We start from the raw sequence: 72,089 nt of genomic DNA on the forward strand, positions 1-72,089 counted from the left end.
GTAGTGCAGCTGAGGTTAGAAATGGAATGTTACCATTATAAGTAAACTCTCTGGTTTATGGCATTATTTATAAACGCGTTACTGACCTGAATTAGCTATGAATAGTTTTGATCTTCTCGTTTTGGTCTTTATCTCTCATTTTGACTTATGTATTTGAAAGAAGGATAAAACATATTAACTAAATCAGGCCTGTAAAGCTTAAAAAGTTTATGACTAATTGAGAATGAATAGTTAGTGTTTATGGTTGAATGTTCCATATAAGACTATCCCGTTCGAACTTGCTTTATGACGGACTCTTTTTTTATACCTCCTTACTTCGAACCTCCACAGATATTGTTTTTACTAAACGTCAGGTCAACCGCAGAAACCCCGACTAGTTTTAATCAGCAAAATCCTAACCACTTTTTTAATAATTAATATAATTATGTACAAGTATTAGTATTTCGGATACCCCAAAAACCTGTGTCTCAAAGTGGGCTGTAATGGTTAGTACAAAATAAAACGAAAGAACATGTACATTAAATTACAATGAAACTACACAATAAATTGAATATAAACCAATCCAGTACTTACGGTGCACGGAAATCTCAACGCTACAACTACACATATTTCGTCGGCTAGAAGACTGGCGTCAACCAACAAACAAGTTGTTGTGTTGCTGTTTGCGAGCAAGAAAATTCGAATATTGGCGAGAACTTTTAAATTTTAGCAGTGTTTTAAGCTGTTATTTTATATTTTAGCGCTTTGATTCACTTTACCGGATCCGAGACCGGATCCGGTGAATTTTTCCGGATCCGGTATCTTGAAAAATGTGCCAGATCCGGCCGGATTACCGGATCCGCCGGACCGGATTGCAATCCCTACATATCAGGTACCTTTTTTCTTAACCAAATTATACATTCTTACATAACAGAAGAATCCAGTAGGTACAGTCAGCGTCGTATAGTAGGTAGCATCCAAAGTATTCAAATAGTTCGGTACACCATATAATAGGTATGTATGGCGTACCGAACTATTTGAATAGGTACTTTGGATGCTACCTACTATATGATGCTGATTGTACTTTAAGAATAGTTTGATTCCCGGTTCGTGGTAAGAATAAAAAAAATATTTGGATACATTTTTTAACTACCAATCTTTCACACAGTCACGCACGCACGAAAAGGTTGAAAAAAATAAATATTCTTTTCAATTAACTATTTCTTTTTCTGCATTTTTCTGGCTCATCGGGCATAGAGTTGCCACAGTACATAGTATAATTACGACAGGTTAGAAATATTTGAATCGATGATTGAATAATGTCTTGGTTTTGTGTTCTTCAAAACGTACACTACAACATAACTAAGAACGGTTAGGAAAATAATAACTTAAAATTCCCCGTGAAAGGTAATGATGAAAATACTGATAGAAATACTGATAAGTGTGTGGGGAGATTTAGGAATGTCATGACCTGACTGGACCAAACGCTGGAGCGTTATGAAATTTTATGTCATTGCTAATGATAGTGTCGGGGCCGTATTATAGTCTATGTATGTGTCGTAGAATATTTCAATATAGAATTAATAGTAATACTTGGTTGTTTATGGGCTTACGTATCTATAAGTTCGTTTTTTTAGCATGAAAGAACTCCACAGAAGCAAGCGGGCAGTTTTTATCAGGCTCTTTAATTGTTAATAATTATTGAATTATCTAATGTAGCATGGTCAATACATATAATTTACTTCAAATTATTACCACTAAAAGTGCCGGATTTGGAACCACAATCTTACTTCTGCGAAGTTCTTTCTAATGCTAAAAAAAACGGACTATACAAAAAATCTTTATCCAAATTTTAATCAGCAGCCCAACCCATCTGGATTTTGAGCGACGTCGGCAGCACTGCAGTCCCGTCTAAAATATCCTGTTCCAGTTATCGGCTTTAATGAGACCTGAGGGCCTACCGCGAACCACGTTTGATGTGATGCCTCTCTGTCGCACTTGTGAATTCGTACGTAACTAAGTGTGACAGGGAGGCAACTTGTCGAACGTGGTTCGCGGTAGGCCCTCTGGCTAGTGAGGAACCGGCTATATAACTACGTTTCCAGTTGAATTTGTAAATTGGTGCTCTTCACAAAATGTTATAACGGACGATTCTATTAAAAGCCAACGGCTTGCATAAAAAATAATTGAAATGCCATGAAAAGAAAGTTTCTAAACATATTAACCTCATTCTACGTAGCAAAAAGTAAATTGTAATGCCAATTGTAAAAAAGTTAGTTTACCTACTTGTAATCTTTTTAGTTTTATACACTTATAAAATAAATGAAAATGGGTCATTTATGATTAAAGTAATTAATTTCCTGGTTATTGAGATACAATTTTAGAGTTAAACAAGATAGAAAATACCTGGGGCCTATTAAAATACAATCTAATACTGTTAGTGATTTTACATACAAAATCACTAATAATATTAGCTTGTATTTTATTATGCAATTACCTACGTTGAATACAGGCCCCTGCTTACATATATTCAACGTAGGTAAATGAAATATAAGACGTAAAGTAGGTACGATAGTAGCAATTAGGTACTACGAATTACCAGTAATGCACGTTGTTGCAGCCAACCATTCTGCGTACGGGGTAAAGCTCTCCTGAATATTTACGAATTGCCCCACCCATCCCAAACATGCTGATATGCGAGGATTCACGTTTCATAAATTGGTGTTATCTTCACAAAACCATATCAAGAGATAGACATATAGTATAACACATTAAGAAAAAGAGTATGAGTGCGGTGCATAGAAATTGAAATAAATTCTCCATCATATTTATAAAACTTGAATAAGCTTCTAATAGCTCAAATGCCTTCAGTGACTGTAAAAATTGTTACTATTGTAATTTACCAGTTTTTTTAAGACTATACTATCACAGTTTAGATGAAAGTTAGATAATTAAAACATAGATCAAGTAGAGAATACATGCTTTCTCACAGATTTTGAAATACCTATTCATGTAGGAACTAGGGCACAATTATATCAAACCTATAGAAAACTGCTGTTTTAGTTTTTATTGATATTAGTTGCTATTATCTATTAATTATTTCAATTATCTATCTATATAATAGTATCTATTAATTATTTCAATTCAGTCTCATCGGTGTTTGTGACAGTAAATAGGATAAATCGAATATCGCAATATGTTCTAAATAGATTCACTCAACCACATGATCGAATTGTTTCCAGTCGCAGGAAATCATTGAAAGGGCATGTTATTAGTATATTAATTACTATTTCTATTTATTTTATACATATTACATGGTGCTTTTCGGTAAATGTTTGTTGGGATTGTTTTAGGTAGGTAGGAGATTTCTGGGAAAGTTGAGAATAATGATCGTGATTGGGATCGAAAGTCAGAAGTTACGAATTTTTCAGTAAAAGTGATAATGTTATCATTTTAATTGATTGTACTGATCAACGCTTAAAGAAAACACCCTTTAAAATAGCTGTATTAGAAAACACTATTGTACAAAAATATTACTTTGTATTTTCTGTAAAAAGGGTTATTTCGGTAAAAAGTAAAATGATTCATAACCTGTGTTCATAACTAGGTATGTATCAGTTTTTTTGGCTTATACCATCACTACACCGTATAAAACAAAGTCCCTCGCCACGTCTGTCTGTTTGTTTATATGTTCGCGATAAACTCAAATACTACAGAACGGGTTTACATGCGGTTTTTACTTATCAACAAAGTGATTCTTGAAGAAAGGTTTAGGTGTATAATTTGTTAACCCGTGCGAGGCCGGGGCGGGTCGTCAGAAATTTCTAAAATAATGCCATTGTGTTGTTGGATACCAAAAGCGTGCCCGTAGGGTTCCTACTAAATTAAAGAAAACAAGCCCTTAGGTAAATCCCCTTCATAAAGCGACCTTTAATCTTTATGGGTCAAGCACCCAAAATTTCAATAACATCCTACCAGGGGGCCGATTTTTTAATTTCGATCGCTCGATTACGTCACTGGAAAGTCGGTGGAAAACGGCCAAATGCTAATTTTTGAAATACGAGCGATTGAAATTTGGAATCTAGTGCTATTCTATTAACCACTCGATTTCAATTCTATTAGTAGAATTTAAGTCCCTAGTATTGGAGATATTATTTAAAGAAATACACGAAATCGAGTGGTCGAAATTAAAAAATCGGCCCCCTGAACCACAGTTCAAAAGGAATCATCAGTACTAAGTAGAGTGATCGCATTAAGTTTTGGTTCGTTAGACGCAGACAGATCCAACTTAGACCAGACGTCTCTGTGCAATCAAGAGTCGATTTACTTCTTTTTTACTCGCGTCTACTTATCCATTTACTATTATTGCAAGCATCGCATCCCCCATGTTCAAAACACGTGCTGCACATATAGTATATAGCCCAATTCTAACTTTAAGATATGTAATAGATCTAGAATTGATAAGGGGCATAGCCTAGTGTGGGGCCACAGGATATTGATATTTATTGTCAACATGATTTTACACGTTCAGTGCGGCAAGCCAAAACCTTTACCTAAAATGTAGTGCGTTACGAGGCCTAATTCGCCCCGTAATGGTTTACACCTTGGTGCGTTACGGGTATAAAAGTGCCCCGTACACCCAAGTCTGTTAAAACTGCTATAAAGTCCTGAAATATTTCATTTTTTTTTTTCTGTCAAACTTAAAGAGTATGAAATTACCTACGTTATGTTCCCTGCGCACGTAGATACGATAAAAACATATGAAATTGTAGAGAAATGAAAGGACACTAAAATTGAAAAACTACGGGGCTTAGCAAACCCCGTAACGCACATACTTTATTCATGTCGATAAATTAATAGTGATGGGAAATAAAACAAACGATATTTTAGCGCTTACTATAGTAATAATTAGACATCTTTTTCAGGCAGAAACCTAAAGTTTTAATATTAAAAACGTCACTTTCGGACACAACATATCTGTAACTAATTGGTGTAAAAATTGATTACTGAGCAGTCGTCAACAATACGTAACAATCAGTGATATGATATCTCGTGGAGTATATTACTTGTTATAAATTATACCAATTGTTAACTACATTGTTTTTGCAATAACACCATTCTAGCATGCGTCCCAAACGCATTACTTTTAATTTATCGATAAGAAGTCTTGCAATGCTAACTGCACTAGTGACTTTGTGGTCATAACCCCGTACGGGCCAGCTGAATTCTATACGGGGTTCACTGGAACTCGTATCGCACTAGAAGGCGAAATTTGTTCCCTGGTCGGTACGGGGTTCCTGAGACCTCGTATATTTTGAATATACCACTTGGTTATACTTTGGACAAGAAACTCAAATGTATATATTTGTCTTTATCATAGTCATAAAAATATCCAAGATACAGCTTCCGCACCAGCGAGTAAACACGATTTTTTAGTCTCCGCACTGAATGATGACATCGTACCGGGCTTAAAAGCCCCCGTAACGCAGTGAACGTGTTAAAATAAATATTATTATATTCTATGGATTAGATGTCAGTGTCAAAAGTGACATTTCGTTTGAAGAAACGTCATATTCGACACTGATATATCTAATCTATATCGTTTCTAGATCTATTAACTGACGTATCTTATAGTTCAAATCGGGTCGATAGTCCATTCAAAGCGTTCCAAATAAGGGGAGGTGCTTTTACTACTTGGACTTATTTTGATGCAAGTTTAGTTTCCTTAAAACTTTCCTTAGTGATTTTTACCGTAACATAAGTCTTTAGTACGTAAAATTGTCATGTTTTTTTTTAAATATTTGCCAACGATACCAGGTGGTCGAGGTCAGAAACTTTAATCTAACAAGAGCATTATGTCAAAATTAATATATTAAAAATAGCTGCCGACCCTTAATTTACTAATATACATAGAACAATTAAATGGGTTAACAAATAATAGATCAAATTAGACTTGCAAGCAGAAAATTACACTAAAAGCTGAATAATCTGTCAACATTGATGTTGATATTTAATTTCTTTTTGTTGAAAATTTTATTATGACCAGAACTTATGGAATTAGATTAAAATTAATGCAATTGAAATTGAATCAATCCCACAGTCTTAAATTTCAAATCAGGAGAAATTTAACGTTTTTTGCGAGAGAAAATTTCGCTGACCCAATTAATGTGACACAAAAGCACACTTTGCGTACAGTTTGAAAATCATTCCTTATACACTAAAAGCAAAAGTGGACTTTGCCCTACATCACACGTCATTGCCAATTAAATCTTTAGCGCCTAAAAAATAAAGCAGGTTACTAATTGTCAACGGCCATCACGTGGGGTCCTTCACTTAATGTTAATCTTTCCTCTCTCAAATGCCCTCAAAGGGCCTATTTATCTTACGAAATGCAAATAAACATCCCGCGTGATGGTAATCCGACATTGTAGGCTAAGCTTTCATATGTTCGTTTTAAACTCTTTGTTATACCGGGTGTGGCCTATAACACGAGCAAATAATTAAAACATAGATTGTACTCCTCAAACGGTGACACTTTAGTTCAACAACTTTAAAAAAATTAAAAATTATGAAGTATTTATTTACCCTCCCTATTTTTCATACAAAATAAATATTATCTTCAATGGACGCTATTGCCACGCCATATCATTGTGATTGACGTTGCTTGTCACGCCTTAAACATAACAAAATTCGCAATACATTGCGCCTTGGAATAAACTTTAAAGTGTATTAAAAATCAAACCACAAATTATTTTTATAGGTCGCTGAACAAATGTTGGTCAGTATGAGGAGTACAGCCTACAGTTTAATTTTTTGCTCATATTACAGGCCACACCCGGTATGACATTATTAATGTCACATTAAAAATCTATTCTTATCAGTGGCTTAATTTTGTAGCGTTATTTAAGATATTCTTAATAGGATTTGAGTCACTTACGTTTTTAGGTAGGGTACATTATATTTATTGCAATTTATTTAAAATTGTACATATCTGCATAATGTAATGCTTTTCAAACCCGTAAGCATACCAAAGCTACCGTACCTTCTCATACCCGCGCCTTTACGGGCATTATAGAGATACAAACAACCTGAGGTCCCTACATAATATTAGTAAAGGCGGGTCGAGGCGCCGTCGAAATCCTAGCTAATTGCAACCTTACAAATTACGGGTACGTCGGATTAAGATCTGAAGCACCTTATCAGCCGTAATAAGAATTTACGAGTTTGCTTCACATGACGTTACATAATATACGCACGTCAACTGAACTAGACAGGGCTTTGATGCTGGCGGAAGTGAGGTTATGAGTAGTTTAACTTCATGAATTTTGATAGGTTTGTTATCATGGATGGATATTTATATCAAGGAGCAAAGACTTAAAAAACCTCAAAAGTAACATCTTACTAACACATTGTGGAATTTGTGGAGCATTGTCTTTAACAAAAAAGTTGTAACTTCATGTAATAATAAATAACTAAATAAAAAAAATCTGTATGTAACTAAATATCAAGAAAATGTATTTTCCATTTATTACCTCCGATCTTACGACTAAATCTAAAAAGTCATTCTACAACTAGAGTGAGTCCGCATTAACTCTAGAGGTTCGTGTTTATTTGTCTCTCTGTCTTTGTCATTAAGGGTAACATTCCATTTCTGACTGCAGCTGCACTACTAGTCCGAAACGCGTCGTATTGTCAATTTCCATAGTATAATTAATTAATGCGCCTCACCTTTAGTAGGTATTTTTATCCCTAGATAGAAAACTCACGTTACTTTCTCTTTGGAATGATCCTAAAAACTTTTACCTATTTGACACAATATTTAATTGTTTTTCTGCCCAGTTTTTTCGTTTGTTTCGTTAGTTTTACCCTCGCTAAAAGTCGTACAGTAAAGTTTGTAGTTTGCAGACAACCCGCTTAAGTGAAATCCTATACCGCACGAATCCTAGATAAACATTTCCTATGAGTAGGTGCTCACTAGAATTCTCCAGAGGTTAAAATATAAAGACACGAATAGATGATTCCTTGACAAAAGTTATAGTCCTCACATAAATATGACTTATGGCTAATGGGATAAGAATGTATACTTACATACCTTGCGATATTGTCGTTGTTATATGTAATGTACATACTAATTATGGTATGTACCTATCAAGGTAAGCCTTTTAGGTAGATAAGCGTGATGTGTCCAGGCCTATTATCCTTTTATTTTAATTTCTTAATCTCTCGAACTCAACATGTGTAACTTTGAACAGTGGGTGGCAATATTAATAGGTATTGCTTACTTAAAGTTAGTTGGATAGAAAATAGAATCGAATAACGCTACAACTAGGAAACCGCGGTTATTCCCATACAAAAAATAACCGATTTGCATTCCCTCGCTACAACACAAATGCAGTTTAAGGTCGCCATTAAATTCTACAAAAATCTGTTCCAATTTTTTAAATATCGGCTACCCACATAAATAAATTTTACTTATACATGATAAAAATTTGCATGGCACCAAACAACGTAATTTAGTTGTTACATTATCCTTTAAACAATTTATATTTTATACGTAGGCATCCATAAATGTAAGGTAATTCAGACAATGCTACATATTAACTGTACAGCATACTTTATAGTTAATTTAATTGATTTAATTATTTTTTAAGTTGTGGTGTCACTGAGTTAAAATAATTAAATTCCGACACCCCACCGAGTGACGGCGATACGACACTGGCGGATATGTGGACATTTATTGACAATAAAAATTCATTTATTTACATACAATATATATCCAGTGGTCCAACTAAACGAAATTAATAACTAGCTTAAATCTAAAATAGGCCCCTGAGGCATTGTACCAAGGATGCTGGCGGCATTTCCCCGCCTTACATTACCTTACATTTATTTGTATATAAACAAAGAGAACTAGAAATCGCTACATCATATGTTGAAAACTGCTTGTTACTCGTTCTATTTACTATATAAATACTGTAGCATTTTTAACATGTCTAAAAAGGTGTTCTTTGGTTTAAATTGGTCTTGTTTCTGTATTTCAGGAATTGCTTCCTATTTGGCTGGGAATACCAAATCCGAAAAATAAAGCTGCACAATCCTGCTAGGATTCAATTTGACCATAGCTCACAGAAAGCCAACACATGACAACAGAGTAATAAAGCATTTTGATACATGGGATTGATTCTAAGTTTCGTGCACTTTTTGACGACTATAAATAAATGTGACGTTCCACGGAAAAGGTACCTTATGACGGCTGGCGCTTACGTCGCATAGCGCCGCAATAATATTGAAGCGGCGTTAATAAGAGCATAAGCGCCAACAGCCATAAGGTACCTTTACCCGTGGGACGTCACAAATTGCTTTTTGTAGCAGTGGGAGTGAATTTGGTAGCATGGTTAGGAAATTAAAAGCATTTTAAAAACACTTGTTTATTTTACGCTGTAATAACGGTTATTTACCTACATAAAGTTCGTCAAGCAAAACATCACTATTTTCTTAGAAGACATTTCATTAAAACTAGTTATTTACAAGTATAAAATTCACTACAAACTTTCGACTTTCCCCGCTTTACCTGCTTTGATTTCGATCGTTAAAATGTTTGTAATACTAACACTGATTTTAGATTTGAAAAATGTAGACATGTTATAGTTTTAGTTAGCGCCCTCATCATCGGATAGTCCTGGAACAAAAATCTGTGTTAACGACTGCTTATTACGTTTCCAAGCTTGGAACACCAACTTCGTAAGTATACTAACAAAGCATATAAAAAGTTGGAAATTGGTTTAAGAATATCAAGTTGCTTTTCACTTTTTAAGGCAAACTATTATATAGGATTTTGCACATGTACTAAGTACTTTAACTGAAGAGAAATTAGGATCACATCTTAGAATGAAATTAAGACGAAAGTGGAGGACCAGCGCGAAATCGCCTTTTCATACAAAAGTAGTCCTCATTTCCCTCTCTGAATATTAATTTTATTTTATTGAAAATATTTTGACACAATTTGTTGTATATTAACCACAGCTATGCTCCTACGTTTGGTTATGTCGAGTTTTTGATTATTATAAAACTGATAGCATTTAAAAATTTGTATGAAATCTGTTTTTAACTAACTAAAACTGTGAAATGTAGGGGCATAGCTATGGTTAATATATATGAAATTATGTAAAAACATTTTAAATACCTACTTAACTGTCAATATCAATTGTAAGGCGTCACGGTAGACCTCGTCGGAGATGGCGGGACGAGCTTGACGCTTTTGACAGAGACTGGTAGGAGACTTCTGAGGATAGGGATACGTGGAAGAATAAGAGGGAGGCCTTTGCCCAACAGTGGGACTATATAGGCTAATAATAAAATAATAAATAAATAAAATATCAAATGCGGAAAATGGGGATAACGTTTGTATGGTGAGACGGCTCTTCCCTTTCCTCTGAAGCTGGCATCCAAATTGTATAAATACTTTGTTTAAAAGTACAGTAAATATAAACATAAGTTAATCATACTAAATGATATACGTCTTACTCTACTGCCTTGCTATTAATTACTAGCTTAACTGGGACAAATTACAAAAAGCCCCACCAAATCTTTATTGCGCTGTATTTAGCTACTTATCCCTGAAATGGGCATTGGGTCGTCAGCTTTTTTATTTTAGACCTTATCAAAAAAAGACAAAGTTCAAAATAAGATAGGAAATATATTCCTTAGGCCCAATTTAGGGTTATATGGAATGAATGAGTTATATTCTTACCAGTGTCTATATATTAAACAGTTGAGCATCGCTACGAATCCCACGTGCGATGTGGAACGCCGTAGACCTGAGGAAGACAAATTTTTAAATTATATTTTAAAATCCTTGATTGTGAAATTATACCCAGTATTATACCGCGCCCATATAAGATTATTTATTAAGTTTTTCTTCATACACTTATGTATTAGAGAAATGAATTACTAATGAAGCAATGAAAATTAAAAAAAAGCCCGACTGATGTAGCTTGGCATTTATCTTGCGTGATACCGTCTCAATGCATTTTAAACAGATGAAAAAATAGATTCACTTTTTACTGTTAAGATAGTAAAGTTAAGTAAAACAAATCAAGTAGATATACCTAAATTGAACTGTCGTGAGAGACTCAGTTGACTTCAAACGCCCTCGATGGCCGTCATGATAGTCTCAAATTTGTTTGTTATGATTTGATTACATTAAGTTTTTACAGTAGGTACGAAACAGCCAGTTAGTACAGTTGCGTATTTTTCTTTAATTGTATCTCATTTATTTTACTACAGGTTATTATCACATTTGATACGGATTCACACACCGCTCCAGCTATGTATGAAATGCACGCTCCGAGCTCTGCTCTGACACCGGCCGCCATTAAATTGTTTTAACTAATGTATGGCGGTTGGCGTCAGAGTTGAGCACACATGCTCGGAGCGTACTGAAGGCGTGTTCAGACAGAGGTGATCAAATCGACCGATTTGATCAGAAATTAAATTGGTGGCAATTACCAATTTAATCACGAATTTTAGATTTATGGTGAATATTAGAGCCCCCTAAATTGAAAAAATGCCCCAAAACTAAAATACTGGCGTCTCAAATTGGTATTTTTGCCTCTCCTTTTTATCGGTAATATCGGTCATAATCGGCTGTTTCATTCGGCGAGCCAAATTGGCATTTGCGTCCGCACGTCCTGATTCGATCGGGCAATTTAATCAGATTGGTCAAAAATTTACTAGTCTGGATACGCCTTGAATCGGCACAGATCCGTGGAATAGTGTGATAATCACGTTACCTGAGTTGGAGTCCCGGCTGCCCATAACGGGCGCGATCTGTGGCCTCTCCTCGTCCAGCAGCAGCGCGTCGCTCGTCGCCCACGCGGACAACACGCGAGCCACGCACGTCACGTTCAGATGACCCTGTTTCAACAATAATATGATACTTAAGAGTTGCTGCTCGCGCTCTCCATACAACAAGCTGTGGCTGACGTTTGACATTTCATTCCACAAAACAACTTTAATAACTATCAAACTCGGGGCACGATACAGTTATATGTGACGTCCCACGGAAAAGGTACCTTATGACGGCTGGCGCTTACGTCGCATAGCGCCGCAATGATATTGAAGCAGCGTTAATAAGAGCACAGCCATAAGGTACCTTTACCCGTGGGACGTCACATATACTTCACAAATCTTTTATAACAACCCGATGGCATATCGACAACGTTGTAATTTCATAAACATTCTTTAAATACCTTTCATATTCGTCAACATCAATAACAAGTCCCGTTATTAACTTCTGAATTGACAAAAGGAATAGTTTGGCAAGCTAAAGGCTACACGCTTGCTACACTGTACTTAGTTAGCAGGACGGCCCGAACGGCTGTCTATTAACGCTTGCAAACCAGAACAACTTTTTACTTTTCTTTGAAAAACACAATTTCGGTGGCGGCCAAAAAATGGAATTCATTTTCGGAACAGCAATCGCGGGCAAATTTACACGTGGAGTTGTTCAATATTTGAACTTGAATGGTCCGTAAAGTATATAAGTATTAATTAGTACTGTTCGTTTATAGTATTAGTACATAAGTTTTTTGTCAATTCAAATATTATTTCAATATCTTAACACTATAAAAGGAGTGCTTTGTTCAGAGAGCAGGCCAAAGTTCGGAATATGTCGAATATTATACAGTGAAACCTGGTTAATTGGCACCTGGATAAATGGAAAACCTCAATAATTGCAACGAAAAGCCCGGTCCCGGTCCCTTGAGACCAAAGGGCCTCTATAATTGAAATTTTGGAACCTCTATAATTGCAATTTAGATTTTAGTGCTTTTCGTAATTTTGCCTCTGTAATTGACCACATCGCAACTAAGACCTCTATAATTGACACTGTGCTAAAAAAAATCCGTTATTTTTTACCTCTATTATTGAAATGAGTCTTACTTTTTACCTCTGTAATTGAAATACATAATGTAGTTGTAGACAGCAGAAACAATATTTTAATAGCAATGATCATTTTATTTATATCTCCATCCAGAATTCAATTTATTTATTGGGTATCTATCACAGCCTGTAGTAGGTGAAATAGTTTAGATTAAATCAAAAAACAAAGTATGCTTTTTACATTCTAATAAAACTTTATTCTACAATTCAAGGGAATTTTTTAAACCCAAATGATAAGAAAATAAAGTAGTAATTAATGTAGTGTAAAAGTGCAAGTATAGTTAGAAGCAATATATAGACCAGAAAACCAGAACGTAAGCGTCTAAATCTACTTTCAATGGTTATTTGCACCTCCATAAAAGAAATTTGTCAGAACGCAACCTCTATTAATGAAAACCTCTATAATTGACACAACGATTTTTTTGAACCTCGTTAATTGACACGACCTGCTTAAATGAAAAACCTGGTTAATTGACAAAAAATGGCCGGTCCCTTGAGATTACAATTATCCAGGTTCCACTGTATGAGCTTGCATGTTAACTATGTAACTGTCATACACGTTTAGGTAGTGCGACACTAGACGTAAAACGCCAATTACGCAAGGAAAGGCCTAAGCCCTCCTACGTGTATACGTACAACACAGCCGGTCAACTCTACTGCCGTGAATGTGACAGAGTTTTTAAAAACAAGTTTGGCCTGGCCAGCCACATAAGAGCTCATAAGAGGAAAATCCCTTGATTGCTGAGGTCGCCGTCATCGAAATCGATGTGGAGGACTATATTAGGTAGTGCTAACAATAAAATGTAAAAAAAAATATTCAGCTTTGAATCTTTATATAATATTCGGAGCTTAGGTTTAAAGCATTCATATTTTGTCATTTAATGTAGAAAAGGCTTAGTACCTGGCAATCAAAGGAAAGGGATACCGTTTTATCTTGCGAGACTGGCGGAAAATTAAACTCGTGAAAACGTGTAGGTATATCGAGATAGTTTCAAAGCTTAATTTCAATTCGTGCTCATTGCTCGCAGTTATTATTTTCAAGCTGAACTCTTTAGAAAAACTCAATCCATATGATTTTATTATTAGTTCATTTTATAATTGAGAGACATGATGAGACGTAAATAAATGTATTCTATTCTAATTCTTCAAGCGTAGTGCAAATATTTCTGTATTTTTTGTTATGAGTTCCAGCATTGTAAAAGTACGAAGCGGATTGCTCTAAATGCAGATTATATTATAAGCGTCAAATAAATTGACTCTCATTAGCCTCTCGCGGTCGCAGAGAGCTATGCGCAGATTGTTAGTGCTTATTATTCGCATTTTTACTTTTTTCTCTTACTAAGCTTTGACACATTTTGCGTGGAAATGAACCAAAGTAATTATTTGGAATTAATGCGGGAAAGCTGCACTGGACGACCAGAGCCATCGATTTACTTGTACTGATAGGTACTATTTGCGTAGTAAATTTGTGGTTACAAAATACGGTTTCATACCGTAACCAGTTTCAAATTCAATTTAGCGTTTTGATTGATGCAGTGTTTAATTCCTGTAGAATACAGGAAGGTCATTTTACTGTAGGTGCATATTTTTATTTATCAATCACTCCTCGAAACACTTCTAATGATTCCAAACTCCAGCAATGGCCTCCTAAGGCCCAGCCATACAAAGGTAAAAACCAGAATTGGCCACTAAAGTTTGAACCTTTAGTGCAAGGAATAGAGTTGATTTTGGTGTTGATTGAAGATTGAACGTAACAAAATAAATGCGACTCTGTTTCAATTGAATATGATTTGAATTTCATCGAATTGAATAAGTACTATAGGTAGGCTACAAATCTACTCCATTTTTAAATACTTAACTTTAACTTAATGGTAAAGCAAATATAACATAAATAAATTTATGCCGCAGTGAAGTAAAATTAAAGTGTGTAATTTTTTGGAACTGAGTCAAAATTTAAAGTTACCTTATGAAAATGTGCAGACTGTACCCTCATAACGAGTTGGCTGAACGAAGTCGACTTATTAGATTTCTCTTCTTCGGTGGTGTTCAATTTGTTGGTTATTTGTTCTGTCCGAGGCTCGCGCGTCGTGGTGTCCGCTTTCCGGTTATCGGTGGCCAGCATGTCCAAGTTTCCCGGTATGTCTATCACGTTATCGGTGACCGCTTCTTCGTAGCCGGAGATTGCGTCCCACGGGCTGAATATAATTCTATTAGCATCCTCGAGCGATGCGTCGGTTATCACAGGGTTCCTCCGCAGCAAGTACGGGTCGTGCGGTGGAATATCGAGGCCTTTTACCTACGGAAAATAATGATGTTAGAGAGTGCACTGAACCTTAATGTTATGGCAAAAGTACATCGATCGATTTTTTTATTCAAATTTCCGCTTCCACGTATACGTAAACTGGCTGCATAGTGATTGTGTTTTAGATTTAGACCTCTATATATTTTACGAATACATATAAGTAATAGGTTTCTGTCTTATTTAATCTTTTCAAACAGAAATTCAATATTTTATTTAGAAACAAGGAAAGGAAATCAACATATTCATCAACAACAAAATCTACTGCGCAAAATGTAGCCGAAAATGGGTAACTTTGTTCAAACTTACATAGTTTTAAAATAAAACTGAATGCTTGAAAGTAAATCAAAATAAGTTAAATAAAAATGAAGGTGGTCGTAGGAGGTACAAATATTAAAAATGGTTTTACAGGTTACCAAGGTTTGTGTCCATCAATAGCGTTTAAAATTGTCAAAAACTTTTTTACCATAATTTTCTTACTCTTACATGGCATGTTGGCATGTTTTACTCCTTAAATTCTGTATGATTAAAGCCTTAGTTAAGTATACCCAAATTATTATCATATTACTGTCCACAGAAAAGACGCCCTGTTTTCGGAAAGTTTTCAACTCTATAGCAATGTTATCTCACCTCTATACCATTGAGGAGCCAAGTAATATTGGCGGGCGGGTCCGCCGGCGGAGCCGTACAGTTGGCGCGCAGCATGTCGCCGGCCGAATACCAGCTCTTCTGCGCACGGACTCGCGGCCCGGACGCGGGCAGTTCTGCCACAAATACAAACATCAGTCACGAATAGCTCGAACTGAAGATCAGTGCCAATCCAATAGGCCAGCACCATGTTGAGTCGAAATAATTTCGTGCCTAGTCTTGTTTAGTTTTCGTTGTGTTTTGTTTATTTTACTGTATGCCATGAATAAAATATGTTTCAATTTTATTATATTCTAAACATTCTGGCTACAGGTTCGTCCAATAACTTATCAGTAAGGGTCAGTTGAATCAACAACAAGTCCAATTTAAAACCAAAATTGTGAGACAAAAACAATTTAAAAACCGTTAGGTGTATGATGGTCATTCATTATACCATTATGAGTTTATGATTGTTATTGACAAATAGTTCCATAGTAAAACGGAAATAGGTACAATTAACGTGAGCATGCCGCCCATTTTAAAGGATTAGATCTAAACGACCAATGCAAGTTCAGCGCACAAATACAAAAGTTACCCAACACACAATGGCTACAGCCGCGGTGAAACCGCAAGCCGCCTCTGTGGGCTTTAATCTTTACGAAACTACTAATGCCTAATTAAATTACGGGCCCAGCATGCAAGCGGAATAGAATTGTTCGTGTGCCCGGCCAACTGGATCGTATAAACAAAGTTGTGGGCCACTAAAGAAGGAAAAATACTGATCGCAATAAATTACACGAGTTGAGTCCACACCGGGTTCAGAGCGCGATGTCGGCGTCGACGTTGCATATTCATCTTTCATACGCGCTCGTTCCATTTTAGTTCACCGCAGAAATTTGCAGAGCGCGGTTTAAACGCCGAACAGAGAAAATGGCGTCCGAACTAAAACTCTGCTTGCTTTTGTTTGCCAGCAGCGCCCTCTATTACGACGCAGCGGCGGAACTCGGCGCCGAGCAAAGTTTTAAGTGTTTACATTCCTGTTCTGTCGCTTTTTGCCAATTCTACTTAATGGGAACGCAGGGAGTTCTCAGCACCTCGTTTAATTTGGCCGTCGTGGGTATATTTTAGTGTTTATTTAATCCGTCAAGAGTCTGCTAAAGCCTTCCTTACTTTATTAGGAAAACAAGAACTGTGTTTTGTTTCGGAAGATGTTTGAGCTTCAAATTATGATAAGACGCAAAGCAAAGCAGCCGGCGCTAATTGTGTAAATACGACACGTTAATTAATTGTTATTTTAGGACAATTATTGCTACCGCATATTTTAAATAAGTGGATGGTTTACTTTATATCATTGTCTCTTTCTATGCTTTTTTACACTGTGTATATGTTGAAGACGCCTTAATAATTTGATACCTAATGAGATCGACCTTATTTCATCACTAGTTCCTCAACGATGAAAGCGGAATATTCCGAGATATAATTAATACGTGGTCTCAGAATCCCTTGAGTTGAGGTGTCGTCGCGCCAGGAACTGTGTTCAGACGGTACGTGATGTCAGATCGTACTAATTTAAAGTTATATTGCAATTAGAAGCGTGTTTCGAGAAACACGTTCAAGTGTAGCACTCCTAAACTTAATTATTCACTATAACGCGGCAGTATCACGTATGTGACAAATGGGTAATAATGTCATGTCACCGAGGACCGCCGTGGCAGCGGCAGCGTCACACTACGCGCACCTCCCGGGCCTCCACAATAACCGTAAATTAACCAAGATAAACCTTAATCAAACATCCCTTGTGTTCGATTCCCCACATTTATTGCCCAACAATAGTTCTGATTTACGATTTAGGATTGCACGGGGCCGCCGCGGGATCGTCCGTATTATTTATACTTACGATAGTTACTTACTAATGCCCAGTTTAGTATTGAACAGAGCCGATAACGACAACTATTACCGTGGACAGCTACTGTAGCGAATTTAATTTCCTGCCTGCGAAATCAAACAGTTAATCTAATGGCAGATGTAAGTTAGTTACCTAGTTCGTTATCTATCTCAATAGTTTTGTTATATCAACTTGTCTAATACATAAACTGCTGCTGTCTGCTATTTAGTTTTGCAAGTTTGCTTTGGTTTAAGACCGATCTACGAGAAGATTAATTGGATAAGATTTAAATTAATGTGAGGAAGCTAAGGAACATCAATGTCTTAATGTTTTTTTTGTGCCTGCTATTACTTTACAGTCCATTAGTTACTTTTAAATTCTACCATTCACATGATGACGTTCACCTTTTTTCCGATACTGATTAAGAATTCAATACCCACATATTGCCAAGCTTGCACTTTTGGCGGACGCTAGCAATATCAAGGCAATAACCCATAGCGAACGTAATCACGTGTTCTGCATTTAGGTTTATATTGCATTGCCTTTCCGCTCCGCGCTCTGTCCCATTTAGAGTTGCTCCCAAATTTAAACCCATTTAAACATAATTTAAACACTCGCTGAAACGGGATGCAATTTGATAGTAAAAGCCTAAATGTTGCGCCCGAATGACTCTAATTACAATCACCAAGCGTATTGAGGTGATAATAATATGGAGTGAGTTTAAACTTGATTGCCAAATAATTGATATTGATATTGATATTTGATATTGATATTTATTGAAATTAAATTTTACAGCATTACAGCTAACACCAATGCACTGTAAAATTAAGTAGAAAAATTAAGTACCTAAGTAATAATAGAGCGATTAATAAGCTAGTTATTGGATGTTTGTTCGCAAAAACGTAAAAAATCTTTAACAAGTTTATGACTTTCGTCAGCAAACAAGTCGGAGTTAGGTGCAAAAGATAAGAAATTATTAAGAAGTGTCCGGGAACGGACAATTGCAGAGTACTGGTGTGCAGTCGTGTGAATGATTCCATTATCTAGGAGGCGATGGCTGCGACAACGTAGGTAGTTGTCGGGAACAAAAAAGGTAGTCGTTTTTGCCACCAAGTCTAGGCAGTCTGATTCTCCCCTTAATATTTTAGATATAGCAGACATTAGATTAACATTACGCCTTATCTCGAGGGAGTTAAAGCGTAGCATACCCAGTAAAAATTTGGTTGGGTATAGAAAGGGGTAATACCCGTAAGTTTTCTTATATAAGAAGCGGAGAAAAGCTTTCTGTACCTTTTCTAAAAGCAAGGTGTAGGATTTTTCATGCGGGTTCCAGATTAAAGAGCCAGATTCAATTTTACTTCTAACTAATGCAAAGTATAATAGCTGAACTACTGTGATGATTGATTGTGGCACGTATGCCTTTACTGCATATTTTACGAGGAATATATTTGATTGCGTTATTGTTAATGCGAAGGCCTGAGTAGCTAGATCAGTGCCCCAAACGCGTTAGTTCCGAGTAGCATTATTCCCGATCGCATTTTTCCCCACTCGCGTTAGTTTCGCGTAGCATTATTTCCGGTCGCATTTTTCCCCACTAGAGTTTGTTTTCGTTCATATTTTGTTCGACAACTTAGCTAGACGGAGCCCCGCTTTAAGCGTCCGCGTTTAAGGTACCGTGGCTATACCTTTCTCAACAATACATACATAAATTACTTGGCTGATTCACATCTATTCGCTGGCTAGTTATCTAGTAACTTGTGAAGCTATAGCTATTGAGAAAAGTAACTTACCTACATTATAATGTTACTTTCACTACCCACCCGCATACCTATGAATAGGTTAACATAAGATAATAAATAAAAGGCCATCATCTTCCTAGCGTTATCGTTAGAGTGGAAACACGGCCTTATTGGGATTGGTTCGGTTTCCTCACGATGTTTTCCTCCACTGAAAAGCGATTGGTACCAAATGTAATTTCGTGCCTAAGTTCTGAAATCCCATTGGTTCAAGTTCAATCCGAGGTTTGAACCTGAGACCTCCGGTTTAAAAGTCGTAAGCTCTTACCGCTAGGCTACCGTCTATATAATAGATGAAAGGTAACAATCGCAATTTTTGAAATTCAAATGGGAACTCCATCAAAGTTATATACAACCATCCATCCATCCATATCCAAGTCCATATTGGCTTATATACAATTTATTATTCGAATATTTCTAATAATACCGCTTTGTAATCATAATCATCGTTTCTCCGAAAATTGTTACTCATATATTTTTTTAATAGTTTTTTGTGCTACTACCTACATTATTCATAACGATACATATTCCGTTTTTTTTACTCATAATATTGTCACTGAGAATGTATCTGTGCCCATAATGTTATTTGTAAGAATTTCTCGAAGACTAAGGCGAGCATTTGCTCTCGCTACGCTCGCTCACTGTAAGGGTCACAGGATTTCGGTTCTGTGAGGTTCTAACCTAACCTAACCCACCATTCTGACAGCATTTCGGTTCTGTGAGGGTCGCAGTTCTAACCTAACCTAACCCACCTTTCCGGCAGCATTTTGGTTCTGTGAGGGTCGCAGTTCTAACCTAACCTAACCCACCATTCTGGCAGCATTTCGGTTCTGTGAGGGTCGCAGTTCTAACCTAACCTAACCCACCTTTCTGGCAGAATTTCGGTTCTGTGGGGGTCCCAGTTCTAACCTAACCTAACCCACCATTCTGGCAGCATTTCGGTTCTGTGAGGGTCGCAGTTCTAACCTAACCTAACCCACCTTTCCGGCAGCATTTCGGTTCTGTGAGGGTCGCATGCAGTTCTAACCTAACCCACCTTTCTGGCAGGATTTTAACCTGACTTGACCTACAGGTGCATGCTGTTATAAATAAAATCAAATATGTCAAAATCGACATGTCGAGTAATAATATATGCATAAATTTTAGTAATAGAGATATTTATGTAGAATGACATTATGAATATAATAAATTCGAAGTTCCAATGAGTATTGTTTAAAATGAAAATGTACAATGATCATTAGGATGTAAAATTATATGAGATACATTTTCGGAGTTTCAATAATCGAATTTGCAATTTTATATGAACTTTGGCGCACCCATGTGTATCTTATTAAAGGTAGGCGTGTTCTAAGAAAACCAGACACGGTCTTAATTGCTTCATGTTCCTCACCTACTACCCGCATGTAGGAGCTTTTGTAGACGGTATGAAAGTACGGTGCGTCGGCGGAAACTTCGCAACGATATCGTCCGCTGAGCGCGCGCGTCGCGTCGCGGAGCACCACCTGGTGAGCGCCCGAGTGATATACCTGTGAAAAATAACAATATATTAGGCCCACTTGCATCATTCTACTAACCCGGGGTTACCCGATGGATGGAGTTACCATGGTTAACAGCACAATTTGACACTGGGTTGACGGTTAAACCGCTTAACCCCGGGTTAGTGGGATGGTGCAAGTGGGCGTTAGTGTACCATGTGTGAGAATTTACGTAGCCATTATAAGCCAGTAGCGCTGCTTGGGTCGAAACAGTCTGGCTAATTCGTCTAAGTGCAAAAATAAAACTATTTAGTTTGGATCGTACATTAGCAGCATGTTCCGTCCAATTACAGTGGCTGTCAATAATTATGCCTAAAAACTTTGTATTTTGCACTTCTTTTACAGGCTCGTTATCTAAAGTTATATGCAGTACTTTTATTTAAATCTCTAAAGATAGGTACAGAGTATAGCTTCTGCCCGCAATTTTATCTGCGCGGAATATTGATGATTAGATGATTGATAAAAACTATTCTTTTCCGGGCCTCAAACTATCTTCATACCTAATTTCACATTAATCGTTTCAGTTAGGCGTGAATAGGTAACAGACAGACATACAGAGTTAATTTGGCGTTTATATATAATATTATAGTATCGTTGATACTACTATAGCCCTAGGTACTGTAGGCTAACTAGGAGGAATATATTTAAGTCACTTAAACTTATCCAACAATTTTGTTAGGTACACAGTAAATAACTGAGGTTAAAACTGGAGCTAATATCTATAGCATCTTTAAGACTACGCAAGAAAGTTTCCAACTTCGGGGATTATTCCAAACTTTGAGATAGAGTTTACGGATCTTACGAACCGAGCAAGAAATATCAGGAATTCTATGCATTCTTAAACACGTGTTAAATTCATTTACATTTAAACGAACGTTACTAAGTGGTTCTGCAAAAGCAAGCCAATTGCCAACTCGCTAGTTAGTTAGATACGGGCGAAATCCAAGTCGGGTCTAGTGGGGGTGATTAACTTTCAAATAGTTTAAATACCGCCTAACTAATACCGGAGACTGGACTAAAATGCTTAAGCGAACTATTCGCTAAGTCGGCAAATGCCAATAAAGGATTCAATCAAGACTGAATACATTACATAAACTTGAAATGTAACATTAAAATAACATTCGAGGCCGACATAAAATCAATCAAAATATTGAAGTCTTTTAAAGTGTAAAGGTGAGGTTCAGTAGGTTACGTTATGGTAACATTCCATTTCTAACCGCAGCTGCACTACCAGTACTGAACGCGTTGCTGTCATTGTCAATTTCCATAGTAAAATTGACAATAGTGCAGCTGTCGTTGGAAATGGAATGTTACCCTTAAGGTGCAGTGGGTTCAGTCCAAAAAGTATGGGATAAGTCGTAGCGCTTATTTTATGTGGATCATAATACGGTTACAAAAAAAAGGAATAACAATCTTGAGGCCTTTTAGTAACTTTATCGATTCAAACTCTGACTAAACAACTTTCGCTTGATAGAAAAAAATTACAAACTTTTAACACGCCAATTATTTTTGTTTACTTTTTTTGCATATAAGCTATTAACATAAAAAAATCTTATAAAAATGCATAATGTTATTTTGATTGATTACTTTTTTTGTCCTGTCGGATGCAGTGAATGCTTGGCGTTTGGCGTGCCCGACCGTGGACCTGCCTTCCAAAGGACACATTCAGAGCTCGTGGGATGAACCTCTCTGTCGCCAGGTTCAGGCTTCACTCCTTGATTCTGCTGCTTCAAGCGAGGAGAAGGCCCGTCTCCTGGCCTCTTCCAAAACAGAGTCGGGTTATTGGCTTCATGCGTATCCCTCCAGTAACTGCGCTACCCTGTTGGACAATAACTCCCTACGATTGGCGGTTGGTCTCCGTATAGGGGCTGATTTAGTTGTCCCTCATCGCTGTCCTTGCGGAGCGGAGGTTGATAGTCGCGGTTACCACGGCCTTTCCTGCCGGAAGAGCGCAGGTCGCTTTTCCCGCCATGCCAGCCTTAACTATGTTATCCGCCGGGCTCTTGTCAGTGTGGGCGTGCCATCCGTGTTGGAGCCTCCCGGTCTTGTGCGTGACGACGGAAAGAGGCCCGACGGAATGACCCTTATCCCCTGGCGGATGGGACGGCCGCTTATTTGGGATGCAACTTGCGTGGATACTCTGGCGCCGTCCCATTTAGCCGCTACTTCTTTAAGGCCTGGCGGAGCGGCGGCAGCAGCTGAAGCCCTGAAACGTCGCAAATATGCTGGACTTTCGGGCAATCACTTGTTTTCGGCATTTGCGGTGGAAACTTTGGGCCCTTGGTGTCAGGATGCGCTCAGTTTGTATAAAGATTTAAAGAAGATGCTCCTTGACACCACCAGGGATCCTAGGGCGGGCTCATTCCTTGGCCAAAGAATTGGAGTTGCCATCCAGCGGGGGAATGTGGCCAGCATTATGGGCACCCTTCCGCAGGGATCGGATCTGGGGGACTATTTGTGTTAGTTTTAATTTAGTTTTTATTTAATTGTAAGTTATTTTATAAGGTTCGATTTAGATGTGTTGAAATGTATTTGTTTGTGTAACTATTTTGTGATTTGACAATCAGAAATAAATCCTTTTTTTGCAATAAATAAATAATATCAATGTTAAATTTTAAATAAGAACATAAGTCTTATTTTCTGCCTAGGTGACCTCAATATATCTCTATTTTCCATCTATTAGTTTGCAACCGGGATGCAATGGACATCTTGTTGCTACCGCAAAGCTATTTTCTGGTACGCCGCACTATAAGATAAATTGGACGTAGAAAGTATGGGGTAGTAATGCTTTAAAGTGTATTTCATCGTTTCAAGGATGACTCACGTTAGACCGGGCCGTGTCCGGGCCGAAGCTTCCGGGGCTTACTTTTCTATGACATGACAGGCAATCACGTGATGCTTTCCATAGAAAACGATGCGCCGGAAACTCCGGCCCGGTCACGGTCCGGTCTAACGTGAGTCATCTTTAATAGCTGTTATAACGGCCAGATTACTAAAGATTTGTCAATTCGTCCTCTCATTCTACAATAAATTCGATGACTTTGTAGAACTAGAACAATCCACTGCCGTATTCGAACTTCAAGATATTCACAAGAGACGACACGTACTAGATCCATTCTAAATACTTTATAGTTTAGGTATCAACTAGTTCTCTTTCTGCAGCGCAATTCGGGCAACCAATGTCAGTTTTACGTTAGATAGAGTAAGATATATATTAGATGTGAATTAGATCTCTAAGTCATATCCTGTGGAAATCGTTCAAGAGTATCTCCAGAATCGCGCAAATGTCATATTTGACAGGTTAGATCTTGAACATATCGTTATCGTATTTTGGTCATGTCTAATAGATGTCTATACTACATATTTCATAATTCGAATCGGGCCCCCAGTTGTTAATCGAATCAATATTGGTTACAAATTAAATAAAAAATACAACATTATAAACAATACAGGCAGGTACAAAACTGAATAAAATTATCCTTGTGTGTGCTTGACATGAGTAGCCTTTTCCTTATTAGCGGCATTAACCTTACAGTAGGTTAACTACACGTAATTCATACACGAGTCAGCGGGTTCGGCCATTACAGCCTGTGTGCACTTTAGCGTACGCAGCTGGTAGCCGAATAGAGTTAAAAGCTTCGATCCATCTTACGGAAAGTCGTCCACTTTGAGCAACCGCCGAACTAAATCATGCCCGTCCCGCGTTCGAGATCTCTGACCCGATTTCCAAGGGCCGGACTGCGTCACATTTCGTCTTAAGCTGTATGCCTGAGACGTGGAGCCGGCGAGCTGTGGACAGGCGAGCGCTCTGTTCGTCTACCCTCCGCAAATAGCACGATCTGCTTCACTACAGGGCCGCCGAGCGTCGTGCATCTCAATATACAAGCGAGGCGCTCTCAATCGATGCATGTAAGAACTCCATCACGTGTACCGAGATCGTTTGAACGTTCATTGCTCCGTACGCCATTCCGATGCAAAGTTAAAGTATTCGCTAGTCTCTGAAAGGGTTTTTAATGTATTATTTTGGCACAATGTTATATCTCGGCAGTGGCATCGCGCCAACAGCTAAAGGTTTAACGTGCCCACTGCTCCGCGAGATTCTTAAGTGATTTTTTGCATCGCACTCGCCGGCGGCAGTTTAACGAAGTAGCAAGATGTCGCAGAACCATTGACCCATATATAATCACGGTTATGATGTTGTTTATCGCTTGCCGTAAGCAAAGCTACTTAAGCACTTTGCAAAACACTTTGGCAGTTTTATTTCATTTATGTTTACTTATTTTTCAAGATTATTTCAGCTCCGTGTAGTTAACTATGTGCACCTAGGCTAATAGTTACTCCCAGAGGAGGTCGGTGACTTAAAGTAAATCCAGTAAAGTTTACTTTACTTAATGCACGAGTTAGTGATTAGGTAAGCATAAAGAGCTTGTTTGGGAAGTACAGTTGAGATAAGTAGGTATCTACTTGGTTTACTTTATGCAACTATGACCAATGTTTGACATAATGGTTACGTTCGCATTTTTCAGCTGGCAACTGTAGTAGGTAGCTGTTACTGTTGCAGCGTTGATGCGAACATAACAGTAACATGAAACAGTAACCTGCTGTGGTCGTAATTCGAATGTCACTATCGAAGCGTTTACGCTGACTAGCCGGCTGCGTTATTTGCAGCACCATATATTGAAATGTGGACTTATTGACACAAACAGGAATGATTGCGATTGGCTGCGTGAACTGTGGAATGCACCAGATCGTATTCAATAAACACGAGCATCATGATCCTTATCTAATGGGCACTTAGTTCCACTATAGCTTTGTAAATTGTGCTTTGGGCACAATATTGATGAGGGCATATCTACTATCGTACGCAGTTAAATAAAATAAAATAATAATAAATAAATATTATAGAACAATCTTACAGACATTGACTAAGTCCCACAATAAACTCAAGAAGGCTTGTTTTGTGGGTACTCAGGCAACGATGTATATAATATATGAATAGGTACTTAAATACATAGAAACAAACATGACTTACTGGGATTCGAACCCAGGACCATCACACTTCACAGGCAGGGTCACTACCCACTAGGCCAGAGCGGTCGTCAAGTTTATTGGTGGTGTTTTATACTGATGCTATATTCTATAAGTCGAAATACTTACATCAACGCTGATTCCAGTCTGCGAGAATACCCTCGTATTAGGCAGCTCCTTGGGCACGAAGCGGAAGAACTCCTGCGCACCGTGGTACCACTTGACCGTGTACAGCTGCTCGCCAGGGTCCAGGGTCCAGCGGCACCCGAGCGTGGTACCAGCGCCAACGCCGATGGCTTCTGGCACGCTCAGTTGAATGTCGCGGAGGCATAGAACACCTGGGTAGCAAATAAATAAATTATTATTGGGACAATCCTATACCACAGAATAAATAATAGTACTAGGTAAAGAAGGTTCACTCTCTAACAAAACCCGTCTACTTATCACGACAGATATGACCGCAAGGTGGCCCGCCGGACCAAACTTGCGACGGAAGAAAATACCTTCTCCTTATCTCATTTCCTCTGAAAAAATATACTTCCATGTAAAATTGTAAACATCAGACGCCTCGGCAATTGACGCGATTCGGGAAATGAATTAGGTAGAGATTCACTAGATATCAAATAGTAAAAATCATTCCCCGAATCGCGCCGAATATCACTAGCAATCATACCTAATTTCACGTGAAGAATTACGTCACATTTACAACTACCTATATCGAATTATTACAAACAATATCTTTTATTTATATTAGGCTTTTTATTTTAAGTTTATTTAGTTTACAGATAGTTTGTATTATTATTTTAAGCTAATTTAATGTTTTATATGTATTTACAAACATCGAAATAACAAGTCTACGTGATATTTTATATACCTACCTATTTTATTTTATTTATAGAACAAAGTAATAATAAAGTAAAAAGAAAGAGATACAATCTTGAAGATCGCTCATGCTGATTAGTGCATGCGAAATGAAATGAGTCGTGTCGTGCGTGAGACGCGCCTCAATTACCAATATGTAGGTATGATCGTCAAGGTCAGCTCAAAACCATACCGAATTGTTAAAATGGAATCAACCTCTCGATATCAATTCTGTTTCACGGAAGTTTTGTTATTAAATTATCAATTCTGTTAAATTTGTAACAAACAGCCGTAAAATGATCAGAGAATTGAACAACAATGTTTATCGATAGAATTTAATTACTTAGACCCTTCTGAAGCGTAGTGTTGATTTGTTGATCTTTCATGTCAGAACACGTGCCAAAGGCAATTGTGACTTGTTTTAATACCTAGCTGTCGTGACATGGCGACAAAATAACCATTTTGGTAAATGAATGAATAAATAAGTAAAACATGATTTATTCAAGTAGCTGTGACATAGGGGTCGTCCAGAAATCATGTGATCGTATTGGGTCTATTTTTGACCCTCCTCCCCCCCTGGTGATAGTTAGTGATTTTAACGCAATTTTTGAGTAATATTGTTGTTTTTGGCTTTCCCGCTTGAAAAAAAATTACTCGTGATATCTTCACTGACCCACCCCCTCTTCCCCATCGTGATCAATTGTGATATTTTTCTTACCCTCCCGCCCCCTCTAAACGATCACATGATTTCTGGACGACCCCATACGGATAAGCAGACGCATGGACGGACAGTTTAGTACCCGCAGTTAAATGTTACGACAAAGTATCAGAAATGATTACAAATATATTGAAATAGACATAGCAAATAAAACATCAGCCATGTCGCAAAATCTGCCATTTCACGTCACAATTCAAAAACAATATGAGATTGCTTACGAAGCAATGAACGACGTTATACATAGGTACAAATATATCGATAGAATTTAATTGTTCGACCCTCGTGAATAGTGTAGTGTTGATTTGTTGATCCATGGTATTGGGACACGGACGGATAATTGAAATGCTAATAATGTCGGGTACATCGCGTCATTTCGAACGCGATCGCTCGCCGCTCGCCGATGCGCGTCACGCTCCGAGGACCCTAAACTTTACTAAACGTTTCGGCTTTTGGGAAGTGAAACGTAGACGTAAGTAAAAGTTTGTTTTGATGGTAGGGATATGAATTTCGTTGAGGTCGGTAGGTAGGTTTATATACTTATCAGGATACACTTACCAGAAGATAATAATAATCCTAAGAATCATTCTGTGAAATAAGCATTCCTTTCACTTTCACTCTTTTTGAAATGACCATTTCACAGAAGAAGAGTCACTCTGTGAAAACATTTTGAAGCTATACTTTTCGACTTGAATGTGGGAGTAACCCGTTTGTAAATATGCTATAGCATATCGACTTCTTAAGAAATGTAGGTACTTAAATAAAAATCTTATATTTAACTTCATATCTCCAAATTTATTACACGAGTATTTCATATCAATTTATTTTCATGCCCCTGTAGACACGCATACAGTTAATAGTGGACTGCCGTCCACTAAAATCTAATAATAGCATTTCCTATTACCTCCTACCTACGTAAAAGGCGAACGGACTGAAAGCACGTACCGTTTCGCACATATAAATTCAGCGAACCTTGTTTTTACCTCTCGGATAGAAAACATTATTGTAAATAAGGTGGAACCTTGCTGTTGATCCGTTATCCGTCCCGACCAGAATTTCACGTAAGTAATCAAATCCTGGCCTTCATCTGTGGGTACCAAAGGTGGTCGGAATACATAAATCCAGAGATACGTGATCGAATTCAAGATCGACTCAATACACAATCCTGTAGGCATGAACTCATTACACTGTAACCAAATTCAATTTACTGTTCCGACCACATCATATCACATATTTCATTTCGGTAGCCAGTTTCTCGTATGACGAGCATTTATTTGATCGCTGTATTATGTGCAAATAAAAATATATGCGCCATTTGAGTTCGACATATTATGTTTATGAATATGCTCTCTCCGCAAACGGAATCTATATGTACCATATATCGATATATCGGTATAATTTGCGGGAAAGTAATATATTGTGCGATAATGTTGAAAGGTTCTTAGGTATGTATGCACGTGGAATGACTGTTTTAATGACAATTAACTAACCTAATTATATGTTGATTAAATTGAAGTTGTTGCCCTGATATTAATGAAATGCTAGTTATAGTCAATCCTCCTTAATAACATTCTTCATCAGAAATTTATCAGGAATGTTATATAAGGTTAAAGTTGAATTAGGAACTTCTCGTCCTATATTTGCAAATTGGGGTCTCAATAATTGAATTACCTTCATACGAATACCCTCTTACGTATCGCAATATCAACAATGAAATGTGTAAATATACCTAAGTAGCGGCGCGATTCAGGAAATGAATTACAAATTCAATAGATATGACACATAAGTACCTACCTATACTGTCTCCATAATTGTAAGCCTTCATTATTATTCCTACTATTAAGTTACTAACGGCGCGATTCGGGAAATGAATTAGAAATTCACTAGATATGAAATAGGAAAGATTGTGTGACGTTCCACGACAAAAGGTACCTTATGGCGGCTGGCGCACTGAGAGAAAAGTACAACAAAAATACACTTAGCGCCACTTGCACCATCCCACTAACCCGGGGTTTACGGGTTAAACCGTTAACCCAGTGTCAAATTGTACTGGTAACTATGGTAACTCCAGGTTTAACCGGTTAACCCCGGGGTTGTGAATGGTGCAAGTGGCCCTTAGAATTACAAAAATAAACTTAATCCCCACAAGGAGAGTTAATTAACTAATAGGAACAAATTGACTTTTGCAATTTCTATTAGTTCTTGCAATTTATATTATCTGTTTGTTGAAATTATATTTGGGATTACTGAGCTGTTTGTAGATATAAATAAACTTTACAGAAATAGTGAAACGTCCATAATTATTACTAAAACTTCATTTTTCCCCCAGTACAGAACTGTTTTTTAATTCCTGGTGATGATTTTTCTCTCAGTGCGCTTACGCTATTCTTAACGCCGATCCAATATTCAGCCGGGGCAATGGTACCTTTTGCCGCGGAACGTCACATATCTTTTCTATTTCATATCTAGTGCATCTCTAATTTATTTCCCGAATCGCGCCGTTATATAGTAATAGTAGGAATAATAATGAAGGCTTAGGTACAATGATGGAGACAGTATAGGTAGGTACTTATGTGTCTTTTTATTTCCTTTCTTCAGATGGTACAATAGTAGTTTTGGTTACAAGGGATCAAAATGATATATTTCTGTCAAGGGCGTGCATTGAATCCTGAATGAAGCGATGGATTCTACAATAAAGTAGAATCCTGAGCGTAATTAGGGATTCAAGTGTTAACGCCCAAGATTAAATAATTTTGATACCATGTGACACATACTTACTGCTTTTCACATCGACTATGAGGAAAATAAAGAAATCTTAGTGTTGACACAATCTGATGCTTAAACAGATTACTTAAGCTAAAAAAAAAACTGGTCAAGTGCGAGTCGGACTCGCCTTTCAAGGGTTCCGTACATCACATAATTTTCAACATTTTTTTGTACGTGAAACGTCTTGAAAAACCCGAATGGGTCAATCAAAAACCAGATGTAACATGAAGTTTTCTGGCGTGGTGGCTTATATCTTTACATCTCTGAAGATTAAATGCCGAACAATAGTACAAGTGTCCAAATGCGTAGAGCTGAAAACAGTGAAAACTCGAGCGTCCGACGGGTCGCGCTTCCTACAACTTCCGAAAGTGTTTTAAAAGCGAAGGCCGAAGAGAGATAATACGTACAGGATGGCCAAAAATAAAAGTGTATTTTCGTAGCCAGGGAGGTTTTGGGATTATACTGAGCGACTTTTAGTATGGGACCAACCCCGAAATCGCGAAAAAAGAAGTATCCTCCCATAGAAAACGGACCAGCCTAAATGTATGAAACAGCCAAATTTTTCCTCGCGATTTCAGGGTTGCACGTTGGCAACGGGAATACACTTAGTTTATTTTTTAGCCACCCTGTATACCTAGTGCTTTTTAAAACACGTAACAATAGTAACCTAATCAATCAGTACAGTCAGCAACAGAAGTTGCTAAGCGGGTGAGTGGTTTAAAATGATCTGGACGCGACTTTATAGTTAAGACAATAAGAGCATGTCAAGGTAATTTTGAACAACTTCTGCTGTTGACTGTACTACAAGTACCATTGCGGCTATGTGCCAGTTACAGCCTAGTCGCATTTTTTGTCTTCAGTCCGACTCACGCTTGAAGCTAAAGGAACGCCACTTTGGGACGCTTCGGGCCTTCGGCCTTATGCGGATATCGGCCTATGGCCTTCGCAATAGCTGTCTACATCACGTTTCACTTAAACCATTGCGGCTGTGTCCCTAAAAAACGTTAACCGCATTTATGTTCTTAAATCCGACTCACGCTTGACTCTAGATTTCTAATAGGTTTTCCTGTCATCTTTAGGTAAAGGACTATTTTGTGTATTTTTTTCAGAATTTTAGACCCAGTAGTTTCGGAGATAGAGGGGGGGGAATGGTCATTTTTTGTCTATTTTCTTGAATAACTTCTAAAATTTTTATCCTAAATTTATAACAAAAATATATTTGAGATTCCCAAAATGAGCTCTTTCGTTTGATATGTAACACGATATAGTTTTCAAAACTTTGTTTTTTAATTTTATCGTTTACCCCCCAAAAGTAGCCCCTATGTTTAAAATTCATTTGTTGACGTTACATATCCGTCTTTGGGTCACAGACTTACATATGTGTACCAAATTTCAACTTAATTGGTCCGGTAGTTTCGGAGCAAATTGGCTGTGACAGACGGACAGACGGACAGACAGACGCACTAGTGATCCTATAAGGGTTCCGTTTTTTCCTTTTGAGGTACGGAACCCTAAAAATGTACAAAAAAATGTAAAAATAGTGTGCTTGAACAGAAAAGTGTTACTTTGATCCCTCCTAGCAGGGAGGAAAAGTGCCACTTTGATCCCTCCTAGTAGGGAAGAAAAAGCTCATTTCCGAATAGGTGGTGTGAAAAATGTATTTTCCATATGGAGCTTCGAATTGAGTAGACAAGTTAGCGAATGCTGCGAAATGACAACTCAAAAGTTTAAAATATATTTAAAGAATACAACTGCGTCTATTAAAAAAATATTGCACTACTCAAAGTAAAAGCAACTTATTTAATTAAAGCGCTGTATTCGGTTTTACTGCTGCAAAGTGCAGTTACATTAACTAACTCAGCTTTATATGTCCACTGGCGATGGCAGACACTTTTTATGACCTACTTAGTTAATACTTTAGTTCTGAACTTTGACTTCACATTCCATTCATTTCTGTTCCAACCCTTTTTGTAATAAATTTCTCCTAAAATAGGTTTATCGCCCGTAGTTCCTGTTTCATCAACAAAACCTCTTCCGTAATATACTTAATTTCCAAACACATTTTTCTCTTAGACACCCATAAATGTCGTGATAGAAATAATTCACGGAAAGTTTTTTCTACAGAGTGGCGTTTTCGATTGTGACTATTTGTAAAGTCATGCCCGATAAATTGTACCTATTCGTACTTAATGTAATTTTATTGTGAAAACGTACCGTTTGTTCAGAATACGACTTTTCAGAAATGCTGAAGTGTCTTATGTTTTTTGGTATAAATTTTCTTTAAAATTATATTACCTATATTACCTATAATATTACCTATTTAAAAAAATATTTCTCCAATATAAATGGACTACTTTCAGAATGTCTCTCTACTTTTATGCCTAAACTAATAAATTATTATTATAACAAGCTCAGCATAGAGACTTCAAGTTTTATCAGCTATTGACATCGATATAAATTGTGCATCGATTTACCTAGTCCGATGAACCGCGCCAAGCACAATCATTCATTCTGAATCGACCGAAATCCTATTCCTACAGCTCAGATGCAGCTTGCAGTAGGTCTCGTAGAATATTGCCTTTCGAGCTCTCGACGTAGCCTTCAATACCTATAGTATCTAACACACTAATATCCAGTTCGGTATTGTACAGTGATCGTCCATTTTCCAGCATTTTTGGTGCAGCGGAGTGGTGTTAACGGAATTAGTATAAATAATTTCAACCCGAATGATTAATTAGCGTTTTACGTTAATATTAACCTTAATTTACCATTTTAGTTGAAATTATCTATACCAATTCCGTTAACACCACTCTGCTGCACCAAAAATGCTGGAAAATGTACGATCACTGGTAATGTACGAGTATGAACCAGGTTTTGGTTGAAATAAAGTGTAGCTACTTTTTTCATACTATTATTTCTGTACCCAGTGATTCACAGCAGTGAATAGAATTGCATAATATCTATATTACACATTATACTAGAGGTGTACCAACAATAGCAATATAGGTACCGGGTGTGGCCTGTAATATGAGCAAAAAAGTAAACAGTAGGCTGTACTCCTCATACTGACTAACATTTGTTCAGCAACTTTTAAAAATTACTTGTGGTTTGATTTTTAATACACTTTAAAGTTTATTCTAAGACGCAATGTATTGCGAATTTTGTTTTGTTTAAGGCGTGACAAGCAACGTCAATCACAATGATATGGCGTGGCGATGGTGTCCATTGAAAATAATATTTATTTTGTATGAAAAATAGCGTGGGGCTAGCCTAGCTAAATAGGGCTAGCGTGGGGACTATAGCCCAAGCCCTCTCACGCATGAGAGGAGGCCTGTGCTCAGCAGTGGGACGTATATAGGCTGAAATGATGATGATGATGATGATGAAAAATAGGGAGTCTAAATAATTCATCGTTTTTAAAAGTTGTAGAACAAATGTGTCACCGTTTGAGGAGTACAATCTATGTTTTAATTATTTGCTTGTGTTACAGGCCACACCCGGTATGTACCTTGCTGACTTGGTGTCAGCGCTACGCGTCCGCACCATGTATAATAAATGAATCGCCCTGCGTGTTCCGCACCAATAATTCTCTACTCCGGCCGAGAGAGATTGGCACTTTACAGAATTTTGCGAGAACTGCGGCCTCTTCTGGGAATTCCGATAATCAGCTTTACTTAAGGGATTGGATTCGAAAACTCGATTGTATCCGGAGTGATTTTAATAATTCATCACCCTGTACATTCATTCCGCCTTAAAGTAAGAAAGGTCCAATCTTTGAGAAAACGTACTGCATTAGTCAATCTAAATAAAATGTAAATAAAGTAATTTTAATAGCTGAATATGTTTTCTTCGACAAATATTGTAGGAATTTTTAACGTAAGGAAACGACGTACAAATATAAAAGTTTTCGTAAACTTTATTTAATTTTAGGGATAAAGGTCTTTGCTTGAGTATTAGGAGTGAGAAATTAAATAAGGCAATTTAAAAACAATTGGTCTAGAAAGGAGCGATATTTAAGCTATAAGTACGTTTGCAACCGTTAATAAAGATTACGGAACAAAACTGACCATTTCGGCATACAGAATAATACTTAATTCAGAATGTAAATTTTTAATAACTAACTAAACAGATACAAGTACCTAATTAAAAATCAGTTTGTTAGGGATTTGATTCGTTTGCTTAACCATTTCCCAAAACCAAAACAAACTCAATCATTTGTTTTTAATTCTGCAACATACATTGAATTTCAATCCTATGCCCAACACGCCAACCACATATTTTATTACGCTTTCCGAGTAATTGTTCTATCGATACAACAAATATTTTATTTTTGTAAAAGAAACTTAGGGCCCGATTCGGATTTTGAGATAGACATCTATTAGATATCTTTTAGACATCACCAAGATACGATAACGATATGTTTAAGATCTAACCTGTCAAATCTGACATTTGAACGATTTCCACGGGATATGACTTAGAGATCCAATTCACATCTAATATATATCTTACTCTATCTAACATAAAAGTGACATTGGTTGCCCGAATTGCGCTGCAAAAGAGAACTAGTTGATATCTAAACTATAACGTGTCTAGAATGGATCTAGTACGTGTCGTCTCTTGTGAATATTAAAGAATTAATAAATTTGGGGTTGCATTGTCATACCATCACTTCACTACACCTTACAAAACAAAGTCCTCCACCGCGTCCGTCTGTTCGTGTGTTTGTGTGTTTGTTCGCAATAAACTCAAAAACTACTGTACGGATTTACATGCGGTTTTCACTTATCAATAGAGTGATTCTTAAGGAAGATTTAAGTGTATAATTTGCTAACCCGTGGGTCGCTAGTTAAGTTATAAGTAGGTACCTTTTCTTGCTTAGAATTTAAATGGAACTAGGGTGGTGCCGAATTTTCTTCAGCACCAATTGTAAGTATTCAGCATAATCATGCGTGAACATTACTGAGTACTACTGGAACATATCTAGACGGCAAATAATAATAAGTAAACTTGCACTTACTTCCACCAAGCCATAAAACGACCGCAGCGAAAATGGAAGCCATGATAGCGATGCGTGTGTAGTATGTGCGTTAAGCCGCGCTCACACGTCACGTCATCACCGTCTCGTGGCGGCTTCGCCCCTTCCGATTCCTCTTCATTTTTAATACCACTTTCCCAATATTGGAAACTTCTCGGGCATCGTGAAATATTACAAGCTATTGAGTGCGCGCTCGAACCACCTCCGTGTTCTCAGGTGACCATGAGTTCTGGAACAATAAGAAAATTGGAATTTAACAGATGTATGAAACTCCTTTTTTTATGTGACTACAGATCGATTCATTCATGAAGACACTTGCTTTGGTTCGTATTGTCATGCTATTGAACTATATTGACAAATCTTTAGTAGCATGACAGTAAGTACGAACCAAAGCACGTGTCTTCATGAATGAAGAGTCAGTAGTCGTAGTATAGATAGTGTCACTACGACAACTAGACCTTAGTTTTATTGCATTACGTACGTAGTTAATTGTAGTCAATGCAACAGATTTTCTGAATTTTAAACTTTCGCAAGAATTTTAGCCTTCTGTAAGAGTTCATGGTACTAGGCAAAGTTCTCAAAATGTACGATATAGTTACGCTTATGTATATATTTAGAATAGCTGATACGAGATATCCTCTATTAATTAGAACAATTAGCATCTAATTAGTGTTATTTGATGTTCTACAGAAATCCTGTTTTTGAAAAACATTTTATCAACTAATAAATGTGATTTATAAGAAAGAAGAAAAATATAAGGTTTAAAAAATAAGAAGGTACTTACTCTAAAACGTACCTCAATGATTAATATTTACATTCAATTAAAAATATTTTACTTAACGATCTTCCTTATTTCACTATAAATTATTCTCAGCGCTCGTTAATTTATTTAGAGGTGTTTTTATTCGTAAATAAATACAGTCTGTGGCCTGTAATACGAGCAAAAAATTTAACTGTAGGCTGTACTCCTCAGACTGACCAACATTTGTTCAGCAACTTTTAAAAATAACTTGTGGTTTGATTTTTAATACACTTTAAAGTTTATTCTAAGACGCAATTTATTGCGAATTTTGTTATGTTTCAGGCGTGACAAGCAACGTCAATCACAAAGATATGGCGTGGCGATGGCGTCCATTGAAGATAATATTTATTTTGTATGAAAAATAGGGACTCTAAATACTTCATAATTTTTAAAAGTTGTTCAACAAAAGTGTCATAGCTTGAAGAATACAATCTATGTTTTAATTATTTGCTCGTGTTACAGGCGGTATATCCCACGTTCCTCCCTCCCTCCCTCCCTTTAAAACAACACATTCAAAAACCGTTCCAAGTTAACCTATAAACCATAAAAAACAAATTGCTAGCACGGTTAACGGCGCCAAAGAAAAGCGAACTGTTTTCAATGGCAATAAAAGTAAAAAGATCTTTTCATTAAACGTATTGTGGACGTGTAGGATTTATCGCCTCGCGAGACACTCCATTCACGTTGCGTTTTGTTGTCTCGAGATCGATTGGCTCCGAATAAAATACATTCGCCGTTCGCCAATTGAATGGCGTACCCCGGTGCTATGTTTCAGGGAAGCGGCACTTTTTCAGGCAGAGAGAGGACTAATGGCCCGCGCTAGCCCCGACTTTCAATAAATGCTCCGCGTTGTCCCCACGCTAATCTATTCCCCCTCCCGAAATTATGTCTGAACTTCCCTTTTTTCAGTGATTTAAAGAAATGCGATTTGAATTTAGATTTACATTGTTTGTTTTGCTTTAGCTTGTAATACTGCGAATTACGTCTATGTTCTTTTATAATGTAAACGGTTGTATCGCCTTTGTACAAAGCGCAATAAAGCAACCCAAGAGAGAACAATGTTTTTAATTCACGATCGTTTTTGAACTTTAATTGTTTGTATTTTGATTTAACGTGGGAGAAAAAAATACTTGTATTGAAAATTATTTCATTATAATGTAAGCAAAAAATATATTTGAATGCAAAATAAATAGTTATAATCAAAGCGTCTTCACACTCTTCATTCAGTAACTTATTTGAACCCGGGACCATCAGCTTCATAGGCAGGGTCACTACACTACCCCAGACAGGTCTAAATACCCATGGATCATAAGGCAACAAATACCCATAGATTAATGTCATATCGCTTAAAAAAAAACAACGGGTTGCACTCCGGGAGTGCCGACACGACAGAAGTGAAAACTCAATGACTAGTCCAAAATGTCTGCAGCACTATGCATAATTGACTCATCCTCCTTTCTATTGAAAAACTTTAGTGCCGAAATTGCTGGCCAGTGAGCTTAAATTTGTAGTGTTAATTGTTTAAAATTCGAATAGAAATTGTAAAGTTACCTTGCAGACCTCGCATCTAAATATATTTGGTCATGATATTTTGAGTTTTATTCACCAGTACTAGAGTTCACTTTTATTAGCAATTTCATCTATATTTGAGTGATATAAAGAATGTAACTGTGAGATCCTCGTATTTCAGCCCGTACAAGATTAGAACATTGAGCTTTATTACATAATATTAAAGTCCAGTTTTTAATAATTGATCTGATTATGATACGTTATGACTAAAGCTTTTTTGGTGAATAACATTGTCCGTGACACATGACGTCAGCGTTACGTTACGCGTTACGCTGAATCGAGTTTATCATTTTTTCCCCACCTCAAAAAGTGCTCAGCGCCGCTAAAGAAGTTTTCACTTCAAAAAATATTCATCTTAGATACACAAGACAATACTCGTAACAGCTTAACTCAGCCCATGCTAGCCACATTTACCCGTATATCACGTTGTGTTAGAAATTGGCAACACACTTTACCCTCATTATAGTTTACCGTATTAACGCTACCCCGCGTGCTAGTAAGTTTCCATTACGGCAAAGTTGTAAGTAAGCACCTGAGCCACCTAGATCCTGCGTTGTGGCGCGGTACGGCAAACACCCGAGTGGGGCGTCGTTGTTTGGCAAGCTGTCTAACTAATTGCCGCTCTACCAGCATGCTTCGCTCTATCGCGTGCGGTGGCAAGTGAAAAGCGATTAACCATTTTTCCGTTTTTTCTTATACTAACTAAAAAATAAGTGTTCCGTGAACAAAGTTTTGTACGGAATACTAATTACACTGTAAATATCTCAGTAATGATAACTTGTTTTATCATTGCTCGAACATATCAGTATAACCTACAAGTCGGTAAGTTTACACGCATGTAACGTAGCGAAGCGTTCTTGTTTGGCAAGCTGTCTAAGTAATTGCCCAGCCACCAGTAACTCTGGTGATTACGGCTGTAAGTGAAAAGCGATTATAATTTTATGTTACAAGAATCTTGAGTTTCATTACCTCTATTCCTAGGTAGGTATGTACCTAGCACAAGAATCAAACGTACGGAACCCTAAAAAGAAATCATTGGGGAAAACGACCTGTTTCAAAATGATCAGAGTACTCGTACTGACAATTAACATGCCTTTAAATACCCAACTGCTTTTTTAATACTTTATTTTTCAACAGATCTGGAATGCTGGTATATGAACCTAAAAAGTAGGTAGTACAATTGTGGATTATGATACAAATGAAAATGTATGTACACGTATAGGTAGCTGCAAAATTGCATACCTACTATGAATGGAATTTTGCAGCTCGTTGTACCATCTCGCTCCGCGATTTTTACGCCATTTAGGGTCCTAGCTAAATTGGTTGTCCCTTAGTTACGATATAGAATGTCCAGTTTTGCTAAAACCCTAAATGGCGCAACAAGGAGCGTGACTGTACATTAAATATAAATAAATTAATAGTAGAATCTGGTTATTTACATGTTTACTGGACTTATTTTATCATGTATATTATTATTGTATCATTATAATTATATCATTATTCTCTTTATTTATTTTTCGTCTTAAGTTAGGTTGCTTATAACATGAATATAAAAGTAAAATACAAAAGCACATAAAAACAATAAAAAAATATTATTATCATTATTTATTTATTTGTATATTACATGTGCATTGTTCATTAAAAAAAAGAAATTTTCCTAACCAACATTAAGTTATCTGCTTCTTACTTGGGCCACCGCACCCGGGGCCCAGCTTGCTGCATTTGAAAGTTGTGTGAAGGAGTTAACAGATCTCGAACAGGTGCTCAAGCCTCGATCGCACAACGTATGGTCGATATAGTATTCTAAACTTTACCAGTTGCCACTTTGTTGGCAATTGGCTATTTCCATGTTTATTGGACTTATTTATCATTGATTTCATGTGCATTGTTTAAAAAAAAAAACATAATTTCCTAACCAACATTAAGTTATCTGCTTCTTACTTGGGCCACCGCACCCGGGGCCCAGCTTGCTGCATTTGAAAGTTGTGTGAAGGAGTTAACAGATCTCGAACAGGTGCTCAAGCCTCGATCGCACAACGTATGGTCGCTATAGTATTCTAAACTTTACCAGTTGCCACTTTGCAGATCGCTCACGTACTCGCGCCGTTGCAGGCAAAGATGTTTCTACATTGTCTTGCCACGTAACTTTATTTGTTACGTAACTACGTGTGACGCGAGCTATTGTTAGTTATATAATACAGTAAGAACCTGTACATTACAGGTGGATACTTTATACTTAAGAAGAGTTTAAAGGCAGCAGCATAAATAAAACCTAACACATATCAATATTTACTTATTCTCTTTTTGAAATTAACCCTGGTATTTTACTTTCATAAGCAAATTTAACAATCGTCTGCTGAATAATATAACTTGCGAATATATATATGTACCTGTTAAGGTATAAAATTAGTTTATATACACTGTCATTAAAATATACTTATATTAATAGCTACTGATCTAGGTCTACTTACTTCTTGATAAATATCATAGTGGTCTTTACTTTTTCTTTAAAAACATTCTTTGATAAGTTTTTCCTTTAACTATAGTTAACAGGTCATTTGGAACGTACACTGACATCTGAATGAATAAATTTAGCTATCGTGCGTATCGCTCGCGCCTAGACATCTACAGACAAGTACGTGCGAAATGCACGATAAATGAATGACGTCATTTAGATGTCATTTTGATATCAGTGTACCTACGTTCGAATTGGCCTGCAAGTCAAGTTACTGGTATAGCTAACATTTTTGAATTCGCTACCTCTAAGCAATTCTAACAGTGTTCCAATTTAACTTGGCCTGATTCTCAAATACAAGTAATTCAATATTTGCGTCAATTTCAGTTGGAAGGCGAGCCGCAAACAGTTCACAAGTTACTTGTTACCTGCCCGTTACTGCACATACTGCAGCGGGATTTACTTGAATCGATCGCGATTCAACACAGTTGTACCTACCATAGACATGTTATGTAGGAATGAAATACTTATTATGTAACCTATGAATATTGTAGAAACATCGCAGTAATCTAAAAGTCCTAAAACTACGATTCCGATGGCGTTTTTAGGGTTTAGTGTGTCACACCTTAAACCCTCCTCTCGTGTACAGTCACCTGCAATAATATGTTACACAACGAAGGCCGCAAAGATATCTGACACGATCTTATTTGTAGAGCCATAAGAGCGTGTCACATATTTTTGCGGCCTTCGAAGAGTAACATATTATTGCAGGTGATTGTACCTAATCATATAAATACCATAGAGTTATGAAATAAAAGAGTAAAGTTTAAGAAAAATAATAGTTGTCTGTAAAGTCGGTTTACTGACGGTATTTTTGCGTGATAACACTGATAACGTCATAAGAAAACATTACCATTACATTATGTAACGTTACTCGTACCATAGAGATCCTTCTATAACGTTACCATGGAGATTTGTCCACAACGTGACACTTTTCGTGCATGCTACCGGTCCGGTCGACTTTATCACGTCAAAAAATGTGCCTTAAATTTGACAGCCAAAGTAGATATCGCTGTACGGGTGTACGGCTACGTTCATTATGTGGCAAAGTGTGGTCTCTAGTTGTCAAAAGATGATGTTTGACAATTTAGTTATCATTAGACAAATATACATAATTGAGCCGCGTTCGGTTGTCAAACTCCGGGGCACAATTTTCTCTTAAACTTTACACCACAATCTGAGGTAAGTAAATACGTAGGTGTTGTTTTCTAACACCAACCTGCATTTATTTTAAGTCAAATCTTAATAGCCACGAATATCGACTTTCATTGATTACTCTTATTAAATCTCTCGCCGAGCAAGGGCCACATGTTGTCACGTGTCAGGCAGAGCAATGGCGGCCAGCGCTGACCCCTCTCCCCCGTCGATACGTCACCGACACTTGACACTTTATTTTATCACCCACTCGTTTACACTTCAACGAACTTTCTGCAAAATTGCAGACAATATCTCAAGATTTAAAAGATAGGAAAACATGCGACTGTTAAAGGATCTCAACAATATTTCTAGAAGATAAGAATATTTAAAGCGTCTGCGACGGGGTGTAGGCGTAAGAGGTTTATTTGCTTACCGCATATACGCTGGAATAATTTTTAAGAAAAAAAAACCGACTTCCATGGGGGCCGATGAAAGATTATTGTAGATGGTACACTATGTAGAAAAGGAGGTAAAACCACCCACTTTTCTACTAGCATTTCGCTTCTGTATAATGGCTCCTCTACAGGATGGGCCAACGCCGGCCACTCCAAGGGACGCAGCCATGCGGTAGAATGAGATTGCAATATCACTTGCTCCCTCTAACGCATAAATGCGTCCCTTGGAGTGGCCGGCGTTGGCCCATCGTGAAGAGGAGCCATGAGGGTCGTAGTTCTAGCCTAACCTAACCCACTCCTCAGATAGCAGTTCGGTTCTGTGCGGATCGCAGTTCGAACCTAATCAAACCCACTTTTCAAGTAGCATTTCGTTTCTGTAAGGCTCGCAGTTCTAACCTAACCTAATTCTTGTTCGGTTCTAAGAGTAAAGTTTAAGAAAAATAATGGTTGTCTGTAAAGTCGGTTTACGGACGATATTTTTGTGTGATAACGTCATAAGAAAACATTACCATTACATTATGTAACGTTACTCGTACCATAGAGATCCGTCTATAGCGTTACCATGGAAATTTGTCCACAACGTGACACTTTTCGTGCATGCTACCGGTCCGGTCCGGTAGCATGCACGAAAAGTGTCACGTCTTATAAATCGATGAACACCGGGTGTTCATCGATTTATAAGACTTTATCACGTCAAAAAATGTGCCTTAAATTTGACAGGTAAAGTAGATATCGCTGTACGGGTGTACGGCTACGTTCATTATGTGGCAAAGTGTGGTCTCTAGTTGTCAAAAGATGATGTTTGACAATTTAGTTATCATTAGACAAATATACATAATCGAGCCGCGTTCGGTTGTCAAACTCCGGGGCACAATTTTCTCTTAAAATTTACACCACAATCTGAGGTAAGTAAATACGTAGGTGTTGTTTTCTAACACCAACCTGCATTTATTTTAATTCAAACTTTAATAGCCACGAATATCGACTTTCATTGATTAGTCTTATTAAATCGCTCGCCAAGCAAGGGCCACATGTTGTCACGTGTCAGACAGAGCAATGGCGGCCAGCGCTGACCCCTCTCCCCCGTCGATACGTCACCGACACTTGACACTTTATTTTATCACCCACTCGTTTACACTTCAACGAACTTTCTGCAAAATTGCAGACAATATCTCAAGATTTAAAAGATAGGAAAACATGCGACTATTAAAGGATCTCAACAATATTTCTAGAAGATAAGAATATTTAAAGCGTCTGCGACGGGGTGTAGGCGTAAGAGGTTTATTTGCTTACCGCATATACGCTGGAATAATTTTTAAGAAAAAAAAACCGACTTCCATGGGGGCCGATGAAAGATTATTGTAGATGGTACACTATGTAGAAAAGGAGGTAAAACCACCCACTTTTCTACTAGCATTTCGCTTCTGTATAATGGCTCCTCTACAGGATGGGCCAACGCCGGCCACTCCAAGGGACGCAGCCATGCGGTAGAATGAGATTGCAATATCACTTGCTCCCTCTAACGCATAAATGCGTCCCTTGGAGTGGCCGGCGTTGGCCCATCGTGAAGAGGAGCCATGAGGGTCGTAGTTCTAGCCTAACCTAACCCACTCCTCAGATAGCAGTTCGGTTCTGTGCGGATCGCAGTTCGAACCTAATCAAACCCACTTTTCAAGTAGCATTTCGTTTCTGTAAGGCTCGCAGTTCTAACCTAACCTAATTCTTGTTCGGTTCTAAGAGTAAAGTTTAAGAAAAATAATGGTTGTCTGTAAAGTCGGTTTACGGACGATATTTTTGTGTGATAACGTCATAAGAAAACATTACCATTACATTATGTAACGTTACTCGTACCATAGAGATCCGTCTATAGCGTTACCATGGAAATTTGTCCACAACGTGACACTTTTCGTGCATGCTACCGGTCCGGTCCGGTAGCATGCACGAAAAGTGTCACGTCTTATAAATCGATGAACACCGGGTGTTCATCGATTTATAAGACTTTATCACGTCAAAAAATGTGCCTTAAATTTGACAGGTAAAGTAGATATCGCTGTACGGGTGTACGGCTACGTTCATTATGTGGCAAAGTGTGGTCTCTAGTTGTCAAAAGATGATGTTTGACAATTTAGTTATCATTAGACAAATATACATAATTGAGCCGCGTTCGGTTGTCAAACTCCGGGGCACAATTTTCTCTTAAAATTTACACCACAATCTGAGGTAAGTAAATACGTAGGTGTTGTTTTCTAACACCAACCTGCATTTATTTTAATTCAAACTTTAATAGCCACGAATATCGACTTTCATTGATTAGTCTTATTAAATCTCTCGCCGAGCAAGGGCCACATGTTGTCACGTGTCAGGCAGAGCAATGGCGGCCAGTGCTGACCCCTCTCCCCCGTCGATACGTCACCGACACTTGACACTTTATTTTATCACCCACTCGTTTACACTTCAACGAACTTTCTCCAAAATTGCAGACAATATCTCAAGATTTAAAAGATAGGAAAACATGCGACTGTTAAAGGATCTCAACAATATTTCTAGAAGATAAGAATATTTAAAGCGTCTGCGACGGGGTGTAGGCGTAAGAGGTTTATTTGCTTACCGCATATACGCTGGAATAATTTTTAAGAAAAAAAAACCGACTTCCATGGGGGCCGATGAAAGATTATTGTAGATGGTACACTATGTAGAAAAGGAGGTAAAACCACCCACTTTTCTACTAGCATTTCGCTTCTGTATAATGGCTCCTCTACAGGATGGGCCAACGCCGGCCACTCCAAGGGACGCAGCCATGCGGTAGAATGAGATTGCAATATCACTTGCTCCCTCTAACGCATAAATGCGTCCCTTGGAGTGGCCGGCGTTGGCCCATCGTGAAGAGGAGCCATGAGGGTCGTAGTTCTAGCCTAACCTAACCCACTCCTCAGATAGCAGTTCGGTTCTGTGCGGATCGCAGTTCGAACCTAATCAAACCCACTTTTCAAGTAGCATTTCGTTTCTGTAAGGCTCGCAGTTCTAACCTAACCTAATTCTTGTTCGGTTCTAAGAGTAAAGTTTAAGAAAAATAATGGTTGTCTGTAAAGTCGGTTTACGGACGATATTTTTGTGTGATAACGTCATAAGAAAACATTACCATTACATTATGTAACGTTACTCGTACCATAGAGATCCGTCTATAGCGTTACCATGGAAATTTGTCCACAACGTGACACTTTTCGTGCATGCTACCGGTCCGGTCCGGTAGCATGCACGAAAAGTGTCACGTCTTATAAATCGATGAACACCGGGTGTTCATCGATTTATAAGACTTTATCACGTCAAAAAATGTGCCTTAAATTTGACAGGTAAAGTAGATATCGCTGTACGGGTGTACGGCTACGTTCATTATGTGGCAAAGTGTGGTCTCTAGTTGTCAAAAGATGATGTTTGACAATTTAGTTATCATTAGACAAATATACATAATCGAGCCGCGTTCGGTTGTCAAACTCCGGGGCACAATTTTCTCTTAAAATTTACACCACAATCTGAGGTAAGTAAATACGTAGGTGTTGTTTTCTAACACCAACCTGCATTTATTTTAATTCAAACTTTAATAGCCACGAATATCGACTTTCATTGATTACTCTTATTAAATCTCTCGCCGAGCAAGGGCCACATGTTGTCACGTGTCAGGCAGAGCAATGGCGGCCAGCGCTGACCCCTCTCCCCCGTCGATACGTCACCGACACTTGACACTTTATTTTATCACCCACTCGTTTACACTTCAACGAACTTTCTGCAAAATTGCAGACAATATCTCAAGATTTAAAAGATAGGAAAACATGCGACTGTTAAAGGATCTCAACAATATTTCTAGAAGATAAGAATATTTAAAGCGTCTGCGACGGGGTGTAGGCGTAAGAGGTTTATTTGCTTACCGCTTATACGCTGGAAAAAAGGAGGAAACGGTTAAGCAATGTGACAATAAAATTTAAAATGTTCTATTTATACAAGTACCTATCCTTATTGGACTTGTTATATGTGAACAAAGTAGCTAGATTTTCTAATTTAAACATATAACGGACTCAAGTAAACATATACCTAACGATCAAAGACATGTAGCTTCATATAAGATGAATAAAGTCAAAGGAAAAAACGTGCCTCGGAAATCAAGAAATAGTCATTCTCGCGTAGATGCCGCACACACCTTTGGCCTATGCTCGGCTAGATGGCGTGACGACACCGTTTCATATTTAACAATTTTAACACATAGATATCAGTGAATGAACATGGGTCAAGTATATACATTATAGTGATAATTTTATACGTTTTCATTTTGAATTTTGGTCGTGTTTCGATAGATGGCAGTAAATTTACTGTGACTACAAAATTTACTATGACAGGACCCCTCTATACTATATATTCTCTTTGCTAACGATTTAGCTTAATTTTTTTGTTTAGGAGCGTAGCAAAGTTTCATTAAATACAAAAGTGTTTTGTTGCGAATGATTGATATTAAATAAGCGCACAGCCAAATTCATTTTTTCGGATGACTTTAAAAAAATGCCGAGATCCTGCCGAGTCATGCTTACTCACTACTTAACTATAGGGTCTTGCAGCAGCTTCTAATTTCGATAGGTAGAGTAAAACCAATCTTATGGCGGGAACCGCTCAAACTTTAACTAAATATATGTGAAGTGTTTGTGCTTATGTACTTTCATCGAATGTTTTTTATTGCTTAAGTATTGTAAACTCTCTGATCTCATACAATGTAGATAAAAGATAAACCGAGGAACAAGAGGATCCAAAAAATAATAATAAAATAATTATTAATATTGAAATGGTTAATTAGAGAACGTCTTTCACGTTATAAAAACATCTTGATATAATCAAAGCATACCGTTTATCTACGAAATATTACTTATTTTTCCATGTCACTTTATTACATACATACTCGATTATCTTAAAGTCGATTATCTTAATAGTAAAAAAATATGTACTGTACGTACATTGAAATTGAATAGAAAACTTTTCAAATTGCACGGTGCACCATATGTCCGATGTCAGCAATTCGATGGATAAATTTATTTTATTACAAGTTTGCGTAACTCGAGCATCTTGACGTGGCCCGCGAAACTTTGTGACATGTTCGACACGTCTCCGGGGTAAATTCGACTCCTGTCAACAAAAGGAAATGAACCGTGAAAGGATGGTTACTTTATCTTTAAGTATAACTTTTATCCCGTTCCGTTACCGGTATTGGTTGGCTTGAGACCGACTGCCATATTCGATCTTCAAGATATTCACAAGAGACCACACATACTAGATCCATTCTAGATACGTTAAAGTTTAGATATCAACTAGTTCTCTTTTGCAGCGCAATTCGGGCAATCAATGTCACTTTTACGTTACATAGAATAAGATATCTATTAGATGTGAATTGGATCTCTAAGTCATATCCTGTGGAAATCGTTCAAGAGTATCTCCAGAATCGCGCAAATGTCAAATTTGACAGGTTAGATCTTAAGGCTCCTCTTCACGTTGGGCCAACGCCAACGCCAACGAGGGACGCATTTATGCGTTAGAGGGAGCAAGTGATATTGCTATCTCATTCTACCGCATGGCTGCGTCCCTCGTTGGCGTTGGCGTTGGCCCAACGTGAAGAGGAGCCTTTAAACATATCGTTATCGGATCTTGGTGATGTCTAAAAGATATCTAATAGATGTCTACTTCAAAATCCGAATCGGGCCCCGATTCGAACTTTGAAATTAATGTCGAATTGATGTCATTCGTTATCATTCTCCTGTGCATCTCATTCGTACTTTTAACCTGCGAAATTTTAGATCGATACAATCGATTTTGTTACATTGTTAGTGTTGTTTGTACGTATGCGCATATTTTCATTAAAGTTACAAGTAAATATTAGTGTGTGTGTATACCTAATAAAAGATACAAGTGTGAATATTTAATTAGTACTTAAGTACAAAATATCTATAAATAGTGTCAACGTTGCAAAAACAGAAAGAGTAAAAATATGGAATCTTGTATGATAATATGAAATGCTGAGAACCTTTCAAAGAGATTTATATCTCCATATTGATAACATGCGGGAAAAGTATTGAATGCTATGATATTACAAAGCTTGGATAGACGGGAAATTAATATTGGCGGTAGAGCTTACCATTCCAATATGTAGGTACCTGACGTCATCGATTTATGAATAAACTCTAGCAAGATCCTTTGCTTTTACCTTTGCATACAGTTTCATTGATTCTTATTACATTTCGTTAAAGTATAAAAAACCGGGCAAGTGCGAGTCGGACTCGCGCACGAAGGGTTCCGTACCATAATGCAAAAAAAAAACCAAAAAAAAAGCAAAAAGAAAACGGTCACCCATCCAAGTACTGACCCCTCCCGACGTTGCTTAACTTTGGTCAAAAATCACGTTTGTTGTATGGGAGCCCCATTTAAATCTTTATTTTATTCTGTTTTTAGTATTTGTTGTTATAGCGGCAACAGAAATACATCATCTGTGAAAATTTCAACTGTCTAGCTATCACGGTTCGTGAGATACAGCCTGGTGACAGACGGACGGACGGACGGACGGACAGCGAAGTCTTAGTAATAGGGTCCCGTTTTACCCTTTGGGTACGGAACCCTAAAAAGGTCTAGATAAAACAAAATACAATTTTTCAATGAAAGTATTAACACTGGCCATTGACAGTGACCTTGCTTAAAACGAATTAAGTAATAAATTCCGACCTGGCACCTGCCGCGATAGCAGAGGACGCTGGTTCGATTCCAGCCTGGGGCACTGGAGGCCATGGTCACTTTTTCTTACGGCTCAATTCGGAAAATGAATTAGATTTCTACTAGACTTCAACAAGATACGATATGGATAATTGAAAGATATTAAAATTTGTAAGATAGATATGTCAAATTTGACGTTTCCGCGATTCTGGAGGTCCTCTTGAACGATTTCGACAAGTTATGACTTAGATATCCAAGTCACATCTAGTCGATATCTAATGTAGATCTAGTTGATCTCTAAATCGTCTCTAGATGTTGTGATTATCTCGAAATCCGAATAGGCCTGTTAGTATATGACATTTATTTCAGTTTATAAATTCCGATCTATTAGAAAAACTTTACAGGAAGAGGAAGAGACATGTTTCTATAGACATATTTATGTAATATAATTAAAGAGTAGCAGATGCTATACGGCCAATTTTGACAAACAACTGTTGTACTTCGTAGTTGTCACACCCTTGTCCGGTCGTGGTCTAAATACGATGTACAATGTACATGTATATGAGTGATACACATTTTATTGTTTGGTTGACTCGTTCGCGTCTCTCCTGTAGACATCGGAAAGTTAAGAATTTGGTTGTTGCAGGGGTGATACGTTTTTTCAGTAGTTGAGATTAAAATCACCACAACTTATAAAACAAAGTCCCCCGCCGCGTCTGTCTGTTTGTGTGTATGTTCGCGCTACACTCGAAAACTACTGAGCGCATTTTTGTGCGGTTTTCACCCATCAATTTTCTTATTGAGGAATAATTTTAGGTTTATCATTAATTTGTTAAGGTTTTTATCCCGTGCGAAGCCACGGCGGGTTGCTAGTAAGAAAACATAAATGTATTCTCGTCGTATGGACTGTTACATTCTTTTGCCAATTAGCAACTACCCACACTAGCTTCAGGCAAAGAGAACTTGAAATAGAGAGTTACTGTCATGGTAAATTGTGTAGCTACAGTACATTTATTGCTATCTTTCGATAGACGATTAAAACTGTTAGAACGCCATTTGACTTTGATCATTAAGTATTCTTTCACCGATATGTGTTAACTTGTTAAATATTAATATTAACGCCATCTACTCGAGAATAACCTAAAGGTTATGGCGCCTGCATCGCTCGAAAAGATTACACCATACCTTTGGCGACTATAGGCCAAAGTTATGGTGCAATCTTTTAGCGTATCTATATGTCGGCGGCCGATCGTAAGATCAGGCAAATCGTAATGTGTCACATTAAACCAATATATAGGTAAGATAGGTTCGTTAGTTTGCTTCATATACCCAAAAGGCAAACTGCCCAGAAATAGGAGCCCCGCGTAGCGGGGCTCCGTCGACACAGAGAACGAGTCAAAGATTTTCACGTTTCACGATATGCGTAGGAATTTCACGATATGCCTGATCTTACGATCGGCCGCCGACATATACACTCTATTCTCAATGCTTCAGGTAAACACAGATACCTTGAGATAAACCTTGATATCCTCAGCTAATACTGTCATATGCCGTTCCCTCCAAGGACTAGTAACATTTTCTCGTCAGCTATCATTGCGTCGTATTGCCGCGCGGAGACTCGAGGGAACGTGACAATGGCGGCGGGACTCGAGTGCCGCTTTGTATGTAAAGTATCTATTATTGCTATTCAAATGTCAATCTAAATGTAATTGTGACACTTGCTGGTTTCGCTTGCGTTTTAATATTTGTTTTAGTGGTAAATGGTGTGACTTAGTTTATATGGTGATGGTTATGATAATTTGCTGTCAAATCATAATTGCGGCTCCAGCTAACCGCTTAAACTCCAGCTTTAACCGGTTAACCCGGGGTAATGGGATGGTGCAAGTGACCCTAAATGAGCCGAAAAACTCATTGGTACGAGCTGGGTTCTAAACTCTGCGACCTCCGGATTGCAAATCGCCTACCGCGAACCACTTTCGACGTGTTACTCGTAGCTCCCTGTCACACTTACGTACGAATTTACAAGTGCGACAGAGAGGCAACACGTCGAACGTGGTTCGCGGTAGACCCTCTGGTTAGTGGGTGGATGACACACAGACCGAAACAAAATACCTACATACCTACTAAGTTGACTTATTATTCAGTTTCCGTGAAAAAGTTATAAATTTATCATTATAAGGCCTTTAAAGTTCTTAAAATACATACATGTGAAAAGTGAAACATATGTACCGAAGCGAAGTATTTGGTACATTTATTTATTAAGTGTGCATATTTGGATTAGATTTTACCACATTTAAATATTTTAAATAAATAAATAATACAAATCTTTCTCTTTAACCTGTTTTTGCCATTAATATTCGTATTACTGCGTAAGAATTTGTAGTTTATACGAGTAATAATACGACAATTTTCCTGTTATGAAGTAGGTAATTTGGGAAGTACTTAAACTACTTTACGGAGTAATGATTTTGTACGGTCGTAATATATAGTATGATATGTACCTGAACGAAAAACAGTTACTCAAACCCTTCGAGAATGTAACCAACGGAGACGCCATGTCTATAATTTTCGGTACAAAATAGTCTGCCGTTTTTTGCGGGGGAGGGGCACATCAAATGTATAGGTACGTCATGTCAGATAAACGTCAGTCCATACATTTGGTTGACATGTGGTTGACCATTGGCCGCCTATTTTCGACAGAGGGGAATGCCTGTTAATGACCACTCCGTTTGGTTATATTCTCTAAGCTCAAACCCGTTAATGTTTAGGCCATAGTGAGCAACTTTTACTATGGGACCAACTCCGAAAACGCGGAAATAAAATTGGATGTTTCATACATTTTGCTGGTCTTCTGTTGAAATTTCCTATGGGAGAGTCAATTTTATATTCGCGATTTCGGGGTTGGTCCCATAGTAAAAGTTGCTTAGTATGACCTAAATATTAACGGGTTTGAGTAATTGCTTTTCGTTCAGTTACATACTGTCTTTCTTCCAATTTATTTATTCCAATTGGATATTGTTAAAATAGAGATGCGCGGTGAAGGCGCCCTAAATAGCCGAATCTGGAACTGACATTCGGTAGTTTGTGCGAATACCCATATTATGCTGTCTTCAAAAGCATCATATCAAATGTTAGTATGTTTCGTTTACCTTTTTTGTATAGCTAATATAATATATTTTTTCAAAGTAAAAAAAAATCTTACTATAAACATAAAAAATATTGGAGTATTGACGTCTAGAATGTAAAACAAGTAAATAACCTAAAAAAAGAAAGTTTTGTAATAGTATAGAAATTAAAGTTTAAACTTTTAATATTTTCATTAACTAATTAACAAATTATTTAATTCTTATATATCTAAAAATAGTTATAACCTCCTAAGTCCCTGCGTACAATTTTTTGTACATATTTCAAGATCTATTTTGAACATTTATTGTGTTGTTTTAGGGTTCCAATTTTTATTAAAAACAAAACAATTGCTTCTGGGTCTCAGAAGAATAATCATGTATGCTTTAAAGAAATATTTACGAAATATTTATAAATAAATACGAAGTATTTCTACAAACTTACCATTCAATTTACATGCATCCAATTTAATCAAAATCAGAGTCTAAACACAAAAATATTTAGTTAACACTTTAATTCAGTCAGTTAACAAAACCACGGTGAAACTTGTGATCGTAGCGGCTACGGCGGCGTAGACACGCCTACGGCGTAGCGGACCGGCGCGGTCGGGCGTCTACGAGCAACTAAGCGCATCGCTCGCTCGCTCGCGGTGCAAGCTCGGCGCGGACATTCTTTATTCCTTCCAACTGCACCCAATACTCACTCTTAATTGCTCATGCATTTGAAATGCGTACTTCATAAAATATTACCGACCGCACGCACACATATAAGTATTCACTTAAAAAAGTGAAAAACATATTTTTTTTTTTTTTTTTATTATGAATCGGCTTACTCATGGCCACAGACATTTTTACTAGGCGACCTACCTCGTACTATGTTTCAAACCTAACGGGCTATTTATTTTTTATTTGGGATACAGATACGATTAAAAATGCTGTGTTTGTTCCCCTTTGATCGCCATACATTAAAAAGAGTTTAAGCCTTCACGTTAAATCGAAATTTATTTCCGGTGCGTTTTACAGAGCAAAGGTTTACCGACGCGGCTGTCAATAAAGTAGGTACATACATGTTTAGTACCAGACGGATAAAAATGGAGAAATTATATAAAGAATGCTACACATTTCTCTGAGTGAAACGGAACCACATGAAAAATAATATCCCATTTATGATATTAAAGAAAATCCCCGAAGCCACCGGTGGCTTTATGAAAGAATTTTATAATAAAGAGAAGAAAATTATTCAATTTTCCTTGAAAACAAAGATGGAGCCGAAAGAAATTCCGTTCCCACCTGGGGCACGGGGCTAGTCGAATTTATTAGCATTCAAATGATTTATAACTAGCGAGCAGCAGCTGAATATTTTCTGATTCGTCTTAAATTAAATTCTTTCATTCCTTTGACTGGATTTCATTAAGGGTAACGAAATGCCGAGGAGATGAAAAAGAGATAATATAGGGCGCGATGCGTGCGCGTGGCGAGCTCGCCCGCGGGGTGCGGGGTGCGGGGGGCGGACCTGCTGCAAACTTACGGCGCGATTCGGGAAATTAATTAGAGATTCACTAGATATGAAATAGTAACGTTATGTGACGTTACACGACAAAAGGTACGTTATGGCGGTTGGCGCTTCGTCAGTTTGAGTTTCGAGTTGGCGCTTACGCTATTATTAACGCCGCTCCAATATTATTGCGGCCATAAGGTACCTTTTGCCGTGTAACGTCACATATATTTACTATTTCATATCTAGTGAATCTCTTATTAATTACCCGAATCGCGCCGTTATTCGCTTACTTGGTCTTAAGAGGATACACCACTTCCGCGCGAAATCGCCTTTTCATACAAACGTACAGTCACCTGCAATAAGTACCCTACAAGTGTGATACAGTGGTAGCAAAAATTTATTTTTATTCATTTTTTCACAAAACAGGTTACAGTCATTGCGTTTACATGCATACCTATTAGAGGCGTACAGCGTTCTGAACTGGACTCTAACCCTAAATATGTGTGCACATTAAGAACAGAATTTACATGCGATAAAGGACCCCGCAGCAAACATAGGGAAAAAGTGGTTTCAGTTAAATCTCACGAAATTTTAGTATGATGTTAATATGGCTCTCCTGATCATTTTTTTGTATGGGCACAACTCTCTCAGAAGTATACTTTCAGAAATAATCAAGTATATAATTTTCTATTTACGCGACATGTTTTCTAAAATCGATGTATTGTTGTGACACGCACTGACAGTTATTGACGTTATAAGGTGAAGCCACCGACTGTCAAGAGGAGGAATTACGTAAAAATGGCTAACAAACACATATTTTGTACAAAACAATTACATTGATTATTTCTGAAAGTATACTTCTGAGAGAGTTGTGCCCATACAAAAAAATAATCAGGAGAGCCAAATTAACATCATACTAAAATTTCGTGAGATTTAACTGAAACCACTTTTTCCCTATGTTTGCTGCGGGGTCCTTTGTGTGAAAATGTGTGTAGTATAGTTACGAACGTTTCCGAGAAAATACGATGGCAAAGGAATTCATCACTAAGCACTATGTTATTCGTATACAAACCTAATACCATCACTAGTTTCCTAGAAAATCTCGAGCGGGCAGCCCCGCAAACACCGCGCTACACATTGTTGTAGTAAATATATGTAGTGAAACATCCCCCACGCTACTAACTAAGTAGGTTGATCCGAAGTGTTCAGCGCTTTACGTCCCCGCTTTCCCCTTTTAACTCTGCCTTAAGGGCTTTATACACTTTTAGTATTTATTTATATGTAAGTCAGAATTTGTATTGTAAGCATGAAAAAAACACACTTAATATATATAGATAAATACATATTTAAATCAATTAATATCATGGGATATTATTATACAAATTGGCTAAGCCCCAAGTAAGCTCTATAAGGCTTGTGTTATGGGTACGTAGAGATATAACATATAAATATTTATAAATACTTAAACACTCACGGTCATGAATAAATGCCCGTGCTCATCACACAAAATGTGTGATTACTTGGTTAGTTATTACGCTCATTGGAGTAAATTGGCTATTCCATCGGGTATTTAAGCGTAACTATTTTCAACGGGAGTAAAATCAGCTTCCATAATAGGTCACAGGGATAAACTATATTAAAAAGGTTAAAAACCATAATCCCAAAACACACTGAGAGTGTCGGTACTGTCGGTGTGTGCATAATTTTTACTATCCATATCGTATGCTAATCCTTAATATTACCTCATTTCTTTTAACCAAAATATTACTTTGCTAATCCGCCAAAAGAATCTTTTGGCGGATTAGAAAAGTAATATTTTGGTTTTGATTCATATGGATTTCCGCAAAGTAACGCCTGATTCTGTTCACTATTTCCCTCATTTCTATTTCATTAGGTTCCGTAGTTAGTTGATAATTGATATTATAGTTGATATTATATTGTATGTGTTTGCCATCATCATTAAAAGCAGTATGCATTATCACGCAAAATAGAATTTAAGTTCTCGCATCGAAATAAATAGATCACAGCATTTAACTGGTAACGCAAGCTGAGTGGCGAGCTGACCTTACCATGCATGAATAATGCACAATAACAAGTAGCTGACTCGCGCAGTGTGACGGGCCCTTAACCGCCTACTAATAGTACTAATTGCATAACTGCAGCGCTGCTACTTTCATATTAAAAGTTTCCCTTCGGATATTTTATGACAAACAGAATTTTCTCGTGAACTTTCTCTTAATTAGATTTCTAACACGTGTTTCGTATAGTTACTCGATGTTTTAAATCCTGAAAGTAAGTACACTTTATTTTAAAATGTTTTTTATTTAATAATTAGTTAAATAAATAATGCTGTCTGTTAATGAGAAATATGTATCAATCAATATGACAAACCTACTAAATTTTCAATTTGCAGCCATTTTCAATATTACAATTTGGACGGCTACTAGCTATACTACACTAGCTATAGTAAACTATTTCGAATTAAGGACTATACTCATCTTACCAACTTTGACAGAACAAAATACCGGGTGTGGCCTGTAACACGAGCAAATAATTAAAACATAGATTGTATTCCTCAAACGGTGACACTTTTGTGCAACAACTTTTGAAAATTATGAATTATTTAGACTCCCTATTTTTCATACAAAATAAATATTATCTTCAATGGACGCCATCGCCACGCCATATCATTGTAACTGAAAAAACTTTAGGTAAAATGTATTAAAAATCAAACCACAAGTTATTTTTAAAAGTCGCTGAACAAATGTTGGTCAGTATGAAATAAATAAAGATTAAAATAAATTAAAATTGTCACGTTTTCATAGAAATTTGACGTTGATGATTACAGTTCCACACTTTGTCTAAGCAAATTCCATGCAGAGAGCTTGGTCCGAATTTAGTCTTATTTTGATTAGTTTTTTTTTGTAAGAAAATAAGACAGAGTACACTTTTTAATATTTTGAAGGGAAATACATTATAGCTGCATAAAATAACGGATTGGTCCCCTGTCTCCAGGGCCTGTCTTTCGGACCCGGCTAAGCCTTGGAAGCACCTACAGAAAACCTCTTTACAAGACATGATATATAGGTACCACAGACAAAACATCCTCTAGACTGAGCATAGTCGCGCCACCCCCTCTGCCACGCATACGGTAATTTTACTCCATGTTCGAGTCGAAAATGTCTTTGTGTGACGTCCGTGTCTTTGAACGGACCAATCACGGCACGGGACTTCGCTCACTTCGTCCCGCGCACCCCCGCATTTTTGGCATCATCGGTTGCATGAAATAATTGCTCTAAACTCGGTCTAGATGATTCCTAGTCTATGATAGGTACAGATCAGTGGACTTATTCCAGTAGCTTGCCAGACAAGGGCAAGTAGAAAGATATAATAGGACAATCACTCCGTCACTGTAACACAAACTTGTTTACAAAACAGATGTCTTTGTAGCAGTGTAGGTGTAGGTTCCCGGCTCGATTCGGGAAATGAATTAGAGATGCACTAGATATGAAATAGTAAAGATAGGTATGTGATGTTCCACGGCAAAAGGTACCTTATGGCGGCTGGCGCCGCGATTCGGGAAATTAATTAGAGATTCACTAGATATGAAATAGTAAAGTTATATGACGTTAGACGACAAAAGGTACCTTATGGCGGCTGGCGCTTACGTCGCATAGCGCCGCAATAATATTGGAGCGACGTTAATAATCGTAAGCGCCAACCGACATAAGGTACCTTTTGTCGTCTAACGTCACATAACTTTACTATTTCATATCTAGTTAATCTCTAATTCACTTTCCGAATGGCGCCGTCCCTCTTTTTGTTCGCAATAGCATTATATATTATTCTTTGTTCTAATTGTAAGACAGGTAGCACTGTCCTCGAATACTTAAAGTCACTCAAGGTTTAATAACATAACACTATCCTTGGTACAATGACTCTAGGGCCTATTTTTAGATTTAAGCTAGTTATTAATTTCTTTTACTAATACCACTGTATATATCTTGTTTGTAAATAAACACGATAAATCCAAAAACACATTTTTTGCATAGTTTCCGATTTAGAAATGCCGCGTTCGAAGTTTACCGTGTCTCGGGTAAAAGCGCTCAGGTAAAAAAAAATTGAGGTCAAGGTCCCTTGATTCGCCTACTGACTCGTGCGCGCTCGTGTAATTCTCGATTGAGGCAAACGTTATAATGAAAATAACGTTTGCCTCAATCTGGTCCACATCTTCTTCTAAGTTGAAAATGATGATTTTTATCCACCCGTGCGTTTCGCTCGCACCAATACAAATACATGTACAAACAAGAACGAGAGAAATGGACACGTGACTGATAACAAAATGTCATAATTTTGATATCCGAACGTAATTTCGAACTGACCTCAGAGTTTGTATCTCGGCGCTGAATGCTCGCACAGCTTCACGCGTTATTAAAATATAACGAGCGAGCATAGAACAAAAGCAACCTCGTGTTCGTGGTCCGCTTCATTAAAACCGGCTATTCGTTGACTTCGTTAACTATAGAAACCGCCACGCGGTGACAGCATTAATAGTAGCCCCGACATGCGGTTGTTATAAACCCCTTACTCGCAGTATGGGAATCCAGTAACGCAGGAAAAGGACAATAATGCCTTGCCATAAAGCTTCCTCTTTCTTGTTTTACTGCCCGATTCGGGAAATGAATTAGAGATTCACTAGATATGAAATAGTAAAGATATGTGACGTTCCACGGCAAAAGGTACCTTAGGGTGACTGGCGCTTACGTTTACGCCTCTACATTTAATCAATTGTCCTTTCTTTTGCATCTTTTTACTGAGGTGTGCCAATAAAGAGTATTCTATCTATCTATCTTTACTAGTTCATATCTAGTGAATCACTAATTCATTTCCCGAATCCCGCCGTTAGTGTTTTTTTTTTCTTAGATAGTGATGATAGAAAAGACCAAGTGCGGGTAGTTCGAAAAACTCGCGTAGCTAGAAGATGTTGATGTCAACTATAGCCAGCCTTCTCCGAGACCACGGGACAACGCCGTCCTCGTAACGTCGGAGGTAAATCTTAAAACTTAAGATTAGATATACCGGGTGGGCCCTGTAACACGAGCAAATAATTAAAACATAGATTGTACTCCTCAAACGATGACACTGTTGTTCAACAACTTTTAAAAATTATAAAGTATTTAGACTTCCTATTTTCCATACAAAATAAATATTATCTTCAATGGACGGAATGATTGACGTTGCTTGTCACGCTTTAAACATAACAAAATTCGCAATACATTGCGACTTAGAATAAAGTGTATTAAAAATCAAACCACAATTTATTTTTAAAAGTTGCTGAACAAATGTTGGTCAGTATGAGGAGTACAGCCTGCAGTTAAAGTTTTTTGCTCGTATTACAGGCCACACCGGTATTTATTTCTTCAAGCAGAAGACACAGTATTTTACATAAAAGGATAAAACAAAATCTTTCACTAAAAGATACAATTAATACAAATCTAAAAATGAATCTGAACAAATAAGTTTTCTGACTACCTATCACATTTGGATCTCAATATATGCCAAAAGAAATTATTACTTTGATCGATGAGGTACATTTCATTCCTTCATAGATAATTATGATTGAACTACAAACTTATATTTCTAAAGTACCTACTCTATTATTTATAAAGTAAAATATTTTATATGAAACTTTAAAATGATACTATAAGTACATACATCGCTAGTATATCATAGTTCATAGAAGAATTGCGGCTAAGCTATTTGTTTTGATGAAAGTTCGAAAACTAATCTAACATTGTTTGCAAACTTCAAGTAGTTACGTAGCCATGTTTCATTTTATTAATTTAAGGTTAATAGAAAACACGAGGGAGGTTAGTAATATGATCCCTTGATACCGGGCAACCACGTCACATATAGACGTCTTTAATTTGTGGTTAATGGTTTATACATTCGAGTTATTATAACCGTAAAGCTGGATTAAAAAGTAAAACATAATCAGTAAAATAAAATATTTTTTTATATAAGTGACTACCCTACAATAGTACATTACTACAAAGGCCGGGACGAAAGGGGTTGCCGGCCGAAGACATATAGACGGCCGAGCGAAGCGAGGCCGGATAGGTCTGAGCGCGGGCAACCCCATTTCCCGCCGAGGTATGTATAGTGCTTTTCTCAAACATACAATGAAATAAATAAAATAAAAAATCCACGAAACCCAAGTTTTATTTATAGAAAAAACTAAAAGTAAACTACACCCAAAATATAACCAACACGTACCTATATCATTATCACACGTATGTTTTACACGAGTCGTGTATTTTTACTACCCGTATATTTTCATGTATCTTTGATTTTTTTCGCCTTGTATCCGTCTGACTGTCGTTTTCGTCACATAAGTTTACATAGTCTTTCATGTTGATATCATGTTTCACATACATCGTTGCTTTATGCATGGAGTAAATAAGTATAATTTCCACAGTGTTGACGAATTTGCAGTTACATTCATTTAAAATATGCCACAAAACTGTTTCTAATAAACTGTAAGCCATTTTTCTTAGTTTCTCAAATAATAAAATTGCCATAAGCAACCATATACATACTTCATCTTTGACTTGGCGGCAGACGCAGCAAGTTATTTAAAATCAATTCTGCTTACGCTGCCAATTCTAACACCTACGATTACAATTAATATTAATTTCATTATTTCGTCGGAACTCATATTAAAGTAAAAAAATCAACAACGCACCATAAATCCAATAAAACAGAATGAAAATTTTTCAACTTTACCTCCATAACAATTTTAAAAAAATAACTACGCGTGTTTGAGTAGACCTTTTTACCGCTAACGTTTAGATGAAATATTTTAAATGTTTTTATTTGTGTAGTTAAATTTATAATTTAAAATTATAGAATTTGATTAATAATGTATTATTTATTAAGTTCATGTTGATTTTATACAAATAAAACTGCAAATTATAGCAAACATTGTTTTTTGTTTTTTTTTTTATAGGTGTAGTGGCAGTGTCATTACGAACCATAAAGCAAATACAGCCTCTATTTTTTTTAATGGATGAATGCCACGATGCTGTGTCACAAATATCTGTGAAATGAAAATTAAAAAAGAGGACTTTGCCGGCCTAGGCCTGCAAGATTTGTATGAAATTCCATTAACGACCTTTTGTCCTAGCCGCACCTGAAACGTCATACTTCGCAGCCTATTATAAGGAACATAACATTAATATTTCATTGCATGTTTGAGAAAAGTTATTTACATGTTAAATTGACACATGTCATGTCATTCATAGGATCTACTTGCTAGGGTTGGAACATACAGGTTATTGCATTAATGTTTAAAAATCTGTATCTAAAAAAAACGGTTACAAATATTAACGTGATTAATAATTAAAAAATAAAATACGTAGCCTAAGCAATTCCCCATTTGCATAAAAGTCCCTCATTCGGTTTCTCCCAAAATATTTTTAATTATTATAATAATTATAATCTTAAATATTTTAATAATCCTAAAGTCAATATTACGAGCATCATACGATATGGTGGCGTAATTTTATTAAATCATAGAGGCCGACTGTTCTTCCTTGTCCTTTACTTAAATGTCGCATCTTTCGCACCCGTTTAATGGTTACATTCCATTTCTAACCGCAGCTGCACTACCGGTACTGAACGCGTCGCTGTCATTGTCAATTTCTATAGTAAAATGAACAGTAGTGCAGCTGTCGTTGGAAATGGAATGTCACCTTTAAGGTATTACCTTTATAACACCACATAATTTTTTGGTGTTTTTGTAGTGGCTAATTGACAATCATATATCAAACAATCAAAAAAATCCAGGGATAAGATTTTTTGAGTTTTAGGGTTATCCGGGTTAAAGTCCTTTCGCACGAGGACGATCACTTGAAGGGGCTCTTTTTTCTCAGTGTTTTCTGGTATTCCAATTTCTGGATGTAAGCACCGGTTATACCGGTATATATTTTAAAAATAACTTGTAGTTTGATTTTTAATACACTTTAAATTTTATTCTAAGACGCAATGTATTGCGAATTTTGTTATGTTTAAGGCGTGACAAGCAACGTCAATCACAATGATAATGGCGTGGCGATGGCGTCCATTGAAGATAATATTTATTTTGTATGAAAAATAGGGAGTCTAAATACTTCATAATTTTTAAAAGTTGTTGAATGAAAGTGTCGCTGTTTGAGTAGTACAATGTATGTTTTAATTATTTGCTTGTGTTACAGGTCACACCCGGTATAAGTAATGACAGCGTTTTACACAAAAATAAAACGCTAATTAAATAACTTACCCTATTCGGAACCTAATAATAATATTGAGAATGGCAACCCTGTTGTCGGTCGTATTGTCCTTTTCTAGCATATACGTCCCTCTCTCTCCCACACTCCCACCACACAGCAGTTTGCTTTTTGGCGGTTGTCGCAAAAACAAATTTCCAACTCATTGTCTCAAAATTACACCAGGCAGGATTAAAACTTTAGGTTCCGAATAGGGTAAGTTATTTAATTAGCGTTTTATTTTTGTGTAAAACGCTGTCATTAAACAACTGTACCGCTATTCGGAACCTAATAATAATATTGAGACGTGTTTGTTATCGCCTGGTGGTGGGAAGACGCCAAGCCAATGTGATTATACATGTACTTATTATGTATATGTAATATTATTATATTATAAGTGTTTAATTAATTATGCAGTACACCCTTTATTTTAACACCTGTGAGGAGAGAGGTATTTAGTAAAGCATACAATTTGATATTCCATTATATTATGATTATGATACTAACTTAACATTTTGTATACGTACTTAATGTACTTATAAATGTTCAAAAAGAATAAGTGAGTCACCACAAGGGTGCTATACTTAATTACTTAAATGTAGGTATGTGAAAACTAGGTAAAAGAAGATGTGATAAGTCAGTCTACTCTTCAAAGAGCATACAACATCTGTTATAAGGAGTAATGTAATTCAAGTATGAAAAGATAAAAATAATAACGTACTAGAGTAGTTTTTATTTATAAGTCGCAATTCTTATCAAATTTGATAATAATTATCTATAATAGTAAAGTAAGCAGTTGCAGGAATATAACAAGGACAGGACCTTTCTTATTTCCAGAATCCCTCGGGATTAGGTAGACGAATATTTTAATTATTCGTTATATCACTATCACCACAAACAGAGTTAATAAAATTAGGTACTTATTCAAATGTCATAGGGAATCACTAAATTTATTTAATGACTGTAAGCCATATACTTGGTTATAGGTTATAGTTATAGCTATAAAATGCATTTAACCCTTTTATATGCTTTACTAACGAGAACGCAAGTCACTGTAAATACATAAATAAACCTTACTTAAAAGTGTGAAGGTTAGGTACTATGAGAGCTTAAGCCACAACACTCATTGTTCACTGCGCTGTGGCACTAGTTATGACGCTTTGTGGTGTTCTTGTGTAGAATTGCCACAGAACTTTATCAATAATATTTGCAGAGTCATTCTAATTAAATTCATGTTTAGCTATCATAACCTTAATTTTACTCAATAATTTGTATATATGTAGTAAGAGTAGTTTCTTAGTGGTTTACTTTATCTGGTGCCTACTGGTAGACATAAGCCTTAAAACTTTATTGGTTCTGACCGCTAAAGTGGCTTAATTTCTGTAAACTATTCATAGACATTGCTTAATTCTGAATATTCAGTTTTCTCTATTCAGTGTGTAAATTATAAGGAATCAGATACTTAATTCGAAACCCTAGCTCATCGCATAGGTGCTTTTAACCGAAATACAAATTTATGTGCTTATTTCGTGATTTTACATTATTTGCTGTGGGAAACCAGGGGGTTCCCGACCATTTGCCGGGCGCCTGTGGCCCCAAAGCCACAGCGCAGAGGCCCTTTAAGAGGGACCTATTTTATCCAATGCTAGAATCAACACTTTGTCGAATCTATTAGATATTTAGGTATACTTATCCTCCTTATGAACTAAGGATAATTGTTACTTGTTTATATTTCAATAATAGCAAGATTGTAAATTATTTTATATTCTGAAATATAATATTACTTAATTTGGGCCAGTGTACTTTTGTATACTATATCTCTGGCCTACTACCTACTATATAGGTTAGTCTAATAACATCCCGCCTCCTGGGAGGCAATATACAGAGTTCTTGGATATATATTCACGATATCGCTAAGTGTGTGGATCTAGTTTTCCGACACTTGACTGCATGAAATTATTGTGTACATTTTTTACAGGTCTCGAGCAAGAAGGGTACCTATATATAGGTTGAGGTCCTTAACTTGTGGATTTGGTAATAGGAGCAAGACACAGACGGGGTGTAAATTAATTGATCCACCATGTTTCAAGAGATTCATGTGCATTGATGCCTTCAAGTTACACTGTACAGACAGACTATATAACTCTTTTGCAGAGTTTTGCCAACATATTATAATATAATATAAATGACTGCATTTGTTTGGGTGTACTTGTTCCACGACAAAAACATATTTATATATATTACAATGTATTTTTGAAAAGTACTCGCCTTTCAAAATAGCTTCGCCTTTTCGCAAGGCTTGCTGCTGTTTCGCATTGTGCAAAGCAAACAGTATCGCAATGCTATAATTTTGTATAAATTGAGAACTAGAGGGTCATGCCCTAGACGTGACCGCCCAGAAGTTATACTAGAATCGTTCGTGCAAACCATTAAGTCACTGTTTATTAAAAACCTTATGACTGGGTACATTACATTCCACGGTGGGTACATTTGTTAAACGTATAGTATCAAACTATGACGAATAATGTTAAGTGAATTAAGTGATAACAATATTTGGTCCGTGCATAGAAGCACGTGCCTTTGAGATTAGTGCATGGGTAGTTTAAAATAAACTTAATCTGTGCATAGGAGCACTTACGATCAAGGTGGTTCGAATCCTCAAGGTTCACAAGGCAGACATAAGGGTGTAAAATAAATCATTCATAAACGCCCCGTTAGGTCAGTTTTGTACATTTTTATTTCCAACATGCTTGTGCAGCACATGACAATTTTCCTATACCATGCCAGTCAGGGATATAATAATTAAATAGGTACCTAACCTTGGTTATGTCGTGTACCTACATAGGTAGGTACTCGTAAAAATGTTAACTGAAAGACTAGTGCTCTCGAGGCAAATATAATTTATATTAATTTCTAGTCTGTCATAGCAGGCATAGACTTCAAAGGTTTTTAGATATTCATAGGGCCGCTAAACGGAACCCTTTGTACACCTTGAGCAGGCTGTTTGTGCTCTTGTAATTTTATTTTCACACCATCAGTGATATTAAACATAGCTTATTTCAGAATTGAACCGTAAGCTATGTTGTGTCGTGAGCTTAAGTGAGCCTGATTTAATTAGAGTCCACAGATTATCTGGACCTTGGAGGATTGACCACACCTTATTCTAAATATCAATATTCTGTCTGGGCTTATGGTCGAATTTAGGTGACTAAATCTCTTAGTATTATCTATGCCACCAACGTTATGAGGCTTAGCGTCTCTAGACCACAATTTTATATTAGGGTGCAAAGATTTTTTCATCTTTAAAATAAAAATGAGTCGAGATAGGCCTGGAATCTTAGGTTATTTCATATCTATTATATTATAATTTTAGAAATGTTAATTATTCCAATTTTGAGTTTAGCCAATAGGGTGTCCGGGACCCTTAAAATAGATTGGTAAACAAAAATGAAACCTCGAATAACGTAACCTATTTCGACTGATTTTTACCCAGAACATTATTTTGTTAGAACCCTTTTCACTTGTCCTTTGTCCAAAAGGAGGTATTTACATATTCATCTTTGTTATATTTTTATGATTGTGGCCTACTCGCTCGCCTGTGTTATGACCATATCATTTAATTTCTGACATGCCTTGCGCAGGCTTATATAGGTTGTAATATCATCATCAGTAACTTGACATCAATTTGTGAATGAATCAAAGATTCTTTGGCACACCTTACGCAGGTGGAAACATGGCAGCCTTGCGCAGGCTTAAATAGGTACACAACATATTGGTATCATCACAAATAACTTGACGTTAGTTTGTGACTGAATAAAAGATTCTCTTAGGCACACCTTACGCAGGTGGAACCATAACAGACATAGCTTAAGAATATCATTCAAATGAAGTTTATGTTTATGGGTAATATTCCCTTAGTTGCGAGTTCTTCGCTCGACAAGGGGAAAGGATTTACTTTAATAGGCACTTTTAGAAAGTGTCATTCACGGTGACGAGATTTGCCATGACTAAACTTTAACTCTACAGTTAGCGAATATAATTTGAAATTATGAAGCAAACCATGCGTCTTCGTCAATGAATCAATCTAAACATTCCCATATTGTTAATGCCCTTTCAAGTCACAGGCTTCCGATTTTATTTAAAACGTTTACAAGTGTAGGTACTATTTATGTAGGTAGGTAGGTAGGCTTAAAGAACCGTCTTGTATGTACCTATAGTTACATATAGAATGAATAATCAAGTTATTCAAATCCAAAATAATACAAGCACATATAGCAACTACATGCAAGAGTTCTTTTAAGCTGTTAGTACCTGTTATTTATTTAAAGAGATACCTATCTACCTACATTTTAACCATTTTTTTTTTTTTTTTTTTCAAAATCTAAGATCTAGTTGGAGAGATGTAAATTGATAAGGAGTGAGATACTTAAGGATTTCCATGTCATTCTTGCGCAGAGCCATGCTAATATATCTCTTTATCTAGTCAGACTTAAGTTTACGTACTGCCGAAGTACTCACTTTCCACAAAAATAAATGCAATTCTTGCGATGTAGGTTTGTTCGTTACCTTGTGTCCCTCAGAGCGGAAATAGAAGCCCCGCGAAGCGGGGCTTCGTCGACTCCTAAGCGGGTACACGTTATTTATCAGCAAGTTTATTACCAAAAATGCAATATTATATTTAACCCGGAACGGGATAAACCGACAAGTTGCTGATAGATACTTGGACAGATAAACCCTACACGTACGTAACACGTATTAACTATCCGATCCTTTCGTATTCGAAAACACAAATCACTTGAAAACTGAAGGGTATGCCTCCACACATCACCATTTAAGTGTTATACCTAATTTCAACAGTTATTATAGACACACAAAGATTTAAAGTAATTAAGTAATAAGACTCTGAAGAGACTTAATGTAGGTATAATATTAATTAAATTCTAATGGTGACAAGTGCACGCTTTACCAGCTCGATGTGTTTTCTACCATTATGTGTTTTAGTATTTTCATTAGCATAGCCACGGTGCGCGCAGGCAGCCTTTGAAAACTTACACATTACTATTCCGGATCGTTTTTATTTGCTAGATAGTTTAACGGACACTAAATTTAATTATTTATTTCGAACGGCAAAAGCCGTTAGAAACTGTTTTTCAATATAGTCAGCTAAACTGGGGTACAATTCAAAAACTCACCAGCAGTTTAGCTTCACGACCTTCCAGATGGAAAAACAGCAAGCCAATGAGTTGGAAATTTGTTTTTGCGACAACCGCCAAAAAGCAAACTGCTGTGTGGTGGGAGTGTGGGAGAGAGAGGGACGTATATGCTAGAAAAGGACAATACGACCGACAACAGGGTTGCCATTCTCAATATTATTATTAGGTTCCGAATAGCGGTACAGTTGTTTAATACCCTATATTAAAACAACTCGGTCCTGTTTCACCAGCGCTATTTACTGGAAACCGTTCGAACATTTTATGAAATTAAATGCTGTGTGAACTCGTTTTAACGTGTCAAAATGGGGGTAGTATAAAGTCCGAACTCTGTGAATATTGACCTGAACAGCTATATTTAAAGCCACCTGCAACTTTACTGTTTATATAGGTACGGTAAAATAAATAATGGAGTTGGCGCATACGTTATGTTACTACTTGTTATACGTTGAGTATTGAGTAAGTTTGATTAAATATTTACTATCTGAAATACGTGAACTTATCTAAATAATGTCTGTGCGCGCTGTAAAACACAACATTAAAACCACGTGAACTAATTAGCGTTTGATATTAATGTCGATAAAATGCCACTTCCAACAACAGTTGGAATACAAATGTACCGCGACACAAGCAAGTTTTTGATTCCTAATCGACTGCTCTAAAACTTGAAAAGGCAGTAAACTTCGAAATGTCACAAATATACACGGACTGCCGTATTCGAACTTTAAGACACGTCAATTAATAGATCTTGTAACAATAAAATTTTTAACTCTTCATTTTTTCAATACTGTTTAGATGTGACCCGTCTTCGTTTGATACCCTTACCGTCATCTAGCGAGCCCAGTCGATAACAACATGGTCCGGGTTGCTAGATTAAAAATAATTTCGGTGCCTTCCTACATTTTTGTTTTTTTTTTAATCGAAAGGGGTTTGTAAATTAAAATTGTCTTCAAATATTGTTTTTTCTTTCTATTTAATATTAGTCCAAATAAAGTAAAGAAGAAAGGTAATGTTTTCTTTTCAAAATCACCTAGGATCGCACGAATCCAGTTCGGGCTGTGGCAACTCTGCCATTTGACTTGTCATTATTCTTCCTGTCAAAATGAAGATCGTGGACCGTTTTCTTTTGCGGTGTTTCGCCGTATGAAAGCCGTTTAATGGCTATAATACATCCCATCGGGAGACATCTCCTTTTTAAGTGAGTATTTTGGTGATTTTTGCGACGGGTTTTGTGCATAAGATTCCATTTAATAGCGTGGTGAATTTTATTTCACAGTCCCGGATTTTTATCCTATATGGAAGTCCTGTGAGACGATGGTGTGTTGGTGGAGGCCTCGTCGAGTCGACATGCTGGTCAATCCCGGCCACGTATGCCGCTTCTCCTCGATGAGTAAGTTAATTACTTGTTTTTGAATTCGTAATCCTTACGCCCATGCGGGGGTCCGCTCTTTAAATCATGAACCGATTTTTCTCCTTTATGTAGGTTCCAGCTTGTCAAAAGTCTGTGAACCCTGTCTTACTACCTGTAACTCGTTACAGGGCCTACCACTTAGTCTACAGTTTGGCTGTAAGGCAGCCCCCAGCCAGCTTGGTGTACCGGCGGTCGGGGCCTGTTCGCTATTACTACAACTACCATGGATGCAGAGGCACTGCGACATGAGTCTCCATTAGTGTGTCGGCAGTGGTACCTTCCTTCTAATGTCACTACTTAAAAGGTCAGAGACAACCAATTTATTATATTCTCCAAGGCGCCCAACTTACTTTAAATAATTTTCCTTATTTTTTATACCACGTACCCAGAGTGCCCAACCATAAGAAATGTAGCCGCCAAACCCACATTTGCTCTCATATTTTTAGTTAAGTCTGTAGTAAGCTAGCCGAGGCTATTTAATATATTATAATGTCATAAGTTAACATTTGACACTTCTAAACTTAGATATTTGTCGTTTAGTCAAATAAATGTATTATAAGTAATGTACTAGTTTCCTTTATTCCATTTTAATTAGCCCCCTAAAATAATAATGGTATCAATCTAGAAACGATATGGATTAGATGTGTCAGTGTCAAAAGTGACGTATTTGTTTGAAGAAACGTCACATTTGACACTGACATATCTAATCCATATCGTTTCTAGATCTATTAATTGACGTATCTTAAAGTTAGAATCGGGCCGTCGGCTCGATTCGGGAAATGAATTAGACTCTCACTAGATATGAAATAGTAAAGATATGTGTCATTCCACTGCAAAAGGTACCTTATAGCGGCTGGCGCCGCGATTCGGGAAATGAATTAGAGAGTCACTAGATATGAAATACTGAAGATGTGTGACGTTCCACGGAAAAAGGTACCTTATGGTGGCCGGCGCTTACGTCCCATAGCGCCGCAAAAATATTGAAGCGCCATAAGGTACCTTTACCCGTGGGACGACACATATCTTTACTATATCGTATCTAATTAATCTCTAATTCATTTCCAGAATCGCGCCATTTATGCGTCTTACTATTATGTGATTTGGGGTAATTTCGAAAGCGGGTTGATTTTGAAAACGCTAATATCTTCTAAACTGGAAGCACTTTCTACTGTAGCAACAGTAACCAAGATGCCTTTGTAAGCGTTGCAGTAGCGTTAGTCTTACAGTTGCCATCAGATTTATCGGAGCGGCCAAGGCTCTCACAAATATCTGAACACGCCTCCATTGTCAAGGCGATAGAGTGCGCGTTCAGATATTGTGAACACCGTGGCTGCTCCGATATACCTGATAGCGACTGTACAGACGTATGAGGTGCTTCTAGTTTAGTAGATATTAGCAAGTTTTAAAATCATTCCGGTGTCAAAGTTATCCCAATGCACCTTACCTACATTTGTAGACTAGCTGCCGTATTCGAACTTCAAGATATTCACAAGTGACGACACGTACTAGATCCATTCTAGATACGTTATAGTTTAGATATCAACTAGTTCTCTTTTGCAGCGCAATTTGGGCAACCAATGTCACTTTTACGTTAGATAGAGTAAGATATCTATTAGATGTGAATTAGATCTCTAAGTCATATCCTGTGGAAATCGTTCAAGAGTATCTCCAGAATCGCGCAAATGTCAAATTTTACAGGTTAGATCTTAAGCATATCGTTATCGTATCTTGGTGATGTCTAAAAGATATCTAATAGATGTCTATTTCAAAATCCGGATCGGGCCCTAGTACAGTGCCAGCCTTATTACATGCAGACACTGAACCATGTTACGTCAAATGTGGCATGCCAGAGTGACATGAAATGGAAGCTAATTGCCTGCACCGTATCGTGAGCCACCGGGCGATGTGAGGTGTCGTCGTGTGTCGGCGTCCTAATTACCCCGTGGTGCGCTTTACAATCATGGGAACCAGAAAAACGATTGGATAACGCATATTATATATACAATGAAGACCTTTTTAAGAATAAAATATTTAATTTCAATAAAAGGTATGTTACGCTGTGAAGTAAAAAAAATGGTTGTCTATAAAGTCGGTTTACGGACGATAATTTTGCGTGATAACGTCAAGAAAACATTACCATTGCATTACGTAACGTTACCATGGAGATTTGTCCACACCGTTACCACGGAGATCCGTCCACAACATGACACTTTTTCGTGCATGCTACCGGTGCTCATCGATTTATAAGACGTTTAGTGGAAAAATGACAATTAAATAGTCGTCAGCGCCAAAGTTTTATCGGTTGGATTTGATTACTATATGAATATATTGGTTGGATTTGAAATGTTTTAACTCTGTCATTAAAAAATTATATGCCAAAATAATATTCCAGATTCTATTATGTTTTAAGTAAATTTTACCAATTAAATAAACCCATAACTATGAATCCCAATCGACGAGCAAATAAATCCAATATGTAATATGTATCGGTAAAATATTACCCGTACTACTGGGACCGGGTCAGAACTTAACAAAGAAATATTATGAAAACGTGATGGAATGTTTGCCATTTCCCGGGGGGAGTAAAAATTACGTTCGCCGAAGTTAAGCGGAAAGAAAACCTTCCAGCAGAGCAACAACGCGTTAAACAATCGGTGCTGTAGCAGAAATCTGTTTGGGGTAGCCAATATTATTTTAACGTACATATGTACCTAAGTTATATACGTTATGTCAGTGTATGCATTTTCCTCCTCACTTTTCTTTACTTCGCACATTACTAGCTAGAAATCCATGTTTACAATTCGATATCGAACATAGGTACATATTTAACGTCGCTTCTTCGATCGAAAAATCCTTTCAAGAATTACTTTATGAGAATTAAATTTGAAAGAACTAATTACTATAAAGAACATTTAGACATCATTGCACAAGTAAGAATAAGAATAAGAATAATTTATTGAGAAAAACCTTATTTCTAATGTTACATTGTGCGTGAACTTTTACATTTTACGTACATTGTTACGTGCGCCTGAACTAGGAATATAATCCTGTATCTCAGGCAAAGAGATAATATTCTAATTTAAAGAACAATAAACAATAAAAGTGATATACTATAAAGGCTTTTTAATTTCAAAGTAGGTTCTGCCTGCTACTTTTGTCATTTTAACCACGCATTTGGACCCCTCAGGGTGTAAAAAACGTCCTATTTGTAAATACTATCCGTTTTTCATGGCTTAGTTACAAATATTCAAATAGGTATTTATATAATATTAAAATGTATTACAGATAGATTACATATTATGTAAAAATAAATATCGATCTCAAGTGCAATTGTGTAAAACACTACCAGGAGCAGATTTAAATACCGATCATAACCTATTGATTGCGACATACAACTTAGAAGTAAAGAAGAATAGACGAAAAAGAAAACCAAAGATTGTGGATCTCACCAAACTTAAAGATAAGAATAGTGATAGCAAAGTGCAATTTAGTAATAAAATAGGTAGTAAATTAGAGGATTATAAAAACAATATATATAATAATGAACATGATACTAATGTAGAAGTAAGATGGAATAATATTCGTGACATAATAATAAATACAGCAGAGGAATGCTTAGAAAAAGAAAAGATTTCACCGAGGAAAGAATGGCTTACTAAGGAAATAATGGACTTAATGATAGAGAGAAGAAAATATAAAAATAAGTCAGACAGTGAAAGTGTATGTTATTATAAGAAGCTTACAAATAGAATTACTACGATGTGCAGAGATGCAAAAGAGAGGGAAATAGTAAATAACTGTAATAAGATAGAACATTTCATGAGAAAGGGTAATATGAACCAAGCCTATAGTATTATACGA

At 37.0% G+C, this 72,089-nt stretch overlaps 1 protein-coding gene across 1 annotated transcript; it reads right to left on the reverse strand.

Annotated features, from left to right (window-relative positions):
- Positions 1–9,397: 9,397 nt before the first annotated feature.
- Positions 9,398–52,551, reverse strand: LOC134666000 (uncharacterized). The gene is made up of 9 exons (XM_063523071.1): positions 52,249–52,551; positions 35,451–35,697; positions 26,221–26,429; positions 20,919–21,054; positions 15,851–15,984; positions 14,885–15,217; positions 11,772–11,895; positions 10,730–10,796; positions 9,398–9,658 (listed from the first exon to the last, which is right to left on the reverse strand). The coding sequence occupies exons 2-9, from the start codon at positions 35,491–35,493 to the stop codon at positions 9,646–9,648; spliced, it is 1,059 nt and encodes a 352-aa protein (XP_063379141.1). The 5' UTR covers positions 35,494–35,697; positions 52,249–52,551; the 3' UTR covers positions 9,398–9,645.
- Between the last annotated feature and the right edge of the window lie 19,538 nt (positions 52,552–72,089).

This window comes from Cydia fagiglandana, chromosome 7, assembly GCF_963556715.1.
Source record: "Cydia fagiglandana chromosome 7, ilCydFagi1.1, whole genome shotgun sequence".
Classification (NCBI taxonomy): domain Eukaryota; kingdom Metazoa; phylum Arthropoda; class Insecta; order Lepidoptera; family Tortricidae; genus Cydia; species Cydia fagiglandana.

Excerpts from the sequence above, each read along its gene's own strand:
- LOC134666000 (XM_063523071.1), bottom strand. The coding sequence starts at position 35,493 with ATGGCTTCCATTTTCGCTGCGGTCGTTTTATGGCTTGGTGGAA. Across the intron at positions 15,985-20,918 it reads CTCCTACATGCGGGTAGTAG|AACTGCCCGCGTCCGGGCCG; the intron begins GTGAGGAACATG and ends TATTTGTGGCAG. Across the intron at positions 15,218-15,850 it reads GGCTCCTCAATGGTATAGAG|GTAAAAGGCCTCGATATTCC; the intron begins GTGAGATAACAT and ends TATTTTCCGTAG.